Source organism: Periplaneta americana, chromosome 7 (assembly GCF_040183065.1).
Source record: "Periplaneta americana isolate PAMFEO1 chromosome 7, P.americana_PAMFEO1_priV1, whole genome shotgun sequence".
NCBI lineage: Eukaryota > Metazoa > Arthropoda > Insecta > Blattodea > Blattidae > Periplaneta > Periplaneta americana.
In genome coordinates, this window is record NC_091123.1 from 164,912,030 (window position 1) to 164,984,118 (window position 72,089).

Genomic DNA, 72,089 nt, shown 5'->3' on the forward strand with positions numbered 1-72,089 from the left:
TAACAGACAAACGCGATCCAAACTCCGTATGGTCCTGACAATTTGACTTAGGGCCGTATTCACCAACGTCGGTAAAAATTTTATCTCGGTTTTTAGCTACAAAAACTTAGATAATGGCTACATTTGTATTCACCAACAAAATTATCTCGGTTAATTGGGATTATCTCGGTTTAAAATTTTACCGGAGAAATGTTGGCCGATAAAGTAGGAAAAACTGAGATAATCGAAATAAGATGGCTCGTAGACGACTGGAATATTTAATTGATGAAAGGGAAAATGACAGTGATGAGGAATATGGCCAAGAGTACAAAAGACGACGTCCCAGGTGGCTAAAAGAACGCGCCACATACTTTGAGGACTACGATGACTCAGACTTTGTAACACATTTTAGATTATCTAAAACTTCAGCTTTATCAGTCTTATCAATGATAGAACATAACCTGGAATTTACAACAAATAGGTAAGCTGAATTCTCTACAATACCTATTGTTTATAGCAGAGAGAGGCAGCAAAAATTACCGCACTTTACAGGGGACGTCGATCAGCTGTAGCAGCGCGTGCGGGCCGAGCATTCAGTTTCATTACGGTAGGCCTAAATTATTAGTTTCTCGCCATTTTCTGAATAACTTGGTTATGTATTGTCTCGAAGGCATTGCAGCGTCACGAAACTGATGTAGAAATTTGCGAACAGTACAACAGTCATAAGATTTGTTTTTTAGGAGAAATGTCTCAACTAGAAATATTCGTTGTACAATACTATACGTCACCATACTGACAGCGAACACAAATAATGTTCAATAACAAGTGTAGTAATGCAACACTATGTAATAACGTGCACTCACTAAACACTCCACTCGTCAACTAAACACTCCATACGCTTCCCGCTGTCCACACACTCAATCCTCACCGCTTGGAATTTTAGGCCTACCGTAATAAAACTGAACGCCTGGCCCGCCCGCGCTGTTACAGCTGTCCGGTGAGTCGAGCAATGGGTTGCGGACAATCTGTTCCCCGACGTCTTCTGCATAGTGCGGTAACTTTTCGCTTCCTTTCTCTGTAGTTACCCAATTTATATACCTATAAGCTAGTGCTATAAATACACACACACGCGCATATACATGCATACTAACGATCGTATTGACAGGCATCGTAGTTGGCTATGTATCTTTACATTTTTTCATAAAATTAAGAAAATTAAAATTACATTGAAGTTACTTTTCTCCCATTTTAGGAATCAAGCTGTATCGCCCATAAATCAGCTGCTACTAGCACTAAGATTTTACGCTACTGGTGGTGACCAGCTCAGCGTTGCAGATTACGCTGGTGTGAGTCAGTCTACAGCTTCCCGAATTGTACATAGAGTCAGCAGTGCCATAGCTGCTTTACGATGCCAATATATTAATCTTCCGCAAACACCTCAATCTGTACTTCAAACGCAGATGAGTTTTTACAACATAGCCAGATTTCCAAAAGTAATAGGAGCAATGGACTGTACCCATATTAGGATACGATCCCCTGGAGGTAATAATGCGGAACTCTTCCGAAACAGAAAGACTTAATTTTCGCTAAATGTGCAAGCAATATGTAATGCTAATATGGAATTTAGCGACATAGTGGCTAGATGGCCAGGCAGTAGTCACGACAGTACCATTTTCAATAATTGTGTACAACGAGCCAGTTTCGAACAGGGGATCTACGGGGATTCAGTGTTACTAGTAGATGCAGGCTATCCCTGTAGATCTTACCTAATGCCTCCTCTGGATATAGTTCATACACCGGCAGAGAACCTCTATAATGAATCGCAAATCAGATCAAGAAATGTAATAGAGAGAACGTTTGGCTTATGGAAGCGAAGATTTCCGGTTCTTGCTTTGGGGATGAATGTGACATTAGATCATACGTTTGCCGTGATAACTGCTACAGCGGTACTGCATAATATTCTTCGTCGAGCTGTAGAAGAATTACCTCAGGACGATCCACATCTACAGTTACCTGTACCATGGGCTGAACTCTTAGGAGAAGGGCAGATTGATGGACGACTGTATCAGCAAAATAGACCTATATCTCGCCGCGACAATCTAGTGAGAGGAACAATAATTGATACCTGCTTTAGAAGTCTCCTACCACAGTAACAGCACAGCATTTTACATTATTAAAAGGTCTTGAATAAATGTTGTCTATTTTTTCTCACACATTGTTGTTATATTACAAAACATAAGAAATAATTTGCTTTTTTCATGGTTCAATTTTGTAAACAAATGTACTATTTACATATTACTTATTCATATCTTTTAATGTATTGACACGGCTAAATTATTTTTTCATATAATGAAAACAATTGAATTGAATTAATAATTATCAGCACAATGCATTGTAACAATTTTAATTGTTGTTTAATAATATTTCAGTTTTCATTTTCTCGTGTTTGAGTAGTTCATTTTCTCTTTCAAGTTTCACTTTTTCAATTTCGAGTTTTAATTGTTCCTGCTGTAGTCGAAGAGAGTGAAGCTCCTTGTTCCACAAGTGTTCTTCTGTTGCTTGTTCAATGCTCTTCATTATTGCCTCAGCCTTTAACTTGTGGATTTTTGCTAAGGGCTCTTCTGACTTGCTAAGCATCGGTCTTCTGCGTGTAGTCCAGCTTGGGGGGACATTTTTTGAAGAAGTTGAAGGAGCTGTAACACTGACGTTGGCCGAGTCGTCACAGACATCTTCACTTGCAGCTTCAGTGGAGCAGTTTTCTATGGCTTGAACATTAGCGCTGTCGGCGGCTCCACTGCAGCTTGCAGTCACAGTCGATTGTAGTGCTGGATGCTTGGGAGACTTAAGCATATTTGGTGTATATTGACCCCAATTGAATTGCGTTGGATGAATCTCAAAATTACTACTTAATTCCGCGGATTCTTCTGTCAGCACAATTGTATCACCATTATCAACAACTACGATATCTAATGGTTCACTGTCACCGTCGTATGGGTTTTTCAGTCCCTCTACTGAAGGCCGAATAAGTTCTATTACCCTTTCAAGGATAGGATCAATTGTAATAACCTTACTTGTGCCCCCACCTGTTTTCAACGCTTCCATCTTGATTTCCGCCGATGCCTTTCTAGAAGCCTTCTTTAAGTTTTCCCAAACATTTCTCAAGTTTGTAGCATCCCGAACAGGCCCGTTTCCTTGCGAATTAAAACTAATTGAAATTGTTTGCCACTGCTCATTTTTCATTTGAGTTGTTACACCATCTGATTTTTTATTTTCTATCACATTTATATTTTCTGCCACCAAATCCAATAACAATTCCTTCTCTTGAAATGTCATATTAGGTTTCTTTCTACGTTTCTGATCAACAATAGCCATAACTTACGGTAGATAAACTATTTTCGCACACCTAACCTATATACACTCGTAAACTTGTTTATTCTTACAATGAATTTATAGTGCGCATGGCGTTAATCAATTGTTTCCCTCTATGCTTTCCGTGCGTCGTTATGAAAAATTTAACTATCAAATGCAGTCTGAAACGAAAACTCCGTTTTTGAAAACCAGGTTAATATATTATGTGGTGAATATAGAACTGAGCGTTATCCGAGATAATGGTATTACCAGAGTTTTAGAAATCTGAGATAATAGCAAATATTACTGACGTTGGTGAATACGGGCCTTAGTAGCGTGAATCGGTCCAGATAAGAAGGATCCTGCCTCTTTAAAACTGAATATTGCTACCATGGCAACCTTGTCCCAACAGGAGCCCGAGTATTACAGTCATGTCTAAAGTTGTAAGAGGGGGTGGGGATTTTCATTACGTTGCAGTACAATTTCTTGCACTACACCATGCACTTCTATTCTCTTTGTAATTAATCAAAACGATAACTTATTATATTCTGTTGTCTGTTCGTATCTTGTCTAGAAATAATCTTTCCGCTGAATGTTTTTCTTTTTAATTATTTTCCTTTGTACCTTCCCATTCTATAAAGCTCTCGGAAACTGACTCACAGGTATGAAAACTTTGTGATGACGTAGCACTGGGAATACAAATTGAAATAATGTAGCTCAAAAAAGACTCCTTTATTGTCATCTTCGTGAAAAGTTAGATTTTTTGCGTAGTTTTATAACAGTATTCAATTTCTTTCTTCGGTAATTGAATATTAAAGATTAGTTTTCTGTCATGTCCTTCCCGAAGTGCACCCAGAAGGACTTTTGTACGTAGCAATTTGTCCTTCTGGTAGGACATATTCTTAAACAATATTTTCCATATGCTGTCCTTCTAGCAGGACGTATTTTTGTAACGTCCTACCGGCAGTACGTAAGTTATGGGTCTTCCCAGCAGGTAGAGTTTTAGCTAGTGGAAGGGAGTAGTGTTTATTTAGTCTGAAGCAAGTGAAGGCCCTAATATGTACAGCTGTACAGCTTATCTTGAAACAACAACTTTATCCGTGCCTTGATTATATTCTATTCAATATGTGGTCCTAAATAAATTCCAAAATTAGTTGCAAATGTAATCTCTTGAAGATATCCAATTTCTGTTCATGACTCAAATGTGAGTATCCAACTGTTATATATATATATATATATATATATATATATATATATATATATATATATATATATATATATAACATAATTTTCTGTTGTGAGTCGATGCTGGTCCGATTTCTTTACGATCCAAGCCTCATTTCTATATACTAGTAATGTTCTTGTCAAAGTATTATAAATTATGAGTCCAGTATGCTTTTGCACTACATTTGTTTATTTATTTTATTTATACAGGATGAACTATATGCAATGTCATCTAATTTTATGAGGTTCCTCCTTGAGATATTTCAGACAAAAAAGTTTAAAACAATTTTGTTCGTCTTAGTTTCCTTTCCGAGATAAAAAAAATGTTTTATATGAAAAATTTTATGAACATTTTATAGCATGTTTTGGAAAAGTCAATATGCTCAATCAATTTAAGAAGACAGTGCGTTATGATAATAAATGCTTTAAGAAATTTTAGTTTTGCCCTCTAAGTATACAAAAAATTTATCCGAAAAAAATGTAACATTTCAAAATTCCTTTCCAGAACGGAAAGTTATATTTGTTCTAAATTTAAAAGGCATGATGGACCGATAAGCTAATATACTATTAGTGACAATTAAAATTTATTTTATGTGCCGTCTATGCTTATCCTTATTTAACAAGTATATTGGTTATACAATATTTTGTTACATAATATATCAATTGAACGTTTTCGGCTCTATGGAGCCATCATCAGAAAACAAGTAAGCCCATATGTATGATATAAGCACACGGTATATTTTACACGGAAGCATGTTAATTAATATTAATTGAGTTTACTTGTACGGCAATATACTGTGTACTTATATCATACATATGGGCTTACTTGTTTTCTGATGATGGCTCCATAGAGCCGAAAACGTTCAATTGATATATTATGTAACAAAATATTGTATAACCAATATACTTGTTAAATAAGGATAAGCATAGACGGCACATAAAATAAATTTTAATTGTCACTAATAGTATATTTGTTCTGACAGCATTTCTGCATATTTAAAGGACAAAACTACAGTTCTTTCAACCATATATTATCATAATACACTGCTCTCTTAAACTGACCGGGAATGTTGAGAATGAAATCTATGGCTTTCCTAAAACACGTTTCATATTAAAACAATTTTCATCTTAGAAAGGAAGTAAAAACGAGCAAAATTGTATTACACTTTTTTGTTTGAAATATCTCAAAGAATACTCCCTGAAATTGATATTACTTACGGTTCACTCTGTATATTCATATGATGATGATGATGATGATGATGATGATGGTTACGGTAATGGCGGAGTTGGTGATCCATAATATGAAGTAACTTCAGTGAGCACACATGTTTTTTAATTGTGAGATTTTTTTATCTCGCACGCTTGAGTTTAAATTTTTTTTCAATATAATTGAGGCCGTAGCCGGAAAATGGGCCCATAGGTCTATAGGCCCTTTTTCGAGAGAATGTTTAACTCGATTCTCCGTTTTAAAATCTGCTTGTTTACGTAGTTTCGTTTCAATATTGAAAACAGAGGGCAGGGTGGCTAATTGAATGAACCCATGAACCCTTGTGTAGTTGTGGAACTCGGCAAACATAATTGAAGATGATCCTCAAAGTGAGTGAGAGTCCACCCAGGATGTGCGCTAAAGTGTAAACTGCACTCTGAAGATAAACTTTGAAGTGAGTGTGAATCCATTCCACATTAATACTAAATAATCTGTAATCTGTATTCTGTACCCAATAGATATTCTTTATTTTCACGTATTCGGTACAATTTATGACGTAATTATGAGATGCATGTGATGTTCAATGTGATATCTAATTTCTACTAAAATATATCATATTGAAAGTATTTTGATAAAATAAACTTGTTCTCTAGAAAAAGGGCATATAAAATGTTCCAATAATAGTACATTATGCAACGAGCCTATAATGGTAGTAATTAAGACGCGAGTATGTTTATGAAACGAGCGCAAGCGAGTTTCATAATTTTCATACGAGCGTCTTAATTACCTTTATAGCCAAGTTTCATACGACTTTTTATGCTCGACCATATTTCTAACTTGAAATTATTCGTAAGTATTCATGTTATTCTTATCTGACTGGGGAGCGGAACTAACCTTGTGCAATATCTCGCAAATTGTGAGATGTGCGCAGACACGAAAGTATTGATTTTTTCCGAGAAACAAATGTCATTGACCTTGATATAATCTAGAGAGTAAAATAAACATTAATCTTGATATAACCTTGAAATTGATTTAGATATTGAAAAACGAAATGACAAATTGAATTTATTTGAATATTATTTACAATTAACGCTAATTATTATAGTAACAGAACATAACCTTCTGCGACAGTATTGGATTTCCAGCCTCCGTGACGTTTCGTATCTAGATTGCATTTCCGAGAATAATCGATACTTGCGCTTTCATATTGCTACAATGGTCTTTTCTGATTGGTGGAACACCTGAACTTTAATGAATAGGTGTACTTTAATGAGGTCCATTAAAGGGGTGCTACCAGGTGTATAATTACTACATTTCGGCATGGTCGAGCATAAAATATATTTATAACATTATTAAAGTCTGAATCAAGAAACTAGTTCGATTAATTAAAATGTGTCTTAGTGAAACTTACAGCAGAGTCCGTATAGGCCATTTTCTATCTGATGCTTTTCCAATTCACTGCGGGCTAAAGCAGGGAGATGCACTATCACCTTTACTTTTTAACTTCGCTCTAGAATATGCCATTAGGAAAGTTCAGGATAACAGGCAGGGTTTGGAATTGAACGGGTTACATCAGCTTCTTGTCTATGCGGATAACGTGAATATGTTAGGAGAAAATCCACAAACAATTAGGGAAAACGCGGAAATTCTTGTTGAAGCAAGTAGAGCGATAGGGTTGGAAGTAAATCCCGAAAAGACAAAGTATATGATTATGTCTCGTGACCAGAATATTGTACGAAATGGAACTATAAAAATTGGAGATTTATCCTTCGAAGAGGTGGAAAATTTCAAATATCTTGGAGCAACAGTAACAAATATAAATGACACTCGGGAGGAAATTAAACGGAGAATAAATATAGGAAATGCCTGTCATTATTCGGTTGAGAAGCTTTTGTCATCTAGTCTTCTGTCAAAAAGTCTGAAAGTTAGAATTTATAAAACAGTTATATTACCGGTTCTTCTGTATGGTTGTGAAACTTGTACTCTCACTTTGAGAGAGGAACAGAGATTAAGAGTCTTTGAGAATAAGGTGCTTAGGAAAATATTTGTGGCTAAGAGGGATGAAGTTACAGGAGAATGGAGAAAGTTACACAACACAGAGCTGCACGCATTGTATTCTTCACCTGACATAATTAGGAACATAAAATCCATACGTTTGAGATGGGCAGGACATGTAGCACGTATGTGCGAATCCAGAAATGCATATAGAGTGTTAGTTGGGAGACCGGAGGGAAAAAGACCTTTGGGGAGGCCGAGACGTAGATGGGAAGATAATATTAAAATGGATTTGAGGGAGGTAGGATATCATGGTAGAGACTGGATTAATCTTGCACAGGATAGGGACCGATGGCGGGCTTATGTGAGGGCGGCAATGAACCTACGGGTTCCTTAAAAGCCAGTAAGTAAGTAAGTATTAAAGTCTGAATTCATTATTTAACAAAAACTTGTAGACAGATATTATTGTAAAAGTATGCAAATTGTTATCTTGATAAAAGTGCATCCAAATCGCAATGACATACAAATAAATCTTTCAATCTTTATTTCCTCGAAACATGACTATTGCTTATGGGCCCTTTTTCAGGCTGCCTGCTCAGTTATAATTCAACATGAAATTAAAATCTCTCACAATAGAATAGCTTCACATTACAACGTATATTAAATGTGATAAAGTTTTAAGATTTGGAATAAACTCCAGATTGCGTAGATATGACAAGGCCGTCAGTTTCTAATAGGGCTCGGATATGAAGGCTGTTACTTTCTAGCGTCAGAGAAAACGAAGACTTCAATTTCCAAGTCACGCGATGCTTGCGGCTCCTTGTCTTCACAGCAGACACTCTGCTGCATAGGGAAGTATCTGAAACTGCGAGGAGACTTAATAGACAAAAGTTTTACGACTTGCAAGTGTAGACAACTTAAGATCGTCACTTAGTTTCTTGGCATACAAAATGCAAATACACTCATTTTGCAAAACTCTATACTGTTTAACTTAGCAATAATGTGATAGAATTCCAAACTCAGAATAATTTCTACACGTTGTTTTACTTATACAGGGACATCATTTTATTTTTACTTCAATTTTTATTGTACCTGAGTTTTTGAATGTTCTTCACTCCCACCCCTTCTATTAAGGAAGTTCCAACTCACACAGAACCAAGACCGCAGATAGTAAGCAGTAGAGCTGAGACGAGATGTTATGGCACCAACCTGCGCTAAGTTTTAAATTGCCGGCCAGCTGGGTAGAGGAGTGGGGGTTGTTTGGGTTACGGTTCTCAAGCTCATGGCGAAGTGCATCAACATCGGTTAAAAACGCAGTAATCATAGATTACGAAACGACTGTTAAACAGTAACCGTGGTTAAAATGTAATTTCTGTGCACCATTCATAATCACCGATTACTTAAACATAGTTAGCTGACACTTCATTTAACCAGAGCAAAGTCTATGATGGTACACTGTTTCTACAAAATGACTAAAGGAAAGCATTCATACCACAGCAAAGATAATAGTCAACATCTAAAAACGACTGCGCTCACTCCGTTCTACATCGAAGTGAACATGTCCTACATTTTTGCGTTGCATTTGTTTGTCTTTGGGCGCTGTTATATTTGCGAGTTGCATTTCTTTGTTTTTCATTGCTGTCAGGTTAAAATCGTACAAAATAGAAAGTTGAATGCAAAAATGATTATATCCCAATGTGAGGTTAAGTATCGATAGACTTACTTAATAGATTTAAATATATTATATAATAAAGAAGGAATATACATAAAGGAAAAGGATGCAGAAGATTAGTAAAAATGTGTGTACGACCCAAGATCCCATTTACACCAGGTTACTGTTCATTATCCTAAGATCCATCCATAACCTCTCTTTGTTCAGCCAGTGACAGAGAAAGAGACATTCAAGTATTCCCTCTTAAAATACAGAAAATAACAGTTACATAGAATCTTAACATAAGGAGCTGATCAACAGAAGAAATATGACTGTTTTTGAGTTATTGCAAGTGAGTCATTTGTAGATTTTGATAAACAAAATCCCTCCTGAAATTTTCTGTCACCTAATTCCTCGTAAAGATTCTCTCTTTCCACTAAAGAAACTTCACGCCCACGCTCTATCCAAGTAATTCAAGTACTGTACAATAATAATCGTCTTCGAAGTAAACATCTGTGGCTCTGGCCGCCATTTTGCTTTACTTGCTCTACTAATCACTGGTTATCTCCTTTAACCGCTCGAAAATGGCCGGTTATAGATTACTGCGGTTAACCTCCTATTTAAGTCGTAACCGAGGTCGATCCACTGTAAAAATGCTTAACCAGAGGTTAGGTGACAATTTTAACTGGTGGTTACACTAACCGACGTTGATGCACGTGGGCATCAGAGCGGCAGGCATATCCGTTTCATCTCTTTCTAAAAACATTCGTCTTACCTCAGTATCACCACTTTCCTACTCAAGAGTCCGAAGGTACCTAATGGAATTACGCCCGCTATTCCATCTTAATATTCTTATTCTCCGTCCGAATCAGACTGATCTGTGCTGGAATCAGATGTCCCTAAGTTTATGGAAATGTTCTCCAAAATACTGTCCATCACGTGCTCACTTTCAATGTATCTGTTCTCTACTTTCTTCACATAATCATACACTAATATCCATTTTTGGAAGAAGCGATTGCAGAGTCGGTCTCTGCTTATGTGTAGCGTAGAAATTATAGATGAGACTTCTTAGGACTTCCTCATCAAAACTGTCTACAGCTGCAACAATCTTCTTCTTCGGCTGTGATTTTTCCGGACTGGAGAAAGAATTTGCTGTTCCTGCCTCAATATTTCTCCCTTCTTTCTTGATTCTTGCCAAATTTCGCTTTGAAATACCAGTGGGAGCCAGTACTCTTGCACACACGCTTTTCAATGGAATTGGTATTCCATTTACAAACTCTTCTGACATGAATTTCCATACATTGTATGCTATTTCATGTTCTTGACTATGAACTACTCTATGATTTCACACCTTAGACAATGCAATAATGAGGGCGCTCAGAAGGACAATGTTTTCAATATTAGCAATAGCGGTAGTAGCAGAACGATCTGAACACTCGGAATGCTAGTAACCAACTGACCCAACACCCCTCCAGTTGAGTGTGAGGGCGAGTCCAAGCAAACGAACTAAAATGAGTCTCTCGCGCTGGTGCCATAACTTCTCGTCCGGGCTCTACTGAGTTACTGAGTATAGTACGTTCCAGAAATATGTTCGCATTTTCCAGTAACGAAAGAGCTTTCAATATTGAATCATATTTTTGCACAGGTACTGTCCGTTTGCCTACGTCGCATCCCGATTTCCCCCACCTGCTTCTGCTCGCCCCTCTGTAAAAGCTGGGCTGTATTAGCTCTTTTCTGAAAACATTAATTTCTCTTAGGAATTGGACGTTTACGTAATATTATACAGCTGTTTAATTTAACTTAAATAAAAGGGCCTCGTTAAGTAATTAACTGTCACGTGATTTCCTCCCTTTCTACAATCCTGCGGCATAACCACTTGGACGGACAGTAGATAGCATGTCTGAGTAATTTTATATTTTCGGGTCGGGCAGAAGTGAAGATTGAATTCACAGTACGTAGAGTAGGTACAGAATTATTTCAACATGAGTTACTAGTACGAAGGACGAAACTGGCAATTGGAATTAGATGCAATAGTCTATAGTGCGATAATATACACAAAAGAACTGAAGCCTGTATCGAAATGAACGGCCACCATTTTCAAAATTGTGTTTAAATATTCATATTATGATTATTTTTCAATTTAACTTCTTTCTCTATATTGTACGCTAATGTGCTGTAGACAGTATAATATACACTGCATAATGAATACGTTCGCATGGATAACTCACTTCGTGAGTAAAAACACTTATTCTTAATACAGTACTGTACTTTGATTAAAGAAAAACCTAATGAAAATTATCAAACTCAAAATCGCGATATTTCCTAGTTTACGTAAATGGATGAACTACTTTTCTTCCTTCCTATACCTAGTAGAGTGATTTGTGTTTTACGCCAGTATCATCGAACTCCAGTCTTGGAGGGGGGAGCAAGCGGTGTTTCCGGTTCTCTAAAGGTATAGACAGGTTAATATTAAAAATGTTAGTAAAAATAAAATGATGTCCCTGTATTTGGATATATTTAAACTAAATAAATTCATTGCAGAACATGGCATGAAGATTTCACCAGAAAAAAAAAAACAAAATGATGGCATTTGAAGGTACAAACCCAATCCGAAGCAAAATTGTTGTTGAAAATATGATTTTAGAACAGATAAATTCTTTTTCATACTTAGGATGTAATATATCATACGAAGGAGAGAATGATGTAAGCAGAAAAATTAACAAATTTTTACAAATATTAGGATTGCTAAACCATACCCTAAAACTAAGTTTAGTACAGAAACATTCCAGAATAAAGTTATATAAAACCCTTGCACTACGAACTCTCCTCAATGGAAGCGAAATTTGGGTTCTGAAACAAAGAGATATCAGCAGATTAAGAGCAGTTGAAATGAAATATCTGCGACGAACTGCAGGATACACACTTCTGGACCACAAGAGGAACGAGGATATACTGCAGGAACTCAACATGCAACCATTAGAAGAAAAAATTACAGATTACAGAAACAGATGGCTTGAACACATTTCTCGTATGGAAACTGATCGGACACCCCAAGAAATACTAAAATACCACCCTCAAGGACGACGAACTGGAAGTCCACAGAAACGTCTATTGGATCCTGTATAGCTGGAACCGAAACAGGCCAACAATGGCCTAATTTCGTGCCTGGAATATGATGATGATGATGTTTTACTTTAGGTCAAAATTCCCCTTTCGGATCTTGAAAACATATGTACAGTCGTGTTCCTAGACTTCCAGTTGCATACCTATGAATTTGGACGGTATACGAAAGAGCGAAAGATGCCATGGAATGCACTACTACTCTATTAAATAAGTTAAGGAAAAAATTTGACTAGAGCATTAATGTGAGAGCTAGTTATATGGTGTCGCATAGCTACTGTATGAGGATCCGAGTGCGAGCAAGAAGCGGTATAAGTAGCAAAGATTTTCAAGCCAATATATTTCGAAAACGAGGAAAAAGCTAAACGAACGACTATCACCACGTTTCTTAAAGATCGAAAATTAGCTTAAGTATGCATTTACATTAAATTCAAACTCTAAGACCTTGGACGGTGCCTTTGTAAGTGAATAGACCAGTAATGTCAACTGATGCCCATAGAAGCAAGCGCGTGGTTTAGAGCCCAGGAGAGCCTGAGCGCTTGCCAGCGGAAAGGAAAGAGACAGACGAAAGAGGTAGTATATGCCTCTTGGTCGAGCTATATACAGGGATGGCCAGCACTGATTCAATGGATAAAGGAAAGAGAACTTATTAAAACTGTATACATGTTAATTTTTAGATTTGTCTGAGAAGTATAAGTGCATTATAAGAATGTAAGTTTTAATTTTAATGTTCTTTTTTAACAAGTTTGCTTTTTTATTCAACTTTTTTGCATGAAAGTGAAATTTTCAGATATGTTTGTTTAGTAGCCTTACAGGTACTAAAACAATGTTTTCGTAAATCTAATATATCATAAATACGTATTACTGAAGATAGTGTAGTAAAATGTTTGAAAATATTCGCATGAAAAATGTTTGTAAGGAAATGAATTGACAAAGCAAATACTGTTACATCACACACAAATTATATTTGCCTATGTGTTGGTAAAACTTCAGCTCTATAGCTTCAGCAGATTTAGAGATAATTTAATATTCTGATAACAGAAAGTTGCGCACCAATATCACCTAAAAGCACAATGCGATAAGAGTTTTAATATGTAATATTAGTTACAGTTAAAACATATACCTGGACAACTTTGCATTGCACTGTAATATTGTTTTGATTACTTTTATAAGACTAAAGGTACCATCAATATCAATTTCAACTTATCATGTCATATTCAGTGTCTTTCTTTGGGATAACACTTTCTTTATGAATGATGTGTTTAATTCACTTAGTACAGTATAGTTGTAGTTATGGAATTTGTGTGAATATTACTTCTTTACTCTTTATTATGTTATTAACGTTTAAAACACAACTACAATATTAGGCTGAGAAATAGGTGTTAGTACTTTTGTTTTACGGAAAATATAGAAAATAACAAACAGAAAGAAGCCATATAAAAATAACGACATAAAATTTCATGTTACGTTTGAAGTTTGTGTACCACTGTTTTCTTAATCCAACAGGCTGCTTATTCCTCCTAGCATACCTAGCGCTTAATGCCCGCTAACGACGTCAAGGTCAGAAAAATGCGCTTGCTTTGACATCACTGGAATAGATCTATCCCAGGTTTTGATCCTAAAAATGCAACTAGTATTCAATCATAGCTTGCTCTTTTTAGATGGAATTTTGAGTACAATGTGTAAAGGAATACCGAGTTGTCATCTGAGTTACCTGGGTTCTTATTGGTTTGATTTTTCGTGCTATGAAACTCGCACGAGGAGCTGAGATTTTTAACGCCATAGTAAATTTCTTTAAGAAAAGTTTTGTCTCAAATAGGAACAGAGTAAGAGAAGGAGCAATAAGAAGAGAAATAATGCAGACTGTGAAAGACTTCAATTAACTACTTAGAATTTCAAATAGCCGAGACAAAAGATCGGAATCTAGATACCAAATTAAATTCATTGCAACTGTATTGCTGTAAAATAAGGAACATTAAGAACTTGACTAAAGTAAAACTTCAATCTCCAATGAATTTTTACGAAGTATTGGCAAAGCGTTTTTCCTACATGGTTAAGAATGTTCGACACTGCTGGGAAAATTTTAAAAGAAGAAAAGAAGCGACTGAATTAGAATTTCAAAACACCTTACATGATATGAATGAATATAAAACGTAGAACAGGATTACAAAAACAGTTAAAAGAAATAGCCGTATTAACATAGTAACGAACACCCAAGAATCTGGGATTCACCTCACAAAGAATTAGTAACCAAGTACTGAAAGTATCGGAAATATAAAAAATTGGAAATTTATCTTTTGAAAAGTAGGACAAATTTCAAGTATGTTAGAGCAACATAAATGAAAAGTCCACTGCAAGAATGATGGATGTCCCTTTCTTGTCGAAAATGAACCAAGACTGTCAATGCATAGCTTAAGACATATAGAATTTACATAGAGAGTTATATGGCATTAACACTGATAGTCATTGTCCAGTAATGATCGCAAAATCACAGTTAAGCTTTGAGCGCTAAGCATTTCAAACTTTCAATTGCTTCTCCTGCAAAATGTATTCCTATGGGAAAATACGAAAGACAAAACACAATCACAAAAAAACATAATAATACAACACAAACACAAGAACACAAAAAAAATATATCACACTAACATACGACAACAAAAACACACGCAAGATTGCAACCTCATTCAAGAAATTAAATTACAACATCGCATACAGAACAAATAATACTCTAGAAAAACATCTCAACACACAAACAACACAAACAAACAAATACATCCACACAGACGTATACAAACTCAAATGTAACACCTGCAACAACTTCTACATAAGACGGACAGGCAGATAACACGTTACAAAGAACACATCACAGCAATAACAAAATTACAAAACATATCCACATATGCAGAACACGTCACAAATGTTACCACACCTACAGAGACATCAACACAGATATGAAAATTCTACACATCCAATCAAAAAGCCAGAAACTAAAAACACTAGAACTATACGAAATATACAGACGCACAAAAACGCATCCAAATGAAATTCTCAACACACAATTCAATTTCAGAACACACACACTCTTTGACTCCACATTACACTACACAAACACACCCCCACAGGAAACAAAACAAAAGGCTCCAAGACCAGCAACAACCAGTTCTGAAGAAGGCCCATAACAGGCCGAAACATATTAATCAGGTGCTATAGAATTTAACACGAGAAAGACATAATACATATTCCGAATTGGAATTTTAATATGTTTTTATTTACCATTGTCTATAATTACACTATTGTAATTCTGACAAATAAACATGATTGGATAATTGATTGATTTACTGTGCATACTGCTGTAATGTAGTTACGAAAGTCATCCATTCACAGTTGCGGATATACTGTGAGTTGTTTATGTGAACAGAATATAGTATACACAGCAGACAACTAGCGAGATCTATATGCGTGGCTGCACGAAACCTGAAATCTGTGTTTTGGTATGAACTTCCTACTAGGGCTGGGGACGGAGCGGTTCGGTTCGGAGCAGTTACTGTGACGTCATTACTCGGTTGAAACGAGTACAGTACCGAGTATAAATTTGTGGCGCCATATTTAAAATTTAGATAGATTGAGTCGATTTTAGAACGTACTTTGAAAGTGAAACCAAACGTGTTTTAAAAGCGTTGTAGTAAAGCGCTTTCGCTTTGCCAATTGACGAGAAAAAAGTGCTTCTCTTCATTGCAAAATGGCGGTTGCAAAATTCATTTGCGTGGTTACAACTATTTGCGGAGTTATTTTGTAAGAAAGGACTATTTAACTTTCAGTGTTGTTATATATGACAGACGAAATAAAATTGATAAAATAATTAATGATACTAACAACTAATAAATTAACATGTGATGTAAACGTTAAACGCTGCAGCTAATTAAAAAAGAATATAGAAAGAAACGGGCTCCATGAAGCGCTGCCTAAAACACTTAAAATAACACACAGAAGTATTTACTATTACGGAAAGTGGATAAAATAATCAATAAAACGTGGAATCTTAAACGGAAGAACATAATGTTTATTTATTTTATAACATTACTAGCCTTCAATACAACCATGTTCTCTTTGGTGAAGAGTAATATTATTGATAAATTAAAGTAATTGGGTAACATAATTCGTAGAAATAAATACAAATAAAATTATGACTGATGAGGTAACACAAATCCAATAAACACAAATAGAAGAAAAATAAAATGCACTTCCTTTTTTAACATATCTTAATATTAATCAAACACTCTAATATGATGATAATAATAACAACAGTAGTAATAGTAATGATGATGATAATAATAATAATAATAATAATAATAATAATACTTTTACTATACATACTAATAATAATAATATTATTATTATTATTATTATTATTATTAGTATGTATAGTAATATGTTCAAACTGTCAGTGTTCATTAGGCCCACTTGACAGGTCATATAATAGGATGAACTCCTCTTCAATGCTAGAGGCCTTTCAGCCCGCCTTGGGGATAAGGAAATAATTTGTCCTGCAGCAGAAAATATTTAAATACAATAGTACCTACGTTGTTGTCTGCTAGAATTAAGTAAAACACGTGAACTCTGTTCGAATGTTTGAACTGACCGGTAACGGCTACGGTTAACCGAGTAACTTCGGTGCTCCGCTGTCAAGCACATAAACCGATAGAACCGAGTAACTCAACAGTTCTACTCGCTCCGTCCCCAGCTCTACTTCCTACTTTTACTCATAACTATTTTGTTTGCATTATTTTATTTTCCGATTCATATTGCTTCTTCTGAACGTCTGATATATGTGGCCAAACTCTTCTACAGGAAATCTGAGTTGCGGCGTTTAATTTAGAAATAATGAGGAATAAATTTTAATTTTCGCATGCTCAACTTTCTCTTAATAATTCCCACATATTGACTCTCCCCTATGACAATGTTTGGTCCTGTTACTGCTTCGTACACAAGCATATTCTAAACACACGTTAACTACTGTAGGCCATCTAATTAGTATACGGATTTTAGTTCTCACTGGGCGACACCCAATCAATAAGAGTTGCTTGCGCTGTATAAACGCGAGTCTCTGTCTCCCATTGGTGTAATTTCTGAAAGGTAAACTAAAATCGTGTAGTTGACGCAAGCAGTCTTTGGAGTCCCAGTGAAACTTCGTAATGGTGTAATTTGGAACCAGATGAAATAAGAACATCAAACAGCTACTACTAACACAAGATCAAGCTTCTAGTTTTGCATGAAAATCATTCCCTCGTTCGCTTCTCTGGGTTCTGTTTTACATGTACTGTGAATTTCCTACTGAAAGAGTAATCCATGGATCCAGCCTTCCCTCGAGAGTCAAGTATTCGATGAATTTTGTCAAAGAAGATTAATGTAAATGAATATTAATACAATATGCACCATTTGTATAGAGAGAATATATACTTTTCCATTAGAAAAAAATTCAAAAGATAACTGTTACATTTACATAACAATTAGAGCTCAATAAAATATTCATATCTTCAAATAATTTATCTGTAAAATCTCACTATTGGACATTCACTTCAAGTGTATATATAGAATTCAGAATTTTAAATCTGCTCTCCCAATTATTTAGGATGGATTTTAATACGAAGTTACAGAAAAACGGTAACATAATTAAATGAAATTACTGCAGGTCTCTGATTTTATTTCGAACTAGCCGTACCCGTGCACTCCGCTGCCCCCGTTAGAAATAAATATAAAGTAATTACATAATTAAAATAAGACGTTTGATCCAGGGAACATTCGTGTTTGATAGAAGGATAAATCGTTTAATATGTTACTTAATTTAAATTGTATTTAAATAATTAAAATGCGGTCATTTTGGTCCAGAGAGCAATCATTTGGTGCAATGACAATTCCTTTGACATGTTTCTTAATTGTTATTACATGCAACCATAGTTTAATGAAGATTGACATATCATTAATTTTTAATGTGTATACTTTATATTACTTGCTATATGTTTCAGAAGTTACTGTAATAACATTGTAGAATTATGTCCATCTATAGAAATTACACTTTCCAATGGTGAAATAATAATTAAACAATTAATTAGCTTCCGATATTACTTCATACAAACACAGAAACATTCTCTTAGACTATGTTTAATAGTTTTCGATTGTTGTTGTCCAGGGCCCCTTATAGACGAAGTCATTTGTTTTTATTTCAGTACAGCGCCTTAGATGGCGTTGTTATTGTAATTTTAAAACTCATTTATCTCATTAAATATCAGTCCTATCAAAATTTTGTATAGAATAAAACTTATCGGAAATTATTGTTAAAGAAACTTATGTTATGTAATATTGTTCATGAAAATCAATAATAAGCGAGATATTTCGATTTATTTAATTCAGGTCCCCTTATAACCCCCCTTTTAAATAAAGTAGTTTGAATGCCATATAGCCTAAAATCTAAGTTACAACGAACTTAATTTATATTCCAATTTTCATATAAATCGGTTCAGCCATTATCGCGTGAAAAGGTAACAAACATCCAGACAGACAGACAAAAATTTCAAAAAAAGCGATTTTCGGTTTTAGGATGGTTAATTATACATGTTAACACCAATTATTTTTGGAAAATCGAAAATTACCAGAAACATTTTGGCTACAGATTTATTATTAGTGTAGATGTCGTCAATGTCTGTATCCCGAGAGAGATTGAAAACCTAAATGTTTCTTGTAATTATATTACGTGTCTTCTACATCTATCGCGTTTATCGTGATGAATGTAAGTTAACATAATTACACAATTAGCATTCTAATATAACCCTCAATGGTATCGACGTTATTACCAGGGGACGCATTTTCTTTCCAAACAAGTTAGGGAAGTTACCGGTTAGTACATCCTGTCCGTTTACAGTTCAAACTCTGACGCTAAATGCTTACATCAGGACGCTACGAAAGATATAGTTGAGTACATCATAATGTAAGTGGGATTGCTACTAAATTGAAATGGACTGTCCAGCTACTTTTTAACCACATAAACACACTAAAACCTCGAAACTAGCGCTCTACAAAATTAAGAGTCCACAGCAAGAATGATGAATGTCACTTTCTTGTCGAAAATGAACCAAGACTGTCAATGCATAGCTTAAGACATATACAGGGATATCATTTTATTTTTACTAACATTTCTGATATTAACCTGCCTATACCTTTGAATCAACGGTTGCTAACCCCTTCCATGACTGGAGTTCGATGGCGTAATATACAAACAAATCACTTTACTAGGTATAGGAGGGAAGAAAAGTAGTTCATCCATTTACGTAAACTATGAAATATCAAGCTTTTGAGTTTGATAATTTTCATTAGGTTTTTGTTTAATCAAAGTACAGTACAGTATTAACAATGAGTGTTTTTACTCACGAACTGAGCTGTCCATACGGACGTATTCATTATGCAGTGTATATTAGAGTGTCTGTAGCACATTAGCGTACACTACAGAGAATGAAGTTAAATTGTAAAATAATCATAATATGGATATTTAAACACATTTTTCAAAATGGTGGCGGTTCATTTCGATTAATGTATGTAATTCCAATTACCAGTTTCGTCCTTCGTACTAGTAGGCCTAACTCATGTTGAAATAATTCTGTACCTACTCTATAAAAGAGTACCTTACGTACTGTAAATTCAATCTTCACTTCTGCTCGATCCGAAAAGATAAAATTACTCGGACATTCTATCTACTGTCCGTCGAAGTGATTATGTCGCAGGATCGTAGAAAGGAGGGAAATCACGTGACAGTTAATTACTTAACGAGGCCTGGTATATAAGTTATTTTAAACAGTTGTATGGGTATAATATTACGTATATGTCCAATTCCTAACAGAAATTAATGTTCTCAGAAAAGAGCTAAGACAGCCCAGCCACTAGCATTTACCGAGAGGCGAATAGAAGCTGGTGGGGAAAACCGAAATGCGACGTATGCAAATGGCCGACAGTACCTTTGAAAAAATAATGCAATATTGAAAGCTCTTTCGTCATTGGAAAACGCGAACATATTTTTGGAACGTACTGTGACGGTAAGGCTACTATGACTTTGATCTGTGTGGAAGACGGTTGAACTTCATTCGTAGAAGGGGTGGGAGTGAAGTACATTCAAAAACTCAGGTACAATAAAAATTGAAGTAAAAATAAAATGATGTCCCTGTAGAATGTACATAGAGAATTATATGGCATTAACACTGATAGTCATTGTCCAGTAATGATCGGAAAATCTCAGTTAATCTCTAAGCATTTCAAACTTTCAATTGCTTCTCCTGCAAAATGTATTCCAAATGACATCTCCTACGTATTGCAGAAAATATAAATAGTTAATAATACTGAACTAGTATATAGAATATATATTACACAACATAATAGTAAACATGATACACATTAACTGTATATACTCTATATACAATATATGCAATTAATTCATGTAAGAAAATAAGTTCCGTTACGGTGAACAAAACATACATTTTATGATTATGAAATTCATATCTTTTACCATAATAGTCAGTAAAAAATTTATTTTAAGCTAAGAAAATGGTATTTATACGTTAGATTACGTTACAGGAACACAATTATAATAACAAAAATCAATATACAAATTAACAATATTTATATTTTACACAATATATACCAAAACCTATAATGTCCTATTTATTTTTTCCCTTACCCTTATAGTTTCTCCATAAATGTGTCACGTATTTTACGGTACGGTATAATTATTTTATTTACGGCTGTTACTTTAGAATATACGGGCATCTTTCGATATCATTATTTTAATTTTTTTCTTTAATTTAATTATTATATCAAAAGTCATATCGCTACGATATTATTATCCTCCAGCATAAACAGTTAAGGATGATTATGCTTGCAGGAACCTCACTTAACTTAAAGGATTCACGGATTCTGAATTAGCCGATATTCGTTTAATATACGGAACAGCAAGAGAATCTGCAATCGTGGTAAGGGAGCTCTGTTGACTACGATTTCCAAATCGTGGGGTTTCAAATAGACTCCTGTTCGTTGCTGTGTACCAAAGACTGTATCTCGGACTGAGGATCGTGGACTGCAACGTGTCGTTGTTTCCTTCGTAATGTTACACAGCGTTTCTAAAAAAAAAAATCTACACTATTTAAGAAAATATTAAAGTTTCTTAACAATTAAGAGATTATTGTATTTTCTATGTTTCTTTTATTTCAATGAAATTTTTAAATGTGAATTTATTTCCGTTATTTCGTGATAGTTTAGAAGTGAATGCCATGTCGTTGATAAAGTCGTTTTTAGCTTGACTATTACACTTTTACTACGTCACATTACTTTTGACCAATAAAACAGAACGAAAGGACGTCTTTCAACCAATCATGGCTGCTTATCGCACAATTTTATCGCGTTCCAAGCATTTGTTTAATTTTATCGCTTCCCTAGCATTTGTTTATTTTTATCACTACCCTAGCATTTGTTTATTTTTATCACTACCCTAGCATTTGTTTCTTTGTTTGCCAACATTTCAAACTGCACTGATCTGGACGTGAAAAAAAAAAAAAAAAAAAAAAAAAACAGAAAATTACAAACCACTCCAGTCGATGCACAGCACTTTCAAATATGACTCGCATTGGCATTCAAGAACAAGAATTAATAAAGATGACTGGTAATAGCTATGCATCTTCCCTGAATCCCTATTTACAAATAAATGAAGAGCACCATTCGGAAATCCTGAATAAGTTGAGTAATACACCATGTATATCAACGAGTTCATTTCTTTTACGCACACGTCCAATATAACATCAACTGAACCACCATCCACTAAAATATTCAAATTTGAAAATTCTACTTTCAATAATTGTTCCTTTTAAAATTATTCTTGTTTATTTTTATGTCATAATCGTTAATTAAAACTATCTTGTTTATTTCATCATCTCTAATTAAAACTTTTCTAACACTTGTTTTTATTATTTAGGTTATGTTATAGCGTCTGCTATATGATATTATGGATAGTCACGTATCAGAGATTGTTTAATATTAAGATTTATTGAAAATCATCTGTCAAGTGACGTTGATTATTGGGATCCGAATAATTGAAGTGGAATGCAACAGACTGTTTTAATAAAAATGGAATTGAATCAGCAAAGCCTTCTTGACTAGTAACCGTCTACAGAGTTCAATGAAGATTCCATAGTTGGCACAACTGATAACAAGAAAACAGATCATCATAACATACTACTGTCATCTAGCATGTATCTAGCGTAATATCTGTAATGTTGAGATGATTCAATAATACATTTTAAGACAGTTGTATTTTCGTAAGTCAATTAATATTTTATTGTGTTGGAGTACTTTGTTACTTCTATTCTTTATATACTTTCTTGTAATCGTGTAATAGTCAATTAAATCCCACTCGAGTTTTGATTTTCTCTAGATAAATCAAAACCTCCAGTGAGATTACTGTTGACTATTACACTCTTACTACGTCATACTACTTTTGACCAATAAAACGATACGAAAGGACGTATTTCAACCAATCATGGCTGCTTATCGCACAATTTTATCGCGTCCCTAGCATTTGTTTCATTGTTTGCCAACATTTGAAACTGCGCTGGTCTGGACGTCAAAAATATATATAAAATTACAAACCACTCCAGTCGATGCACAGCAGTTTCAAATATGACTTGCATTGGCATTCAAGAACAAGAATTAATAAAAATCACTGATCATACCTATGCATCTTCTGAAATCCGATTTACAAATAAATGAAGAGCACCATTCGGAAATCCTGAATAAGTTGAATAAACCATGTAGGCCTAAATCAACGAGTTCCACTTCTATTATGCACACGTCCAATATAACATCAATTGAACCACCAACCACATTCAAATTTGAAAATTGTACATTCAATAATTATTCCTTTTAAAATTATTCATTCGGAAATTCTGAATAAGTTGAATACACCATGTAGGCCTAAATCAACGAGTTCCACTTCTATTACGCACACGTCCAATACGGTATAACATCAATTGAACCACCAGCCACATTCATGTTTGAAAATTGTACATTCAATAATTATTCCTTTTAAAATTATTCAGGTTTATTTTTTATGTCATCGTCGTTAATTAAAACTTTTCTAACACTTGTGTATATTAGTTAGGTTATGTTATAGCGTCTGCTCTGAGAGGATAAAAAGAACTTCTGCTATATGATATTATGGATAGTCACGTATCAGAGATTGTTTGATATTAAGATTTATTGAATAGTAATCATTACAGTGTCTGTATAAAGACACTACTGCCATCTAGCATGCATCTAGCGTAATATTTGTAATGTTGAGATGGTACAATAATACATTTGAAGACAGTTGTATTTTCGTAAGTCAATTAATATTTTATTGTATTGGAGTACTTCGTTACTTCTAATCTTTATATACTTTCTTCTAATCGTGTAATAGTCAATTAAATCCCACTCGAGTTTTGATTTTCTCTAGATAAATCAAAACGTCTAGTGAGATTACTGTTGATAATTTAGATAATATTACTTGAAATTAGTTTGTTTCATTACAGTTTAGTTACTATACTTGTGAGAATACAAATGTGGGCTGTGTTCGAAATTCGAACGTATTACTGTACAAAATAAATCATGGATATAATCCCATGTGCTAATGTAAAAAGGTGATTGTGTTTGAATACACGATAAATTATTCGATAACGCAAGAACGCCTAACCGGTGTTGGATGAAGTTTTTTGGGTAGCTCAGTCGGTTAGAGCGTTAGTGCGTCCAGCCAAAGGTTCTGGGATCGATATTCGGCCACGGAACAATTTTTACCTTGAAATTATTTAATAACCTGTTACAACACAAAGACCTTCATGATAAGTTGGACAGTAGACAATCCCAACAAGTTTAGACCTCGGCGTAAATAGTGAGGCGTTCGTAAAGAAAACAAATCGTCTGAAAGTATTAACTAACCTAAAAACATGGTATTTTTTCATGTCTAAAAAAATGATTTCGAATATTGAGAAATTTGTTACGTAATGTGGTTCAGTTTAGGCCAGGTCTGCAGAACTGTAGCTCTTGAGAGCGACTGCTATACTCCCCTTTCTTACCCCACCCACCTTTTTTTACCAGTGCGGTCATGACGTTCTAGTTACGCTTGGCTGCATTAAAATTCATTCGCAGCGGCAGGTATAAAATACGCTATCAAGAATTACAAATGAACAGATAATAAAATTTTTAGGAACATACCTTTAGAAAATAAGAGAAAAATGAATGAGGGAAATAAATAAAATTAAAATACATGTAAAATAAATTTTAAAATGCATGTGTACATATAATGTAAAAAGGTCTCCCTATGTATATTTCGTTCTATTATTAGTAAAGCCAATTAAGTCCACATTTTGTGTAAAATAAGTTAAGTACAGTCCCCACATGTCTTTCCGTGCTCTGTATTTTACTAAAATGAAATAAGTCCGAAATGTTGCTTGCAGGTAACAAACAAATTACTTTATTTGAAGAATTTATTATGATTTTTCGTGCATTAATGAAGTTTTAATTCCTGTTTTTACAAAACTTGTATTACTGGTCTTAACTGGTTTTACTAGTCATAGGACGATAAATAAATTTTACGTTGATAAGTGAGTGATAGCTATATGACCGGATGTCAATGCCGTCATTCAACATTGTAACGCACTCCAGCCAAATAAATAAATAAATAAATAGTAAGTAAATAAGTAGTAAGTAAATAAATAGTAAGTAAATAAGTAGTAAGTAAGTACGTAAGTAAGTAAGTACGTAAATAAGTAAGTACGTAAATAAATAAGTAAACAAACAAACAAACAAACAAATAAATAATACGCGTACTGCAGTTTAAAGAGAACTGGAACATGGCAAAATCGAAACCCGTGAAGGAATACTACTTTCAAAGGAAATGGGAATATGATTATTTTGTTCTTGAAGACGAAAGAATTGCTTGTTTACTGTGTCCCATCCAATTTACTTCTACTCGTCTACTTTCGGGTAGGTTCATTATTACGAACTGTATATTGATTATTTATTTATATACTGTAAAATTAAGGACGTCACTCGTTGTGTTCATTTTGAATTGAAATTAATAGTGACTTTCAAGGTTCATCACTTAAATGCTATAAATTTATGTTTCCGTCGGTGATGATAGGAGGAGAGTTTTCGAAAATCTAAAGCAGGCTAGGTGCAAAGAAATCTCAAAGAAACTACCGACAGGAAATCTAGCATAATTGTAAACCTTAAAACGAGATAACGCATTATGAAAACAATGAATTTATTACAATCCTTTTTGAAAATTACATGCAACCACTGATGGATCTTTGACGACAAGAGAAGGTAAATAACCCTACGCGGAAGTCGATCATCCCCAATAGAAGTGGAGTGAGGCTGACGTCATATTTCCCCTCCTTACGAGTTCTGCAGGCCTGGTATAGGCTACAATCCCCGATTACCTCTAAACATATTTTCACGCATAGCCTTCTTACCCTGTACTTATGAAATGTAATGATATGAAATTATTGTAAGCTTAAAAGGTGAAATAGAAAATGTTGATCTTACAGAAATCGTAAATATAAAGCAAAGTGGAGAACTGCAGGAAAAAATTATCCTCCAATCTTGTCCGTCGCAGTAATCATTTCAGTCAACACCAGGGATCGAGTACGAATTCAAGAAATACAGTAGCGTGCAAATTAATCCGAACAAGACATATTTTTACATTTTCTTTCATTGTTGGCCTCACAGCTGCTCCTACCGCTCTAATTGACATCTGTAGTACGTGTAATTCCATTGTTGAAGATCTGTCGTTATTATTTTTTTTTTTTTATAATATGTGACATTTTGCCTGTCGTTTTGTACTTATAAGTATTTCAGTTGTGTTGAAGACTTAATACTGCAATCCTATGCACATTCTGTCGTCTTCACAAATGGATACAACTCCACGAAAACGGTCTAAAATTATTACATTAGCAGAGCATTCTTCTATGACACAGAGGCAAATTGTTGCAGAATGTCACATCGATTTGGCTACTGTTAATTCGATCATAAAACGATACAGGGAGACTAGATCCATCACACCCCACAAAAAAGGAAACTGTGGCCGGAAAAGGAAGACTTCATCTGCTGATGATCGTTTAATTGTTAGGAAAAGTAAATTAAATCCTAGACTAACTGCTGTCGACTTAACCCGCGAGTTAATGGCTACCACTGGGGCGAATATTCATGTCACAACAGTGCGGCGTAGGCTTTTGGAAGCTGGACGAAGGGCTCGTAAGCCTATTAAGAAGCAACTGCTAACCCCTGTTATGTGCAAAAAAAGCTTAATGTGGGCAAAATTACATCAACACTGGACAGTGAATGACTGGAAGAATGTACAGTACTTTTTTTCCGATGAGTCTCATTTCGAGGTCCACGGCCACCGTGTTTCTTACGTACGGAAAGGATCCGAAAAAGTAACAGCAGCTCATCTCCAACAAGCACCCAAATACCCCCCTAAAGTAAAAAAAAAAAAAATGTTATGTTTTTATTTAACGACGCTCGCAACTGCAGAGGTTATATCAGCGTCGCCGGATGTGCCGGAATTTTGTCCCGCAGGAGTTCTTTTACATACCAGTAAATCTACTGACATGAGCCTGTCACATTTAAGCACACTTAAATGCCATCGACCTGGCCCGGCATCGAACCCGCAACCTTGGGCATAGAAGGCCAGCGCTATACCAACTTGCCAACCAGGTCAACCCCTAAAGTAATGTTTTGGGGTTGTTTTACACATGAAGGGCCTGGAGCATTACTACCTATCAAGGGAATGATGAATTCTGACAAATATATTCACTTATTGGAAACCAGAATCGTACCCCAGCTGCAAAAATCATATCCGGATGGCAGAGGTGTGTTCCAACAAGACCTGGCACCATGCCATACGTCTCGAAAAACTACAGAATTCTTCAACAAGAAGAATATTCAGGTACTCACCTGGCCAGGCAACTCACCCGACATCAACCTCTTTGAGAACTTGTGGTCAATTTGCAAAAGAAGAATGCAAAAAATGGATTGTTCTACAAAGGAGAAGATGATTTCTGGCCTCATTTGTGTATGGTTTCGCGATGAACAAATGAAGTATATTTGTGGGAAATTAGTGGAATCCATGCCAAATCGTCTCAGAGCTGTTACTAGGAACAAGGGAGGCCACATAGATTAATGAGGTATGTCTTAGATCCTTTTTTTTTTATCCCATTTGAGTGTTTTTGCATAAGTAATTACGTTGTTCGGATTAATTTGCACACTACTATAATAAGCTCACAATCTACCAATAAGACGCCAGAGATGCTTATGATTGACAACGGACCTGAAGTTCACTGACACAGCCTGAGAAGAAATGAAATGTTAGCAGGTCCTTGTAAGCGATTCAGTAACAATTAACATTATCCAGTCTTCAGTTTCTATTTTTTACGATTATTCCTTTGAACGTCATCTCGTCCACTTTCAGCCATTGGCCCGCTAACATCATCTCTCCATATCTTACCTGTGCCACAGTTTTTTTCGCCTAGGATGTACACGCCCATGTTGGTAACCAGAGGAACTTTCCGTCTCGTGTATTATTAATAAAGAGCGCAAATGGGGTACGTATAGAGAGAATACAAGTTTACTACACAGAGTGTTTCATTGACGTCACGAGTGTGGGTGTAGTTGCATCTCTACTGACTTTACGCTCACAACTCACTGGTAATGGACGTGATTTCGTAGCATTTATTCACCTTTCTACGGCAGTTCTTTGCTTACACCCGTACTTCTACATTTTCTGACACAGTTCTTAACTTCCTCTCCTAGATTTTCACATTCATCCACACGTCTTCACCTTTTCATTCGTACATTTGCACTACTACAGCATTTCTTTACTTCCCACCGTAATTCTTCTTATTCTTCCGTACTTCTTTACTTAGTTACGTAGCATTTACGCCATAACATCGGTAAGATATGCCAAAAGCAAATAAGTCTCGGTATTTGAAGCTACAGTTATTTCGGAAAACGTATAAAGTGTCTTTCACGTGTTAAATTTTACTACCTGTTACCATGTTTCGGCCTGCTATTGGCCATCTTCAGAACTGGCTGTTGCTGGTCTTGGCTCCAAGACCTAGTGCCATTTAGATATCCATTTTAACAACTCCTATGATCTTAACTGCCATTTGGTTCATAACATTACGAATAGGCTAATATTTGTCACTGAATAATGTATAGTCTTTATTAAATATTCCAAACGTAAGTTGTTTACAAAAAATTAACTATTCAAGCTATCATTCTCACTTAGAGCATTGTTCTTTTTTGTTCTGTATACTGTCCGAAGACGGTCTGAACCTCACAAGTGATACCAACAAGGCATCACTTATGAGGCAACTAAACCAGGAGATGAGTAGGGTGGCTAGTTTCTTTTTCCCTTCATTGTAAACATCGCCGAATAACTACATATTACACTAATTAGACTTCAGATTGTTCTTCCTCCGACACATACCATCAAGTGAGATGTACTGCTTTATAATGGATGTACACATCAGCCAGAACCTCAATCAGAGATACCCTATCAAAGTGAAAGTTTCTCCAAATCCCACATCAGATTTGAGATGCATGAGTCGTTGCAAATATTCTACGTGTCTTGGATTTGTCGAGTTTATCATGCAGTTGTGTACCTTGCTCAGCATTTAAGCATACTTCCAAACATGTAATATAATATGTGATGCGGAAAGGGGAAAGGGACCTGTTGTCGCAGAATTTAAAACTGACTCTATTGCTCTTTCATATAGAGCAGTGGTTGTCACCACTCACTGAAATGGGTAAAGAGTAAGGAATGTATCAGAATTTGCACCGTCGTGCAGAAGGGAAAGGGGAGAAAGTATACCCGTCAGCAGCCACGGATGAACGCTATCCGCGGGTAAGAGACGCTAGCTCCAGGGTGCAGTGTGCTGATGACAGCTGTTGCAGAGGATAAAAATATAAACATTTTAACACACAAATGGTCCTGATACCAAAGTATTCTTTCAGGTTTTTGAAGAAACGGACGTGGTTGCCGTATCTTTTAAATACCACACGGGCAAACTTCACTACGTAATATTATTTTAATGTACCAAAGTACATATGATATTTCCATGCAGATATTCTGCGTCATCATACAATGAAAGAGTAATGGAACGGAGAAAAATTCTCTCCGGCGCCGGGATTTGAATCCGGGTTTTCAGCTCTACGTGCTGATGCTTTATCCACTAAGCCACACCGGATACAACCCCGGCGCCGAATAGAATCGTCTCAGATTAAGCTCCAACTCTTGGGTTCCCTCAAGTGGCCGCCCTCTGCACTACGTCTCTACGAATTTTTCTCCGTTCCATTACTCTTTCATCGTATGATGACGCAGAATATCTGCATGGAAATATCATATGTACTTCGGTACATTAAAATAATATATATGATATGCGTAAATCACTTCGTGATTTAAGACGGCGCTTATTCCATCGGATCCCGGCCAACTAGTCACTCATAACGAGTGCATCTCAGCACATGTGTGGACTTCGGTCCTGCGTTCATAGACATCTATGACGTAGTGCAGAGGGCGGCCACTAGAGGGAACCCAAGAGTTGGAGCTTAATCTGAGACGATTCTATTCGGCGCCGGGGTTGTATCCGGTGTGGCTTAGTGGATAAAGCATCAGTACGTAGAGCTGAAAACCCAGGTTCAAATCCCGGCGCCGGAGAGAATTTTTCTCCGTTCCATTACTCTTTCATCGTTCACTACGTAAAGTCATTTGCACGCAGTGGAGATCTTGTTTTCACAGAACATGCAGAACGCGAGACACTTTCTCACACCGAACCGACTATAGTTGAGCTAATATTAAGTGGAACGCACATGCTGACCAAGTGACAGAGGTATAATAACTGTTCCATTAAACATTGAGGAAATGCCATTTCAGCATGTTGACTTGCCATGGGATGCATAAGGTTCCCTTAGCGTCGTCGATGTGTAGGAATTTTGTTCCGCAGGAGTTCTTTACATGCCAGTAAATCTACTGACATGAATCTATCGCATTTAAGCACACTTAAGTACCATCGACCTGGACCGGGATCGAAGCCGCAACCTCGAGGACAGAAGGCCAGTCTTATAGTTAGATACGATCTCTGACAACAGGAGACTATACACGACGAGTAAGATGAAGAATTATTGAAATAGTGACTGAAGAAAGTTCCATTTGAAGAAAACCATAAATTAGAATTTAGATTTATATTTATTTAATAATAACATATATACATAAAAAAACGCTACATGAAAGTACCCCGAAAGAGCAAAGCTCGTGTTCGGGGACAGTTGCGTTTTGACAGAAAGACTTGAAAAAATACATACTTTTTCTGATTTAAAATTTAAGTTTCTGATTAGATCTACACAGATTATACATACAGGTAATTGACAAAAATATAAATCTCTACTGTTTCTAAAATAAAATTTAAAATCTTGCACTAAGATCACATTCTTAAGAAGAGTAGATAGAAACATATATAAATATACAGTAGTGGAAAAAAAACCGGACCGAGCCTTGTAGCTGATTTCAGAGTCACAGATTCTAATTTTGCTAGCCACAAAACACATCCATCTTGTATAATTAATTGTAACAATGACATTTATTGCATTTGTTCGACTCTTACCGTCTTTTGTTTCCTTCAGTGCCTCAAACTTACAGACAAAAAATTTGAGAGTTTTATTTTTATCTGCCATCATATATAAATCCCACAAGGGTAGTTGCCCTTCAGTAAGGGGTTGCCAAAAGACACAACATACGAAACAAATAAAATAAAAATAAACATTTGCGTTATCACTATTTACGATTTTTATTTTCAAATGGAAGCTACCCTTGGGAAAGTACTTTTATTCAATATTTATTAGTAATCAAATAGAATATAAGGAAATTTAGGTGTACAGGTGATTACGTAAAATCTGAACAGAATATTTCATTACGTCTATAGCAATAATTTTCAAAAATTTTAAAGGAATTCCAAAAGACTTTAAACATTCAACTGAGAATTTTGGAACTGTTCCCCTTGCTCCGAACAATAGGCCAAATACTTCAATCTCTCATTGTATATGATAATAACCTCTAAAGTATTGAATTGTAGGGTCATAGATGGTCTTCTTTTCTTCATATACTGCTACAGGTTGTTCAACTGCAGTTTCAAAGCGCACGGTGGGATCGATGATAATTGCTCTGTCATTTCTTCTATCAATGGCAATGATGTCAACGCGCTGAGAACTTCCATCTTTTGCAAGGCAGTGGACTTCTTGGTGAACCTCGTAGAAGGAAGGAACACTTTTAGCAATAAGTTCTCGTATTGCATGGTGTCTAGTATTCCGGATGAGAGTTCCATGTTGGCAGAATCCCAGGATGTGAGGTAAGGTTTCTACCTCGGTGCAATGTCTGCACTGGGAGCCATCCTGGCATGGCACGCACGTTTGATACTTGTCCTATCATTTTAATTGCCTCCTTCCACTCGGGTACAGACCTTACATTTCTATCTCTATTCGGCAAAGACAACTGCGTATTTTTACACTAAATAGCAGTACCTACCTCTGGCTTCACTATCCATATTGAAATTACCACAGTTTGACACAATACACAGCACAGGATTCTTTTGTATCAGCTACAAGGGTCGGTCCAGTTTTTTTGCAACTACTGTACATACTTTGTAGACAAAATACTTACGAAAAAAGGTCATATAAAGATGATAATAATAAAGTAAGTAATTTTAAACAAAGTTTCTGGCTTAAAGAGACGGAATAATAGAGATGGTAGTGATGACGAAAAATTGGTGATTTGGTGGTAGAAAAATCCAGTATCCTTAAAACGTTAATGCAGGGTGATTCATTATTACGTGTAAATACTTTGTGTGTGTATTGTAGAGGTAAAACTAAGACTAAAACGTTCTATACAACTTTTTCTCAAAACCTTTAATTCCATAGTTAAAGTAGATGGCACCTTCGTCGTGTAACTGCATAGGCATTACTGTTCTCTCACACACTTGGTGTGGTATTGTGGGGAATCAGTTACTTGGACCTCGAGTTCACCTCTGCGGTTGACTGGGGAAATCTACCGCGCATTCTTGGAATGCGAATTGCATGGTCTGCTACATGATGTCCTTCTTGCAATGCGAGTGAACTTATGGTTTATGCACGATGGTGCTCCTGCGCATTACTGCCGCAACGTAAGGGCGTATCTCAATGCTGCGTATCCAGGTCAATGGATAGGTCGCGCAGGGCCAACTCCTTGGCCAGCCAGATCACCGGACATGAACCCTCTGGACTTCTTCAAGTTGAGGGACAGCACTTTGAACATGCATTACAGTAAGAATTGTGCAAATGTGTAAAGTCTAGAAGAAATTGTTTTACATTCTTTACTGTGTTTGATTTTAGTTCACAAAACGTGCATAAGTGGACTGCCGAGGATATTGGTTTAGTGACTTTGGTTATTTTTGTATTGAAGTCCAAATGCATGTACGAAAGTAATAATTAGTTTATATTTGGCGTGTTATCCTTTCTTTGTTTTTTGAGCGGAAGTTCCACGAAAAATGGCGTTAACTCTGGAATTAAAGGTTTTAAGAAAAAGTTGTGTATAGATGACAAATCGAACTGAAACCCTGACCGAGTTACTACGTGAGCGCTGGCTGTCTTGGGGAGGAGCAAGTGAGAAAGCACGGGGGGAAGGGAGAGAGCACTATGCACTATGTACTTGCAGGTCCACTCACAGTTTGTCAAACCTGCTAACAAAAGCATTAAAAGGTTGAATAGTTGCCTGCAATGCTAGCATAATGGAACCTTCCTAGCCGACAGTCGAGGCAAAAATGAAGAATCCGTTATTGTGGTAATACTGGAGAGTGGTTCTTCTATTGGTCGCGATGCCCACACACACCCTCTCAGATATTTACGTGGTGATTGGTGACTGAATGACGAGGAGCGAGGGAGAGAGAAGAAAGAAAGAGAGAGATTCCAGAAGTTGGCATGTTTTACGGGGTTTCACTTGAAGTTGTCGAACTATAGAACGTTTTAGTCTTAGTTTCACCTCTACATTACACACACACAAAGTATTTACACGTAATAATAAATCACCCTGTAGAAATACCACTTGTGCATTCGAGGAATTGAACTCGGTTCTCCGGAACGGAAAATCATCGCAGACCTCCCGGTTCCTTTTATCCTCCTCATCTTCATTTTTTTCGACTGTTTTTCTTTTGCCTCTTCTTCTTCTTCTTCTTCTTCTTCTTCTTCTTCTTCTTCTTCTTCTTCTTCTTCTTCTTCAGTACCGCCACTTAACGTTCAGGCCCGCGGAGGCTTCTGTATCTCATACTGTTAACATTCCTGCATGCATTCGTTCTTTGGTCCTGTAATTTCCCCTCTTCCTAAATGCTTTCTCGTCTCTGAGAATCACGGCCACATTCAAGTCGAGCGGGGTGCCGTCACAAAGGCGCACTCCCAACTTGGACTTGCCATTTGTGTGTGACAGGCGTCAATGTATGTGGGGCAAGTCTACGTGCAGTCTGCCACCAGCACTCCGTTCGCGTACAGTCACTTCAGCGAAAACATCTTGATAGCATTCTAGACACTCAAATTCTCTGAAATTACAGTAGTTACGTCATACAATGCAATGAATGTTGGCAGAATTCCTATAATTTTATTGACTCATTTCGACAAAACTGTATTTTGTTTTTCTATACACTAACTAATTTTACCAGATATTGGCAGGGGATGTGACTGTATCACGTAACTTTCTTCAAAGGAAAACGCCCACATAGACATGGTGAAAAACAAACACCAGTAGCTTGCAGTAAGCACGAGAAATGTTCGATTCAAGGAACACAAACGGAACAATGTACGGCAGTCGTTCCTTTATTTATTTATTTATTTATTTATTTATTTATTTATTTATTCGTTCATTCATTAATTAATTAATTTATTTATTTATTCGTTCGTTCATTCATTCGTTCAATCATTTATTTATTTATTCGTTTATTCATTCGTTCAATCATTTATTTATTTATTTATTTATTCGTTCATTCATTCGTTCAATCATTTATTTATTTATTTATTCGTTCATTCATTCGTTCAATCATTTATTTATTCATTTATTCGTTCATTAATTCGTTAATCATTTATTTATTTATTTATTCGTTCATTCATTCGTTCAATCATTTATTTATTCATTTATTCGTTCATTCATTCGTTAATCATTTATTTATTTATTTATTCGTTCATTCATTCGTTCAATCATTTATTTATTCATTTATTCGTTCATTCATTCGTTAATCATTTATTTATTTATTTATTCGTTCATTCATTCGTTCAATCATTTATTTATTTATTTATTTATTTATTTATTCGTTCATTCATTCGTTAATCATTTATTTATTTATTTATTTATTTATTCGTTCATTCATTCGTTAATCATTTATTTATTTATTTATTCGTTCATTCATTCGTTCAATCATTTATTTATTTATTCGTTCATTCATTCGTTCAATCATTTATTTATTTATTTATTTATTCATTCATTCGTTCAATCATTTATTTATTTATTTATTCGTTCATTCATTCGTTCAATCATTTATTTATTTATTTATTCGTTCATTCATTCGTTCAATCATTTATTTATTTATTTATTTATTCGTTCATTCATTCGTTCAATCATTTATTTATTTATTCGTTCATTCATTCGTTCAATCATTTATTTATTTATTTATTCGTTCATTCATTCGTTCAATCATTTATTTATTTATTCGTTCATTCATTCGTTCAATCATTTATTTATTTATTTATTTATTCGTTCATTCATTCGTTCAATCATTTATTTATTTATTTATTTATTTATTTATTCGTTCATTCATTAATTTATTTATTTATTTATTTATTCGTTCGTTCATTCATTCGTTCAATCATTTATTTATTTATTCGTTCATTCATTCGTTCAATCATTTATTTATTTATTTATTTATTTATTCATTCATTCATTCATTCATCAATTTATTTATTTATTTATTCGTTCGTTCATTCATTCGTTCAATCATTTATTTATTTATTCGTTCATTCATTCGTTCAATCATTTATTTATTTATTTATTTATTCGTTCATTCATTCGTTCAAACATTTATTTATTTATTCGTTCATTCATTCGTTCAATCATTTATTTATTTATTTATTTATTCATTCATTCATTCATTCATTAATTTATTTATTTATTCGTTCATTCATTCGTTCAATCATTTATTTATTTATTTATTTATTCGTTCATTCATTCGTTCAATCATTTATTTATTTATTTATTCATTCATTCATTCATTAATTTATTTATTTATTTATTCGTTCGTTCATTCATTCGTTCAATCATTTATTTATTTATTTATTCGTTCATTCATTCGTTCAATCATTTATTTATTTATTCGTTCATTCATTCGTTCAATCATTTATTTATTTATTTATTTATTCATTCATTAATTAATTTATTTATTTATTCGTTCGTTCATTCATTCGTTCAATCATTTATTTATTTATTCGTTCATTCATTCGTTCAATCATTTATTTATTTATTCGTTCATTCATTCGTTCAATCATTTATTTATTTATTTATTCGTTCATTCATTCGTTCAATTATTTATTTATTTATTTATTCGTTCATTCATTCGTTCAATCATTTATTTATTTATTTATTCGTTCATTCATTCGTTCAATCATTTATTTATTTATTTATTTATTTATTTATTCGTTCATTCATTAATTAATTAATTTATTTATTTATTCGTTCGTTCATTCATTCGTTCAATCAATTATTTATTTATTCGTTCATTCATTCGTTCAATCATTTATTTATTTATTTATTTATTTATTTATTTATTCATTCATTAATTAATTTATTTATTTATTCGTTCGTTCATTCATTCGTTCAATCATTTATTTATTTATTCGTTCATTCATTCGTTCAATCATTTATTTATTTATTTATTTATTCATTCATTCATTCATTCATTAATTTATTTATTTATTTATTCGTTCGTTCATTCATTCGTTCAATCATTTATTTACTTATTCGTTCATTCATTCGTTCAATCATTTATTTATTTATTTATTCGTTCATTCATTCGTTCAATCATTTATTTATTTATTCGTTCATTCATTCGTTCAATCATTTATTTATTTATTCGTTCATTCATTCGTTCAATCATTTATTTATTTATTCGTTCATTCATTCGTTCAATCATTTATTTATTTATTTATTTATTTATTCGTTCATTCATTCGTTCAATCATTTATTTATTTATTCGTTCATTCATTCGTTCAATCATTTATTTATTTATTTATTCGTTCATTCATTCGTTCAATTATTTATTTATTTATTTATTTATTCGTTCATTCATTCGTTCAATCATTTATTTATTTATTTATTTATTTATTTATTCGTTCATTCATTCGTTCAATCATTTATTTATTTATTTGTTCGTTCATTAATTAATTAATTAATTTATTTATTTATTCGTTCGTTCATTCATTCGTTCAATCATTTATTTATTTATTCGTTCATTCATTCGTTCAATCATTTATTTATTTATTTATTCGTTCATTCATTCGTTCAATCATTTATTTATTTATTTATTCGTTCATTCATTCGTTAATCATTTATTTATTTATTTATTCGTTCATTCATTCGTTCAATCATTTATTTATTTATTTATTCGTTCATTCATTCGTTCAATCATTTATTTATTTATTCGTTCATTCATTCGTTCAATCATTTATTTATTTATTTATTCGTTCATTCATTCGTTCAATCATTTATTTATTTATTCGTTCATTCATTCGTTCAATCATTTATTTATTTATTTATTCGTTCATTCATTCGTTCAATCAATTATTTATTTATTTATTTATTCGTTCATTCATTCGTTCAATCATTTATTTATTTATTTATTCGTTCATTCATTCGTTCAATCATTTATTTATTTATTTATTTATTTATTTATTTATTCGTTCATTCATTCGTTCAATCATTTATTTATTTATTTATTTATTCATTCATTCATTCGTTCAATCATTTATATATATATATATATATATATTTATTTATTTATTTATTTATTTATTTATTCTGGTGTAGTTAAGGCCATCAGGCCTTCTCTTGCTCAACACCAGGAATACAAATACAATAGTAGAAATAAACAGAAAAAATACACTATATAGAAAGTAAAGCTACACAAGAAATAAAGAGAGAGAGAGAGAGAAAAACACTATAAACAAAGTAAAGCCACACAAAAATATACACAGGTTGCAGTCACACAAACTTTAAATGAGTGATTAAATATCATAATTAATTGTATCCTAACTAATTAACTAACATAAACCAGAGACTTGCAATTTTAATCTAGATTAAAAAAGAAAAAGGGAAAAAAAAACAAATCAACACTTCTAGCAATACCTAAAAACATTAACTAAGACAAAATTTTCCAATCTAATTTTGAATTGTGATAAAGTCCGGCAGTCCCTGCCGTCCTTTGGGTATGATCAGACATGGAAATGCAATAAAATTGTTAGAAAAGTGGTTCGAATACGGGAAAAAAATGTTAATGAACGGTATAAGAAAATATACATTATTTAAACGTTGAACATAAGACAGTACCGTAATATTTAAGAGAAAGTAAAATAAAATTTTATGTTCGGGTAGAAAATAAAATGAAATAAAGTATAATATCGTCGTTGTTCCTGCAATAACTCCTATGTGACATATTTATCGATTTTCAGATTTTTTGCTCTATTAAATAACTAAATACTGATACAGCAAATAATAAAATCTCCTGTATGTAATTATATTTCGTTTCGAAAATGTAAGAATTCATAGTCTCCTATATACGGCTGCCATAGGATGATTAAATGTGTTTTTCTTCCTACTGAAAAATTGTATATTTTCTACATAGGAGTTATTGCAGGAACAACGACGATATAGGATAAACAAGGGTGAATAGGATCAAAATTCATATTTACCTAACAACCCACATAACTTAACACTAAAGCTAAAGTGTGATACTTTGTCAGAAAGATTGTTGTTTTAGTTACAAGTCTGAATGTGTAGTTTAGAATTAACTCTACAACAATTTATCATATTTAGAAATTAAACAAAGTACTGTATGACCCTTCTCATCCTAAGCAGCCAGGGTGAATAGGGTCAAGAAAGGTGAATGGAAACATTCTTACTTTTCATTTTTATTCTTAAACATGAACAATTTAAAATATATATATATATATATATATATATATATATATATATATATATATATTGTGACAGCTGCAACGGGGTTTGAACACGCGTCCGACAGGGCGCGCGGCAGACGAAACGCTGGTACGGGGAGCATCTGCATACTGAAGGGCAGAGGGGGTCTATTACGTCAACGCAGCGAGGGGAGGGTGCGCGCGCAGCTGCTACTTGCGGAGTGAAGGGGGGACGGACCCTCCCGACTCTTCCAGAAGTCCGTCGAAGTGGAGATATCCAGATAATTTGAGAGGACACCCGTAGAAATTTCTCGTAACTATGATTTTGCTATAAAAGAAGAAACGCGAGAGAACTTGGGCAGTTTTCAGTTTATTCAGCCATTCAGTGAGTAAGCCAGAGTAAGCAAGCCAGTCTTGTGTACCGGAGTTCGACTCGAGTGTGCGTCCGCAACTGTGTCAGCATCCGAAGGCCTGAGTTCGAGTGCAGTGGACCGCAGTTGGAGGGACCTGAGTTCGAGTACAGTGGACTGTCTCTGAAGGTCTGTGGTTCGAGATACTGTGGACTCGAGTGACTGAGCTAGAAGAACTGTGAACTGAGAACTGACAGTTCTGATTTGTAAATAGTGCTTTGTAAATATTAGTTAAGATTAACAGTTCATTGTTGTTCGTAATAGTCCAAGTAAATTGTCATTGTTGTCGTTGGAGTGCACTAACGAATACTGTGTTACTGTGTGGAGAGCAAATCCTATTGTTGAGATAATAAAGTTACATTGTTGTTAGTAAATAAAAGGTTACAATATAATACTAATTCTTCATCAAAAGCGACAAATGTCCTATTTTAATTATTCAATGAACATCTTCCGGAAATAAATCTCTTCTTACCCTGAGCTCCACATACGAGGGGGATCCAGGAAATAACGACCGTTCGCGCATACCCGCCGCGCAGCTGATTCCCCTTCCTTGTTTGAAGGTCAACTGGCTTCCTTAACATGTGTTCTCATAATGTTGTGAGTACTGGTTGCAACAAGTCGCCATTGTGCATTTTGTGTTACTTCAAAACGAACGACGTGATTGATAATCCCGCCGACTGTGAGGTGAGGAGTGTGATTCGATTTTTGAATGCCCGACATTTGAAACCTGCAGAAATTTACCGGCAATTGAAAGAAGCGTATGGTGATACTGTAATGAATGAAAGAAATGTGAGAAAATGGTGCGAAATGTTCAACAATGGGCGAACAAATGTCCACGATGAAACTCGACCCGGACGCCCATCACTCATCACAGAAGACCTGAAGACTAAAGTGAACGACAGAATCTTGCAAGACAGGCGCACAACACTCGACGAATTGCATATTGCCTTTCCTGACATTTCTCGTTCTTTGCTTGGTGAAAATGTGTCGCAACATCATGGCTACCACAAAATCTGTGCCCGCCTGCACACTGCTGTTTCAACTCGAGAATTGCTGGATCAATTCGGTTGGGAAATCTTTGATCATCCGCCCTATAGTCCAGACCTTGCTCCTAGCGATTTTCACCTTTTCACTAAGCTGAAAGACTTTCTGGGTGGTACGCGTTTTGGAAGTGATGAAGAGTTGAAGAAGACAGTGAACACCTGGCTTAATGAACTGGCGGCAGAGGAGTATAACACGGGAATTCTAAAGCTAGTGAACAGATACGACAAATGTTTAAATGTAGGTGGTGATTATGTAGAGAAGTAAAGGAAGCTTCAGTTATGTAACAGACTTTGTTTTTTCAAATAAATATATATTTTTTTAATTATTACAACAAAACGGTCGTTATTTCCTGGATCCCCCTCGTAATTTCCATGGTAGCACTCCTTCCGCTTTCCCATGCATTATACCTAGTTTCCGAGATTTCCAGGAACAGTATTACTGTATTTAACATTACAAAAACCACATGCAGTGTCATATTCATCTGATGATTTCTTATTTTAGTGAGTTATCTTACGACGCTTTATCAACATCTTAAGTTATTTAGCGTCTGAATGAGATGAAGGTGATAATGCCGGTGAAATGAGTCCGGGGTCCAGCACCGAAAGTTACCCAGCATTTGCTCATATTGGGTTGAGGGAAAACCCCGGAAAAACCTCAACTAGGTAACTTTATCCGACCGGGAATCGAACCCGGGCCACCTGGTACCGTTTTGTAGCTACCTACTTGGGATGCATGCACACCTCATACCATAGTTTGTGTACAGTACTTGTAAACCGTAAACATGACTTTCATTAGACTTTTTTCCGCTGTCTAGTTATCAGCATACATAATTGCTACTGCTTTAATGAATTCAGGAAGGTCACTATTGCTATTAAGAATGACATTAGAGATTTCAGTCCTACGTGTCCGTCATGATTTTGGGAACAGTCGACAAGCTCAGGTTCTTTTACGAAAATACTCGAAACGGGATAATTGTTTACCTGTCTTCGATGTTAACCTTTTTCATCATCATCTTGCTGTCATGAAAGTAGGCCATTTGTTCCTATGTTCCGGTCTCACTGTTCAAAAGTCTTTTTCTAGATCTTCCTTGACTTCTCCTTCATCTTGGGACGTAGTTTTTAAAAAGTTTGGGTGGTCTGTTTCTTGCCATTCTGTGTAATGTTGAAACCAGGAATTTGTTTTATAATTTTTCTAATACTGGAACTATTATTAAATACTCTACAATCTCTGTATTAGTTTTGTAGTCCATCCAAGTTTAACCTGATGTTTTTCGCATGAATTTCATTTTTGCTGCTCTTACTCCTGATGCATCTGCTGCTCTGATGTTTCAATTTTCCCTACCGTACAAGAGGGTGAAGAGAGCTAGTGTGTTGTACAATTTCAACCTGGTTTTCTTTGAAGTTTTCTCTGCTTTATATATATTGTTTTAATTCCTGTTATTTTTTTCAAATAATTATTTAATATATAGCGGTTTCACCTTTTTAAAGATTTTTAAGGTGTCATGAAGCCGAAATGAACAATAAATAGGCTATATTTTGGTCTAAATAATATCGTTGAAGTCGACAAAGGATAATTTGGGGAGCGAAAATATACAAGGGCCTCGTATATTGTTTCGTCATGTTGGAAACATTATGCATTTGGTTGAATGGCACGTGTTAATGTCTCTACATCAATTTATTTGTCAGATTAGCGTACGAAAGACGTTGGGAGTAATAAAAACTAGAAAAAATGAAATAAAAATTATTATTATTCTTGTGGTGACGCTAAAATATATAAAAATTTTGTGAGTTAAAAATCAATAAGGAAATCTGTTACAGCAAAGGCAGTGTATGTCCTCTTTTGCACTTGGCAGTCAAACAAGAAATGTTCTACAGCCACAAAGTCTGCCGCTCTTCTGAGTGGTGGAGTATAACAGAAATCTGTACCTCTGTATGTACAAGCTATGCTATTGATGTAGCCGATGTTTACACTGTGCCAGCTATACTTTGCACGTCTCTGTTGCTGTTATTTATAAAAGTCACACTTTGTGCTATAAAGTTCTCGAGTACCTCGCACCATTATCGTGGAGATGCTATCGTTATATCTTGTTGTTCTTCTTGTGTCATTTCACTTAGCACACAAAGCTATAACTGTCATCTCTGCATCCTTTATGGCAGGGATGTCCAAATGATGACAGACTTGTAACACAGCTCTCCTTTAAATGTAACCATGTAAGTTATTATCATCTCGAAATTCATTATAATTAGTGCTGTTGGTCGATCAAAATATTTAATCGATTAACTATTTGAATTTAATCGGTTAATCGGTGGATTATATTCATATGCTCCGAATTAAGTGCCGCTCTACGTTTAGTAACATGTTTCCTGCATCACTAAACACGAAAAAACTTTTTTTCTGTCAAGCGCTTCTCCACGATCGTTCAATTTAAATCCAAACGTTTCACCGAGTTTACCTCTCACATTCTCATATGGCATAATGGAGTTTACACTTTCCACAAACCACAGAAGACTTTTTCTCTTCTTCATCAAACTAAATACACAACCTTCATATACAGACTCAGTACAGAAACTGCAACTGCAAAACTACAGCAGTCGAAACAAAACTAGCTCCTATTGTAATCGAATTACCTGATTTTAAAAAGAGAAGAAGGTAGTTACGCTCTCACTTGCACACAGTGTAGACATGGGTATTTTATAAGGAATGAGTGGATGAATCCCAGAAAAGTATGTATTTCATATGCTAGAGAGATGAGCTTACAACAAGGTGGAAGTTTTCTTGGAAAACCATAAAACCAATAAGGGTTTCGCATTGTGTTTCAACTTTCAATAGAGGTAGACTAGGTCTCTGTCCTCATATCTCCATTTCTTTCTGAAATATTTGTGCAAAGATTTTCCCTAAACTACGTGGTTTTCAGGTAGAAAATAACAGTACTATTGTGCTTTTAAGTAAGCAATTTCCGAGAGAGAAATATTGTTGGAATTTTTAGTATGAGTTTGTATTAACAAAATAATCATTAATATTATTGATTATTATTAACTTTAATCGACTCTGTTATTCGATTAATGTTTTTGATCGAGTACTCTTACAACAGATATTGATCGATTAATCGATTAAATCGCACAACTGTAATTATAATGGTACTTTTCCGATCATTCTACTGATCATACTGATGACAGATCATACGCAGATGGATAGACTTCTTCTACGGCGACTGTGCAGTGTATGACTAAAGGCTGGTTCACAATAAACCTGGAACGAGAACCAGAATGAAAACGAGAAGCAGAGGACGTGAATATGAAAATTTTTTATTCACAATAAACCGAGAACGTAGACGACTATGCATATCGATATGTATGTCAATAACGATGTGTAAAGTCGATATTGCGCATTCTGATGTTATTTGTGTATAATTGACCAATGGCGTTCTGTCATGAGTACAAGGCAGCCAACATAAACACAGGTTAACCAACTTCGAAATTTCAACTGAAACATTTCATTATGTACGGTACTGTAAATATGCCCATGCATCTTGATTATCACAACATATTTTAAGTCTACCATAACGTAAAATAATTAGAGAAGAAACATTTGTAATAGAACAACATGAACACAACAGTAGTTATTGAATTGAAATCGTGAATATGTAGTGTGTAATACAACCAATACAGTAATAAAATATGATTCTCTTCCGATCGGTGTTCAAAGAAAGCCACGTATTCTCCTTCATTTTCTCATCTTTATACGAGGCGCGCCGCTTATCGTAAATGTGAGGATTTCAATATTAGAATCTCATCAAATAAAAGTTGATCCATGATGCACGGCACAGAACAAAATAATGCATAGGTTATGTCACGGTCTTCTTGCTACAAAATATACGACGACAAAATAGCTTTTAGGTGGCAATAGAATGAATCTAGTGGGCTGTGATAGGAAACGTGAACGCCAAAGTTGAAACTTGGCCAACTCTTCGTTCCCGATCTCGGGCTCCGGCAAGCTTTTCGTTAAGTGTGAATAATAATAATAATCCGTGGCGCTACAGCCCGTGAAGGGCCTAGACCGACCAGCCGGCTGCTGGCCTCACGCCCACATGCCGAAGCAGAGGTGGACGATCATCCAACCAGAATGGAGGTATCGTGTGGTTAGCACGATGATCCCCCCAGCAGTTATAGCTGGTATTCGCAACCGGATTTCGCTACCTATCGTAGCTCCCCAAGTGCATCACGATGCTGGGTGGGCACCGGTCCCATACACTGGCCGAAATTTCATGAGAAAATTTCTTCCCCCATGAGGACTCGAACCAGCGCGCATTCCATAACGCGAGTCCTAGGCGGGATGCCTTAGACCGCGACGCCACGGCGCGGGACTAAGTGTGAATGCTCACATTTAAATGTACACATTTTAAGATTTTTACCGTGTTCATTTTCGTTCCGATTCTCGTTTCCGGTTTATTGTGAACCAGCCTTAATAATCAGTTCTTGTATTCACCACCGGTAACGTGACACGGATAGTAAACATACAGTGACATCAAAAACGTTTTTCTTACATTTTTATTGCACCTTGTTTTTTGACTATACCATGCAGGCACGTGCTTATAAACCTAGGTAACCGTCGGAACGCTCTCGCTATGCTGTGTACAGTCTGAAGGGGTACAACATTCAGTTACTGTGTGTCTGCTGCCGACGTAACATAGAGTGGTATAGTGTGTTTCGAAGACATGGTTGCTTTTTCTGTGCAACAGAGAGCTTTTCTTATTGAAGCATATTTCAGAGTTGGAAACTGGAAGTACAGGGACATCATTTTATTTTTACTTCAATTTTTATTGCATCTGAATTTTTAAATGTATTTCATTCCCATCCCTTCAACTAATGAAGTTCCGCCCGTCCTCCACAGGCAACCAAGGCCGCATATGCAGTCAAAATCTTCTTACGGTCATAGTAAATATATTGAGTTGTGAGTATAGTACGTTCCAGAAATATGGTCGCGCTTTCCAGTGAAGAAAGAGTTTTCGATATTGAATAATATTTTTGCACAGATACTGTGCGTCCGTTTCCTTACATCGCATCCCGGTTTTCCCACCTCCTTCTCCTCGCCCATCTGTAAAGGCTAGTGGGTGGGCTGTTTTAGCTCTTTGCTGAAAACATTTTCTGTTAGGAATTGAACGTCTACGTAATATTGTACAACTGTTTAAAATAACGTAAATAAAAGACAGTGTTAAGTAATTAACTGTCACGTGATTTTCCCCTTTCTACGATCCTGCGACATAAAATTGAATTCAAATGCAAACTTACTAGGCACTTGGTCAGAAATTGAGACTCGTTCAGACATGGTTTCTTGTAAATAGTTCTCTTAATCTATCACAAAATATTTCAATATCCGGTAATTTCATCACTATAGAATTTTGTTATTGTAGGTTTAATTTGTAATTTAGTAAATTCAAAAATATTCTTTGTTCTTAATTTCTATGATAAAATGTCTAGCTTTCATTAATCAGGTATTCTTGTCGTACTTTAATTTTTATTGTAATTGTAATTGTAAATTTAATATTAATTATAATCTTATTGTTCATGTTATAGTTGTAATCCCCTGGTAGAGGGGCAGAGAAGGCCTGACGGCCTTATCTCTACCAGGTTAAATAAATAAATACTAATAATAATAAATACTAATACTAATACATAACCATTTGGATGAACATTAGATAGCATGTCTGAGTAATTCTATCTTTTCGGATCGGGTAGAAGTTTATTTCATGTTTCAAATGTTTCACGTATATTATACTTAATCACGGATTTGTTTTATTATATATTTTGCATATGCTACAATATATTATTTAAAATTATGTACGTTAATATTTATGTTTCGGTTCTCGTGCCATAAAAAACATTGTACAGCCCTTATGTTTACCAATGTCCGCAGTAATCCGTAGAAAGACAGAGTTCGTACCTCGTCTCGCACACGGACCATTGCTGTGTCTATTTGTGTAGTTCCACTGTATCACCACAGTCTACTATATACAGTCGCGAAGCTTGAGGTGTTTTTTTGCAAATCTCGTGATAAAGCGCTCCAAGCGGTTAGCAACTAGAAACAATAGACTGTCCATGGTCGACTTTGGACTGTGTCGTATTTCTATCGAGTGCTAGCTCGTTGCGTATTTCACATTGATGCTTCTGATATGTTCGTTATTGGTTGTAATGAAAACGTTAATGGCTAAAATATAATTGGAATAATAATATGGGACAAGGAGGAGACGTTTGTAGTGCTGTAAATTGTAGCAACAGTAATAGAAAGAGGCCAGAGTTATCCTTTGTCCGATTTCCGAAAGATTCAGAAAGGTTCCTGGGTTTCCACAAGAATGCTGTGCAGAAACAAAACTCTTAATTTTGAAGTTCTTTGTGACTGTTAGAATACATTAAATTTCACAATGAAATGTTTCAGTCTAACCGAAAGGACATTAGATATCGGTTAAAGTTCTGTCACTTAGGCTGCTAAATTTCCAGAGAAATAAAGGTTAGGTCTACTTTTTTTCAGAGGATATATTTTTAATTGTAGCTATTAATTTTGTTATTATTTTTATGTGTTATTTTACTAAAGACGTAGAAAAATTAAGTTTGTTTTAATGAAATTTATTGTTCACGTTTTATTTTCAATTCTGGTGGGATTATTATAGCTTAGGCCTACTTTTTTTTTTCAAAGGATTTTTTTTTTTAATTATAGCTGTTAATTTTGTTATAATTTTTATTTGTTGCTTTACTAGAGACGTAGAAAATGTCTGTTACAATAAAATTTATTGATCACGTTTTATTTCCAATTCTGGTGTGATTATTATTGCTTAACCTCATCCCACTTTGTTAACTACGTAAGCCTACACTACAAGTACCGGTACGCGTAAGTTACTCCATTAATTCATATTTCCATTATTATTGTTGTAAAGGGAAATGCAAATTAATATTTATTGGTTTCATAGTTAATTATCGCTATAATCTTGAATGAGTGAAGCTATTATAGTAAATTTCAGTTCGTTTTGCACAAACAAAAATTATATTACTTATTTCTTGCAGGTATCTTCGAGTTTATGGTGGAATTTAATATACTTCATTAAAATAATAAATAAACTTTATGCATTTAATATTTCAATAATGGAAGGAAGGTGTTAATTTTTCCAAAAGAACACGACAACGAAAGTGTAACATATTTTGACGTCTGCTAGGAGAGAGATCTGCGATGATGAGGCGATAGTAGCGATCCTAGTGGTGGGCAACTACCCATGTTTTCATTTTTACTACATATTGAGCTTCGCGACTGTATATAGTAGACTGTGGTATCACCTTCATTTTATTCAGACGCTGAATAACCTGAGATGTTGATACCACTAAAAAAAAAAAATAACATATGCGAAACGGAGCGGGCAGATGAGTCAAGCCCTTCTTTGCAGGTGAAGCTATTATGATCCATGTGCATCTAACTAGTACTCAAAGTAACCAAACGTAGGACTTTACTCATTACCAGGCTTCGAGACTTTGGACCCGATACAATAACATTACTGTGCATGTACTATAGGTTGTTGACTCGCTGCAGGTAGTGAAAGGTAGAGATGTGTTGAGGTAACAACGTTGCTATTTAGAATAGAGTACGGTAGTATGGGGAAACAGACACATAGTGTACAATGTTAAAGTTATGTTTTATTTAACGACGCTCGCAACTGCGGAGGTTATATCAGCGTCGCCGGATGTGCCGGAATTTTGTCCCGCAGGAGTTCTTTTACATGCCAGTAAATCTACTGACATGAGCCTGTCGCATTTTAAGCACACTTAAATGTCACCGACCTGGCCCGGGATCGAACCCGCAAACTTGGGCATAGAAGGCCTGCGCTATACCAACTCGCCAACCAGGTCGACCATAGTGTACATTCTGAAGGTAAATATACATTACACAATGACAATATCAAAAGAATGTGAAAAGTATTTATTATCCTGTCTTTTATAAGCATTTATGTTTAATTATACACAGTGTTAATGGTGGAAATAAACATGTAGCAATCTTAATTTCTTCATTTATCCTATAGGTCGTCTTTAGGAAATGCAGTTACAGTACCGAATTGCAATGTACTACAAGATACATTTTCAGTGTCTCAAACGTAAATATTTTTCGCTTATCTGCCAAACACAGTTTGTACTGTGTAAAGCTGCGCTCTACGTCGCATGACGTGATTGGAACAAAACGAAGAAAGCTAACACCATTGCAGTCTCCAAGAGACAGTCCTTTATTCTCGGGTGACTCTATGTCTACTAATTTGCTGTTTTATATTACACAATGTTCCATATTCCTTATTTGTACATAAAATTGATTTCCACTTCTATTTTACACGTTCAGTAACCGGTGTACTTGGTGTCTCATTAAATCTCTGTGTCATTTTCTCAACCAATTTGAGGGCTTCCGGCATCTCTTGCTCTGACTTTTCTAACAGTGTAATAGTTTCAGACACAGTTTGAAAATAGGTTTGTATGAAAACCAAATTATTCATCAGAACCTTCAAATCCAGAGCGTTTTCCTTTGCGTATTTGTTGGCATTCATTCTACAGTACCCCCACCCACTGTACGCTTTACCACTATACTCAGTACGCCGTTATGCAGATTTCCCACTGAACTGCTCTATCGGGTCCGAAGTCTCGAAGCCTGGTCATTACTCATTACTTATAAATAAATGTAATAAAAATAATATTAATAATTAATTAATATTTTCTTGGCTTTTAGTTATCAGTTCCTGAACGTAAGATATTTTGAAGCATAGCATTTGACATTAATGTAGTCATAATTATACGATTAGTACACCTACTTTAAAACTGTGAAACTTTCACTTAAATCTGTTTGAAGATAGAATTAAATGTACCATTGAATTACGACGATATGAGCTCGGTAAAGATACACGGCAGCCTGAAGCCACAGATCGTTAATTTCTGTACCGTCTTTGGGTTTTAATTATGGAAAAACTTGTCAAGGTAAAAAGATACACACAGCTTGGTATGTCTTTAATCTACCTCAGCGTCATAACGCGCCCGCGGCATTTAAATAAAACGTTCTGTTACACAAGTTACATACGACGAGAGGAAGTCCTCGAGGGCAAGAAGCATACGGGTCTGCAAGTTTCTTGTAACTACAGCTACGTACAACTCGCGTCAAATCATTTTCAAGACGTGTTCCATCCCTGGAGCTGATGGAGTTCTACGTTTCTCAACGTACTATTCCGTATAACGAGTTATAGATTACAGCTTGTTTTAGATGTATGGCATGCCTTCCGTGTAGTGTGCATTGCCTTGGTAATTAAGTTACTAGGAAAGAGTTCTGTTTTATTTTTACTAATACATTAAAAGTATCACACAGAAGTTTTAATTAAGGCTAGGGAAGTCTAAGATTGAAGTTCAAGTTCTGAGTTACAATAGCTCTCAAAAGCGTGATAAAATTTCCATGAGAATTATTTGTTAACAGATCGGGGTATATTATGTAGTTATTCATAAATATATAATTAAAGATGAAAGTTAACATAAAAGCACAACACAATAATAATAATAATAATAATAATAATAATAATAATAATAATACTTACTTACTTACTGAATTCTAAGGAACCCGGAGGTTCATTGCCCCCCTCAAATAAGCCCGCCATTGGTCCCTATCCTGAGCGAGATTAATCCATTCTCTATCATCATATTCCACCTCCCTCAAATCCATTTTAATATTATCCTCCCATCTACGTCTCGGCCTCCCTAAAGGTCTTTTTCCCTACGGCCTCCCAACTAACACTCTATATGCATTTCTGGATTCGCCCATACGTGCTACATGCCGTGCCCATCTCAAACGTCTGGATTTAATGTTCCTAATTATGTCAGGTGAAGAATACAATGCGTGCAGTTCTGTGTTATGTAACTTTCTCCATTCTCCTGTAACTTCATCCCTCTTAGCCCCAAATATTTTCCTAAGCACCTTATTTTCAAACATCCTTAACCTAAGTTCCTCTCTCAAAGTGAGAGTCCAAGTTTCTCAACCATACAGAAGAACCGGTAATATAACTGTTTTATAAATTCTAACTTTCATAATTTTTGGACAGCAGACTGGATGATAAGAGCTTCTCAACCGAATAATAACACGTATTTCCCATATTTATTCTGCGTTTAATATCCTCCCGAGTGTCATTTATATTTGTTAGTATTGCTCCAAGGTATTTGAATTTTTCCACCTCTTCGAAGGATAAATCTCCAATTTTTATATTTACATTTCGTACAATATTCTGGTCACGAGACATAATCATATAGGGTCTTAGGAGTAGTAGTAGTAGTAGTAGTAGTAGTAGTAGTAGTAGTAGTAGTAGTAGTAGTAGTAGTAGTAGTAGTAGTAGTAATAATAATAATAATAATAATAATAATAATAATAATGATAATGAAGAAGACAAGAAAAAAAGAAAGAAAAAATGCACGTTCCTCTTCGTTATGTTTCCAAATCACACGTAAACTACAGCTTGATTTATATAGAACTAACACATTTCTTTCTTTCTTTCTTTCTTTCTTTCTTTCTTTCTTTCTTTCTTTCTTTCTTTCTTTCTTTCTTTCTTTCTTTCTTTCTTTCTTTCTTTCTTTCAAAACGAATGATGCTAGACACAATTTGTTATACCTCAAATGTAGAGTATCTTTGGGAGATTACTAACCTCTAGAGCCAATGTTGAAAATTCTTTATGCTCGACCATGCCGAAATGTAGTAATTATACTCCTGGTAGTAGTCCTTTAATGCATGTCATTAAAGTACACCTATTCATTAAAGTTCAGGTTTTCGATTATTCTCGAAAATGCAATCGAAAGACAACGAGGGAAACGTCACGGAGGCTGGAAATCCAATACTGTCGCAGAAGGTTATGTTATGTTACTATAATAATTAGCGTTAATTGTAAATAATATTCAAATAAATTCAATTTGTCATCTCGTTTTTTCAATTCTAAATCAATTTCCAGGTTATATCAAAATTAGTTCATGTTATTCTCTAAATTAAACCAAGGTCAATGACATTATTGTTCCTCAGAAAAAATCAATACTTTCGCGTCTGCGCACATCTCACAATTTAAGAGCTTCCACAAGGTCACTTCTGCTCTTCAGTGACATGCGAAATAAATGAATACTTCTGAATAATTTCAAGTTAGAAATATGGTCGAGCATAAAAAGTCGTATGAAACTTGCCTATAATGGTAATTAAGACGCTCGTATGAAAATTATGAAACGAGCTTGCGCTCGTTTCATAAACAAACATACTCGCTTCTTAATTTCTATCATTATAGGCTCGTTGCATAATGTACTATTTTAGATTTATTGAAGTTAAAATAATACAAATATAAATATGAAATTGAAGATGAAAGTTAACACAAAAGCAGAACAAAATAGTAATAATAATAATAATAATAATAATAATAATAAGAAGAAGAAGAAGAAGAAGAAGAAGAAGAAAAGAAAGAAATAAAGAAAGAAAAAATGCACGTTCCTCTTCGATCAGTTTCCAAATCACACTTAAACAATAGCTTGATTTATATAGAACACATTTCTTTCTTTCTTTTTATTTTTCATTCTTTCATTTTTCCTTTTTCTTTCTTTCATTGTTTGTTTGTTTGTTTCTTTCTTTCTTTCAAAACGAATAAATAAAAAAATTTCAACATTTGCTGGTAGAGGTTAGTAATCTCCCAAAGATACTCTACATTTGAGGTATAACAAATTCGTTATGAAATAAATAAATAAATAAATAAATAAATAAATAAATAAATAAATAAATAAATAAATAAATAAATAAATAAATAAATAAATAAATAAATAAATAAATAAATAAATAAATAAATAAATAAATAAATAAATAAATAAATAAATAAATAAATAAATAAATAAATAAATAAATAAATAAATAAATAAATAAATAAATAAATAAATAAATAAATAAATAAATAAATAAATAAATAAATAAATAAATAAATAAATAAATAAATAAATAAATAAATAAATAAATAAATAAATAAATAAATAAATAAATAAATAAATAAATAAATAAATAAATAAATAAATAAATAAATAAATAAATAAATAAATAAATAAATAAATAAATAAATAAATAAATAAATAAATAAATAAATAAATAAATAAATAAATAAATAAATAAATAAATAAATAAATAAATAAATAAATAAATAAATAAATAAATAAATAAATAAATAAATAAATAAATAAATAAATAAATAAATAAATAAATAAATAAATAAATAAATAAATAAATAAATAAATAAATAAATAAATAAATAAATAAATAAATAAATAAATAAATAAATAAATAAATAAATAAATAAATAAATAAATAAATAAATAAATAAATAAATAAATAAATAAATAAATAAATAAATAAATAAATAAATAAATAAATAAATAAATAAATAAATAAATAAATAAATAAATAAATAAATAAATAAATAAATAAATAAATAAATAAATAAATAAATAAATAAATAAATAAATAAATAAATAAATAAATAAATAAATAAATAAATAAATAAATAAATAAATGTATTAGTTCTATATAAATCACTCTGTATTTTCGGAATATATTATAATTGAGGCGTGCAGTTCCAAAACCCTCTAAATCGACCATATAATCCGCATGGAACTGCAATTGTTTTATAGAATTTCATGTATGTTTCCTTTCTAAATTTGTCTTTTAGAGTTCTCCTAATAGTTCCACAAATTCGATTAAATTTTTCTATCTTCTTTTCAGCATCTATCTCTCCCATATATGATAGATCGCACCCCAAAAATTTAAAGGAACTTACTTGTTCAAATCCTTGATTTTGTATTAATAATTTACATCTGGGAGGAAATTTTCTCTGAAAAGCCATCGACTTAGTTTCCTGGATAGATATTTCTAAGTTATATTCTCCAGTAATTGTTTGTAATTCAAAAATTGATCTTTGTAAGATATCTTTATTATCTGATATAAGAACTTGATCATCTGCAGATAAAATTTTTCATATTAAAATTATCTTGAAAGTTTAATTCAGTTATTTTCTGTTTCCATCTTCTTATTGCATCGTCAAGATAAATATTAAAAAGTGTGGGCGATATACAGCATCCTTGTCTAACCCCTTTATTTATTGTTTCTGTAAGGATCTTACCTGACTTTGTTTTTACATTGATTTGGGTATGTTTGTACATATTCTTAATACCTCAATTATACTAAGGTTGGATAAAAAGTAATGGCAACAGTTCGATATTTCTGACATGGCTTTATTCACAGGGGTACAACATTTACGTACCTTCTATATAGTCGCCCCCCTTATTTATTACCTTTTGCCAAATGTTTGGAAGGCGTCGTACACCATCAGCGCGTCCATCTTTGTTGATGATCCATATTGACCGCCCTAAAGCACGGATAAGTTCATCTCTGGTATTGTACCGGGTCCCTCGCAGTGGTTCTTTCACTTTGGTGAAAAGATCGTAATTGCATGGATCATATCGGGTGAGTACGGTGGATCCAGCAGGGAAGCAAGGAGTTGAACTGTGTTGTCCTCCACACGGGGTCGTCCTGTACGGAGGTTGTCCTGAACGGCATCCCTGCCTTCCCGGAACGCTTTAACCCATCGTGCCACTGAGCGATATGGCAACGCTGCATCGGCATATGCTTCATGCAGTCCCTTAAAACATTCTTGTGTGCTATGACCTCGTGTCACTTCAATTTTGATCCAGGAACGCTGCTCTAGTTTTGTAAACGTGGTCTTAGGGCGCTCGCACTATCCCTATGAAAGTGAAAGTTCTACACACTGCGGTAGATTGACAGAGTACTGTCGCCGCTGGCTGCACTAACTCATCTAACAGTCCTTGTTCATGTTCATACTGCTGGCAACTCTCGAAAGCACCATCGTCACGTGACAGCAGTTTTGCCATTACTTTTATCCAACCTATGTATATTTAGGTATACCTCTCTTGTCTATAATTTTCCATAGTTTTTCTCTTAGAACACTATCAAAAGCTTGAGAATAATCTTAAAGGCTATATACGTGGTACAGTCATTAAGTTCTAACACTGACGCCTGAAGGGTAGGCACCCACAAGAATCTGGATGTCTCAGAAAATGCCGCGTGATACGGCGTACACTTAAACAGATCGACATCCTCCCTCAATATAGTCGCCGTTGGCCGCTATTCACGTCTGCCAACGTTGGTGTAGCTGCTGGAAGCACCGCTGAAAGATGTTGGCAGGAAGATGCCATACGGCTTCTCTTGTGGCAGTCATGACCTTTTCGGACGCATAAAAATTACGCCCTCGTAGGATTGATTTCATGAGGTGAAAGAGAAAAAAATCGCATGGTGCGAGATCAGGTGAGTATGGAGGATGTGGCAAAACAGCGACCTGTTGCCTTGCAAGTTCCTCTTGGACAAGGATGGAACGATGTGCAGGGGCGTTGTCGTGTAGCAAAAGCCAATTCTTCCTATGCCAAAGCTCAGGACGCTTACGACGAATTGAATTGCTTAAACGGCCAAGAATCTCTTTGTAGAGGATCTTGTCTACAGTTGCACCTTGTGGGATGAATTCTATGTGAACAATTCCATTTGAAAAAAAAAAAAAACTGTTAAAGCATCACCTTGCCTTTTGACCTGTGTTGTTGCGGATTTTTCTGTCGTGGAAATAATGGCGTTTTCCAGGTGGCGGATTGTCGCTTGAGTTACGGATCGTAAAGGAAACACCATGTTTCGTCTCCAGTTATGATCGGTTATAGCAGTTTCGCCTAATTTCTGACAGAACGTGACGTTTGCCCGTTGCTCAAACTGCAACATACTCGAGTTCCGACGCGCGCATTCAAATCACCGTCACAACAAAGACCGTAGTTCTGCTTACAATGCATGCACTCAACTGTCTCTTGTTGGGTGGAGAGACTAACTGACAAGGTATCATACCATGGCGCCACCTATGCGCTATAGTGCACCACAACGCCACTATGCGCTCAGTATTAGAACTTAATGACTGTACCACGTATGTTTTCAAGTTGAATTCTCTTCTCTTCTCAATTAATAATTTTAATATAAATACATTATCTGAGCATGACCTCCCTTTCCTGAAGCCTGTATGATGAAACTTAGAACTAACATTCAGAAGGGAACTTTGCGTAGGATTATGCTATACGCTGAAGATTTGACGAGACGAAAAGGTTTGTTTTGTGTACGCCTATTGCTCATTGTCAGTAAAAGTCGCCATACGGCATATCAAGAGATGCGTTGTTAAGTAAATTCGACGGAGGAAGGCATCCTGTAGTCGCATTGTCCTGGAATACCCTCTTCTAATGGACATGTTTCCCGAAATCCCATTCTAAGCCAAGAGCAGTTCAGTGTGCTCCTAACTTCCACAAACAGCCATAATTAACTCCTGTGTCACCTCCACTGCTTGCAAAGTGCTCGATATCGAAGAGACCGTTTGTGACTGCCCGAATCTTAAAATTACGTAATATAAACACCTAGTTTGAAAACTAGCTTCATTAAAAGGAACTTTTCCATCATATTTATTTCCCAGCAATTAAAATAGGCCTAACAGTTGATTAATATTTTTATTGTCCTTGATCACATACTTCCAGAACTATTTTTGTTTTCCAAAATTACACGATTTTCAATTCCGAAGTTCTCTACAATCTCATCCAGTCACCCATTAACAAAGAAAAATAGTTTTAACTTCTTGTTCGTAGTCTGGATTTCAGTCCCAGTCGACACACCGTGAGTTTATAACATCACACTAACACACGAAAACAAAAACACGTATAAAATTTGATCTCCATTCAGAAAACTAAAATACAACATTGCATACAGAATACAGATTACTATACAGACGTGGACAAATTATTAGACTAAAATAATTATATGTGCAACGAAGCTGTATTTATCGGTAGAAATAATGAACAAAAATGTATTTTGCACAGATACAATGAACAGAAAATTGAGTCTGTAGGTTACTAATATTTTGTGAACATTCCCTTATTCTTTATTAACACGTTAATTTTGTCAGGGATGCTGGAAACCAAAGTTTGACACTTTCTTTGAATATCACCATCATTTAGCCAGATATCAGACAGTGCTTAAATGGGCCAATGTTTTGTTGTAAGCCTCTTTTTGTTCACTTTCTTCTTCAGTATAGATCACTAATTTTCAATTTCGTTCATGTCCGGTCTTCTTGCAGGCCACGGGAGAATATCTTCTGTAGTATATAATTAAAACACCAGTAGTACCAACATAGCCAGAAAAAATTATACGTAACCATTGGAAAAATATACCAGAAGATGTAAACAATCATATTTACAACAATAGAGACTCTGTGAATTATGCTAATAGTTGATATGACGAATTATATTACGTTTCCAAGAAAACGTTTTAGTCTAATAATTTGTCCACGTCTGTAGAAACAACTCAACATTGCAACTCAGAAACAACACATACACAATCTCCGGACGCTAAAAAAATTAACGTGCCATTGAGACGTAACGACTTTTACATGGAACAAACTGCTCAATCAAACCACACAATACATCCACCTACGTAGGACGTATCACCAACACCAACCACAACTACCACAATATAATGGCGGTATAAAACTTTTACACATTGAACAGAAAAAGCAAAACCTAAACATTAGAACAATACGAAATACACAGGGTGAACCGTTTGGGTATGGATAAAATAAAAACACCGTAAAACATTTACTACTGAACTTTATTTGTTGAAAGATGAGAGCTTCCTCAGAGCTCAACATGACCCCCATTGCGCACCCTGCACAACTCATAACGGTGATGCAGTTCAGCCCATGTCCGTTGTAACATAAGAGGGGTGATTTGTTGAAAAGCTTGAGTAATTTTTACTTTCAGATCATCAGTGTTCCTGGGTTTCTGTGAATAGACAATGTCTTTAACAAAACCCTACACGAAAAAGTCAGGAGGGGTTAGATCTGGGGAGTTTGGGGGCCAAGCCAAGAGATAGCTGCTTTTCGTACTGGGTTTCGCCTGCGACCTCTTGCATGTTTTTTAACACAGAACCTCTTAATGTTCGATACCACAACATTATGGAATCGTATTTAGATACATTACACACACCATACTCACGTCGAAATTTCCTTTGAACTCTTTTAACACTCTCAAATTTAGCATACCAAAGAACACATTGTGCCCGCTGTTGATTTGTAGCAGCCATTTTAATCATCTACGATTTTCATTTGTCCTTTCAGATTATGCATTGTTGATTGTCATATATGGAAACTCCCATCTTTTAATCCTAATATAACCAGCAACTATCATAATAGCTTTATAACAATAAATTAATATTATCCATACGCAAACGGATCAGATTGTATAACCATAAAAAACACAAACACAACATATCCTCAACACTTAGCTGAATTTCAAAACGCACACCTTGTTCGACACAATACTGCCAATCACAAACACATAGCCAGTACTACTCATACATCCTTCCCCCATAACGACTTCAAACAACAAGAAACTGTAACAGCGCGCAAAAACTCAAGCTGACTGAAAATGGTGCACTCCACGCCGAAACCAGTCACAGAGGTATAATACCTTCTGAAGTTTTAATAGTTAACAATGTGCAGTGTTGTCAGCTTAATACGTTTAAATATTTTATCATATTTATATATTTTGGTGAACATTCCCATGATCCAGACATCACAGGGGTTTTATCAGACTACTCCGATTCCCATGAGACATTCCAACAAATAATCATAATCATAATCATCATCATCATCATCATGTGAAGAAAATGCCTATATACATGGACTAATTAAACCGTGCAATTTTATTAATGATCTCGGTTTTCTTACTTTTAGGATTGTATAAAGTTCTAGCCGCATATTTGATTATAATGAATGTATTTATTTTGAACAATGGAATTAAACTGTGAATGGTAAAATATTATTCGCTACATGAAAATAAACTGTTATTGTTCGGTTGAGAAGCTTTTATCATCCAGTCTGCTGTCCAAAAATCTGAAAGTTAGAATTTATGAAACAGTTATATTACCGGTTGTTCTTCATGGTTGTGAAACTTGGACTCTCACTTTAAGAGAGGAACATAGGTTGAAGGCGTTTGAGAATAAGGTGCTTAGGAAAATATTTGGGGCTAAGTGAGATGAAGTTACAGGAGAATGGAGAAAGTTACACAACATAGAACTGCACGCATTGTATTCTTCACCTGACATAATTAGGAACATTAAATCCAGACGTTTGAGATGGGCAGGGCATGTAGCACGTATGGGCGAATTCAGAAATACATATAGAGTGTTAGTTGGGAGGCCGGAGGGAAAAAGACCTTTGGGGAGGCCGAGACTTAGATGGAACGATAGTATTAAAATAGATTTGAGGGAGGTGGGGTATGATGATAGAGACTGGATTAATCTTGCTTAGGATAGGGACCAATGGCGGACTTATGTGAGCCAGTAAGTAAGTACATGAAAATAAAGCTGAATTGTTTCCAAACATATAAAACGTAACTTTAACAACAAAATTTGTGTCGCCTGTTTTGGAAGACCTAGGAAACGCTAGCAAGAGACCGTAACAGATCGACTGGGGTCTAATACTTGAAGGCCGATGATGATGGTGATGATGATGATGATGATGATGATGATGATGATGATGATGATGATTTGTGTCCCTTCGTGATATGCACTTTTACCTATTGTTTTGTGTATCTGTTTGAGATTTTTCAAATGTAAAGTTAAGCCTATACATATATAGGTTTCCAGAAGAGCAAGGCAATATGTTTTGTGCGAGATCGTGCGTATTTGCTTGCTTTCCGCACAGAACCAATACGCGGTAAGTGGGAAATACCGCATTCAGTATTCCCAACATAACACACATAACAATTTCCCTCTTCTTACCGCTTAAGCGCCATATTCATTTTACTGCTTTAGGCTTTTAACATATTATTTTTAGAAACATTTAACATTGTAATAATTATAAATTGGAAACTTACCACTGCAATTTCACCTAAATTGCACTGTTAATTATTGTTTTTAAATATTTGCAAAAATTAAGTAAACTCTACAACATCACAAAAGTTACTGCATTTGTAATGCAAGTAACATTAAGGAAGCAGTGAAAAAATCAACAAGATTCCAGATGCCGATGCTATTACTGCAATATGTTATATAAATAATATTGTTAAAATATTAAAATGAAAAATAAATCATTACATAACCTTACCGTTTGTTTTAAGTTCGCATTTATAGACTGGGGGGAAAAAAGACAGACGTATGTCACGGCCTGCTGGAATATAGTAAACACAGCAAACATTTTATAGCAACAATTTGAAGATAGATATTTTTGTTTTTAAAAGTTGCCGTCATTGAAGAGAAACCAAGATGGAGATTTCATTGCAACTAATTAGAAATTCGTCTTTCAGGTATGTAATAAACGATCTTCGCACAAAGTAATGTACTATACACGAGCGGTATGTTTGTTTTCATGTTCTCGGAAATTAAAAAAGCTCAACTATGTTTCGCTTTTTCAATCTTTTCCTCGAACATGAAAACATCAACATACCGCTCTTGTAACGCATATTACTATTCTCGATGATTTGTAACACTAAAAATTTGACTTCATGCACCAAGAAAGAAAAGAAAATTAATTGATTTTCTATACAATCATTTATGTTATAGATGCATTAGCATCAACGCGTGATTACTAAAATTTATCAACAGCAGTATCGAAAAATTCGTGTCCAAAGCCGTGACTCGTATTAGAACCGACTGATGAACTTACAAATATTGATTTTGAACCTTGGGTAAATTGAAAGTCAACATTCTGCGCAAACAACCAGGACCTTTAGCAAACGGTGAGATTTTCAATACAACTCTACCCACGCTCTGTGTAATTCAGTCAAGAGTGTTTGCACTGGAATCATTATCACCTCCCTCTAAGTGCAGTCAGACTACCATTTAATTCCCCCCTGAACAAACATCTTTGCGGAAGAAATTTCACAGTAGGTGAGGAAGTTCATCATGTGGCTCGATTGTTAATGACGGATGTGAACACTGATCTCTTGAGTAATAGCATAGATAGATTTATCAATAGATGGGAAGGACGCAAAAAACAATTTGGGAAATTATGCAACCATTTAGTCTCTTTTTCTTGAGGTATGATTAAAATTATTATTTTGAGAGCAAAAGGAGTTACTTACGATTTGTACAAATCCACGTAGTCTATCTATAAGCCTGAAATACATATTACAAAATATACTGGTCTTAAGGGGAGGCAGAGGTTAAATTTTCGAACGAAACTGAAGAAAAAATGAAAATTTGCTTTTTTCCATTTTTATTATCTTTATTTTGATATTCCGATGTTAGTTTTTGATTTTGTGCCCTTAAAAGTATGAAATTAAAACCAAGATAACTGTATTACTATATTATTCCCATAATAAACTAATACTTATCATTATTTATATACCTTCTCTGAACATATAAATAAAAAGAAATATTGAAAATTTCTTACAATATGGTGCATGGAGCATTTTATATCAAACGATATAAAGTTTTATAAAATTATTAATATTTACAGAACTATTGTACTTAGAAAGTTGAAACTTGGTATGTCCATTACTAATAACATACTTAGTATCCATGCTCAATTTCAAACAAATCGGATAAATTTTGTGGATTTTGAAATATTCACCTCTGCCTCCCCTTAAATAAATAAACATAAAAACGGAATTTCTAACAATATTGACGGAAAAACCAGATTATGTGGGATCAGAATTGATGTAATATGCTATATATACTCGTGTATATATAATATATATATATATTGGGTGAAACAATGTCAGAACATTTTGTACGTAATTTAAAGAATAGATCATTCCTTAAGTGTAAGTTAAGAGGGGTAAGACAAGAAAGAAATGGTGCAATGGAAGAATAGATATTAGGGTATCTGGCTTTTTGAAATTCTTTCTCTCTCTCTTTCTTTCTTTCTTTCTTTCTTTCTTTCTTTCTTTCTTTCTTTCTTTCTTTCTTTCTTTCTTTCTTTCTATCTTTCTCTCTTTATTTCCTTCTTTCTTTCTTTCTTTCTTTCTTTCTTTCTTTCTTTCACTCTTTCTTTCCTTCTCTTTATTTCTTTCTTTCTTTCTCTCTTTCTTTCTTTATCTCTTTATTTCTTTCTTTCTTTCTCTCTTTATTTCTTTCTTTCTTTCTCTCTTTATTTCTTTCTTTCCTTCTTTATTTCTTTCTTTCTTTCTTTCTCTCTTTCTTTCCTTCTCTCTTTACTTCTTTCCTTCTTTCTTTCTTTCTTTCTTTCCTTCTCTCTTTATTTCTTTCCTTCTTTCTTTATTTCTTTCTCTTTTTCTTTCTTTATCTCTTTATTTCTTTCTTTCTTTCCTTCTTACTTTCTTTCTTTCTTTCTTTCTCTCTTTCTTTCTCTCTTTCTTTCTTTCTTTCTTTCCTTCTCTCTTTCTTTTTTTCTCTCTTTATTTCTTTCTCTCTTTATTTCTTTCTTTCCTTCTTTCTTTCTTTCTTTCTTTCTTTCTTTCTTTCTTTCTTTCACAATTCATATTAGGAATGTTCAGATAAGTCTATAGTTAATATTCTAATAAATGTTTTTTTTTTTTTTATATTTCCATCACTGACTCATCATCAGGCTTCGGTCCTGGGCACAGAAACGCATGAAGTTCAGAACGCACGGACGATATTGTTGTGTTGGTCGAGTGGAGTGGGAGATGGAGCGCGCCGTTACTTCGTGTCTCAACATGTAAACAATCCGTCATAGTACGGCACAAAATATATTTCACCCTGTACCGATGCAGTATATACAGTACATTCCTAGAGTAGACAATAAATATCTGCCAATAAAGTATTAACGTGAGTTGTAACCTTCAATCAGGTGTCCCAATGCCGAAGCCTGTTACACGTACCGCAGCCAAACAGCAATACACACAACGGTAATGCACATTACGGACCACCTGTGCTATTACGGTCACTCCACACAGGTCATGATGTCATTTATACTCCGTGTACTCTAAACCTCATACTGGTTACTCTGGGTCCCTAGGTAGAAGCCTGCTAATCATATAATGTCATGGAGTAAAACTCTTTATATAACATATTTCACATGTTTATATGATCGTTTTCGCCACTATTATGGCATCCTCAAATACATTATACTTACTTACTTACAAATGGCTTTTAAGAAACCCGAAGGTTCATTGCCGCCCTCACATAAGCCCGCCATCGGTCCCTATCCTGTGCAAGATTAATCCAGTCTCTATCACCACACCCCACCTCCCTCAAATCCATTTTAATATTATCCTCCCATCTACGTCTCGGCCTCCCTAAAGGTCTTTTTCCCTCCGGTCTCCCAACTAACACAGATACATTATAATTTTCAATATTGTAATCTCATCTGTGTGGCATTTGACTGTGATATAGTATAATGAAATTAATACAATGTTAAAAATGTATGTTAAAAGATTTAGATTTAAAAAGTTATAAAAAAAAGCATTTAAAAAAACACTACCAACTTTCACTTACTTGAAAAGTCAACATTTTCGTATTATATATTCATGATTAAAAATCATGTGCAATGTTGTTGTGTAAATTATTGTCTTCATAATGATTATAGGCCTATGCCAGTGAAAACTCGATTACGAAATTTTATACAATTACATATATACTATAATAGGCCGATATTTAATTTATTGGTCTGACCCAATATTTTGGGTTTGCCCTGCGACACAGAATAGCTCACAATAAAATTTAAAATGAAAAATTATATAAACAGGTTTCAGACAAAAGTGATTAAGACATAAGAAAAAAATATATAACCAAGTATAATTTAAATTGAATATACGCCATAAAGCTGCTGACGAAATATCGCTACAGAAAATTTTATTATGATGGTGACGATGGCATCTTGAAGATCTCTCGTCAGCTTGTATTTTTCCCTCCACTTTACAAAGGCTTTCGTGATGGTGCCTCTCGCTCCGAAGAAGAGACCGGTAAATGATATTATTATTATTATTATTATTATTATTATTATTATTATTATTATTAATATTATACAATTGTAACATTATAGGGTACAAACAAATTTTTTTAAACGAGTGAAAGTCGGCCTGGGTAGCGTAGTCGGTATAGCGCTGGCGTTCTGTGCTCGAGATTGCGGGTTCGATCCCGGCCCAGGTCGATGGCATTTATGCTTAAACATACTCAAATATATAATTATTATATTATCTAATATATTATTTGCAATGTATTTTACATTTTGAACCTAATTCTAAACCTTATTTATTTATTTATTTATTTATTTATTTATTTATTTATTTATTTATTTATTTATTTATTATTTTGCTAATAATTGTAACATAAAATATAATATATACAGAAAAACTTTAGCTTGCCCCTGAAAGAGTACAACTCGTGCTCAGGGGCGGATTCCTGAATTGAAATTAATAATTATACAATACAATTTGTCTTATGTCTGCTATGCAATTATAGTATATAAATTTAAATTTACAATTTTTCAATTTTTATAAAATCCATACATAACGTTTTAAATGTAATACTAGAACTATTAGAACTGACAAGATTAGGATATTTAAATATAAATTTGTTACATATTCTTGGGCCTAAATTACTACTATGATTAAATACTGTAACAGTGTTGCATTTCGGTTCAAACAATCTTAAAGAATTCATACCTTTTGTTTCATAACTATGAGAATACAATTCAAAATTATTATGATTTTTATGTATGAATTTTATTAATACAATATAATAAATTTGTCTTACGTTAAGTACATTAAAGTCTAAAAACAAATTTTGAGATGTAAAATCAATAGGTTTATGAAGACATATTTTAATTATTTTCTTCTGTAATAAATAAAGTGGATTAAAATTGGATTTAAATGAGCTACCCCATCCTATAATTCCATACATAATTACCGATTGAAATAAAGTTAAATATGTTGTACTGTTAAATAGGATACACTTTCAAACATAGTATTTTATTTTTGTCGAGAGTATATAGCCTACGTAATATAGTAACACTGAAGTGAGAATGTACTTGGCTGAGATATAATTTGATTCCACACATGTTCCTGTAAATATATTCACTATTTCTGTACATCAAGTTGTAACAATGATAGTTACAATTAATTTCTTTTGAGAATTTAGCAAATGTACATTTGTTACTACCATATTTTGGCGTAACCTGTTTAATGACGTCACAAATTTTGTCACGCATGGAAGTGTTTTAAATGGGTCGACAGAAAATGACTGGTAATGATTAAACAGTTTGTATGAATGTTTACATAACGCGAAAATAAATGCTGATTCATTGAAATTGAACTGCATTGTATTGCTTAGCTATCAGAGAGCAAACAGAATAGAGTTCTATTTTTAAACGCTTGCACATGCCTTTACACAGTTCACCAGTCGCTCACCACTAGTGGTCATAATGTGGCGATCATATGCCATTAAGTTAGAGACAGTGAAGCATGGTAGTATGAGCTTGAGAAAAATCGAACTTTTAATTTATAGACGTATTTACTGTCTGTTGTTGCTATTGTTACTGAATGTCTGATTCTGAACTTCGTGTAAGTCATTTCTGTATCCTCATCACCTTGCTAAGAAATTACTGTATTTAGTCACTTGTGGCCCAGATCACATATATAACAGATTGATCATCCCTATGTTAAAATAGGTAGCACTTTGAAGGGAACAACCGCCAGGATCGCCACCCGTCAACCGTAAACGAACACGAAATGGCAGTACAGTCGCTAATGCAATTCAAATAAGAGATATGACGTGACTTCCTATGTAACAACTAGATGGCAGCATAATAATAATAATAATAATAATAATAATAATAATAATAATAATAATAATAGTTTTATTTTCCCTGGCAGAGTTAAGGCCATCAGGCCTTCTCTTCCACTCAACCAGAATCAAATCGCATACAGAAAAATACATACCGGTTTACAAATATTAACTTAAAAATAATAATAAACATAATTAAGTAAAAAAGAGAGATTGAATACATATACACAATCAGTATTAACTTTAAAATAACAATAATAAAAATATATAATAAAAAAGAGACTGAATACATAATCACAAACAGGAAAATACATTCTAGTATACAGTATTAACTTAAAAAAAGAATTAATACATAAGAATATAATCTCACAACTAAAGGAATAGTAGAATTAGTATGATCAGCACAGCACGTGTTACATTGAGACAATGACAATTACCTAGATATTTGTGTTAATGGAAAAATAAAGTAATAACTGTGTAAAATAATAATAATAATAACAATAATAATAATTGTAATAATAATAATAATAATAATAATAGCAATAATAATAAATAAAAATTATACCTAATAAAACTAATTCTTTGCATTTAAAATATTTCTAAACGACTTAATTTTAAACAACTGAGGACTAAGACTACCCCTGATTTCCAGCGGCAGCGAATTCCATGAGCGGGCCATGGCTATTGAGAAAGAACTTGAGTACAGAGATGTCTGATGACATGGTATTGATAGCAACAGATTGTGCTGTGAACGTGTATTACGATTATGATGTGAAGCTAGGAGAGTAAACCGAGAGGCAAGGTAGTTGGGTGTGGAATCATGTATAATTCGATATAGCAGCAAAGAGAATGTACTAAACGTCGATCTTGCAAGCGGAGCCAGGAGAGTCGTAGAAAATATTCCGATATGTGATCACGTCGGCGGATATTGAAAATAAATCGGACGCAGACATTATGTACACGTTGAAGTTTTTGAGAAAGTTCAGCACTTGAGTCGCTACATAAAATATCACAATAGTCAAAGTGAGGCATTACATAGTAAACCTGACAAAAGTTGTTACCGTCAAAGTCTATAAAAACGAACAATCTGGATATATATGATCTAGGCTTGTGGCTGCGTAATGTTGGGTAGTGATTCTCGCTAGGAATAGGACAGGGGATCGAATACTCGAAATGATACAGACTGGAAGGGAAATAATCGTGTAGGTTGAAAGGGACCGGAAATAATGCTCGACATAAATACCTTCTCCTCTGTTGTGAGAACCATAATTGCAGAATTCAACACAACACTGAATTCACAATATGTCAAACTACAGCAGAGCGTCTCGTTTAGGCACAGTGAAAAGTAAACAAAGTGCAGGTAACGCTTGGGGGGGGGGAGGATGACCCGAACGATACACACGAGGGTTGTACAAAGTTTTAGTTACAACATTTATGGCAGAGCATTAATTCAAATATACAGAATAAAGAAATATAATTACAAAACAAACAAAGAGAAATACAAATAAAATAATACAAGCAATATAAAAAGAAGATGCAGTAGTATTAACAAAATTTGAGACCGAATGAGCAGCGCTCGTGCTCGGTCGCAGTTCAGATATAATATTAAAATAAATAATAATAATAATAATAATAATAATATAAATAAATAAGTAAAATAAAATAGGAACTAAAATATAATTACAGCGGCAATGGAATTATATAATATAATATTAACACTAGAGAAGAATAATATCGCACGTGAAAAGTAGGACTAATATATATTTCAAAATTATAGAATACAAATATAATATAGGTTGATTAATTCATACACATAGGCTATACATTTATTTAATCAAATTGAAGATATTAACACGTTTCTAATTTTCTTGTTATATGTTAGTGGGTTACATATTAGAAGTTCTGGGTGTAATTTAGTTAAAGCATTGCACAACCGAGGGCCAAAATTTATGCTATGCTTCAGACCAGCAGATGTGAGACATTTAGGTTCTACTAATGTTGAATTAATATTTCGTCTTGTGCCATAATTATGTGTCTGTAATACAGACTTATTACGATTTTTATGATAAAATTTTAACAGCGTATACTTATAAATTTGTTCAATATTAAATACATTAAATTCAGAATAAATTAATTTAGTTGGATAATCGAAACGTTTCTTCAAACAAGTTTTAATTATTCGTTTTTGTAGTAAATTTAACGGACTAAGATTAATTTTTGTACTTCCACCCCAAACAATTATACCATATTGAATGATAGACTGAATAATGGCCAAATAAACATTTCGTAGAACTCTAATAGGTAAGTAGCATCGAAGATTAACGAATTTATAAATTGTTTTACGAAGCCTCTTACAAAGATAAGTAATGTGATGAGGCCATTAATTGGAATTATATTTTCCAAAAAAAAAAAAAAAAAAACACAAAACAAAAGGATACATTATAACATAATATTGTTTTATTTGGAATTCAGTCTAATTGACATATCACAAGTTTAAAATCAATGACATTTACATATGTAAATGATCATTGTGCATTATGAAAATTATAGGAAACGTTTTCATGCCTTTGTTGTGGAATGTGTACAAACTGATTAAACACAGCCTTTATATAATAATGAAAGAACTATTTTATGATTGACTTACGATTATTAACGATCTAAAATGTAAAAATAAAGATATAAAATTCAATATATAATAAAATTGTGGCTGAACTGTTGGTCTTATGTTTAAATTATAACATTATAAAATTGCAAATATGATAAAAACCATTTGATTCCTCTTTAAACTTCATAATAGCTTCATTAGTTGGATGTTTTACTGCGAGCCTTGGTCTCAATGATTCATCACTCGTTTTTATGATGAAATCATTCTGAAATATATATTAATTATTATATGAGCAATTTTCAATGGAAAATCTGATATAAATGCAAATCATAAAAATTGTTTTCGGAATACTCACATTTCAGAACGTGTGTACTGCACTGGGTTATCTGTGTTGACATTTACGTTAAAACAATTTTGTGGGACTGGGTTTTTTCTGTAACGAGATATAAATATCAGAATATATGCATGCTTTCTAAATAAAGGGATGCAAATTACATAACTTTATAATATACGGTACACATTTTAACAAACAAGCAATTGTTTGGAATTTAAGAATATATGACCGATTTTAATTTTTAGATGTTATTTTATAGTAATTTTACTTCAAGCAAGTAAAGAGATAGGTTTGGAAGTAAATCCCGAAAAGACAAGGTAGATGAATTTAGGGTCGGAATTTGAGGACATAAAAGTTAAAAATGACAGTGATTATATATATATATATATATATATATATATATATAATTAGTTGTGTGTTAGACTATGTAAGGTAAGCGTCTGGTTTACGCTTCTTTGGAATTCAAAGAGTCTTTGCTCAACACGGAGTACTTCAAATGGAAAGATTTTTTTTTTTATGTAAACCGCTCCACAGATTTTGTTACCTGTGGGGTCGATAATTTGTGAATAGATTTCGAAGTCAATGCTCATCAGGCGTAACAAACGACCTAGTGATAACGAGGATTCTACCTGAGATAGAGGGAATGTTTGCCCCTAAGCTTGAAATATACTACGTTGCAATACTAACTTTTAGATCCTCAAATTCCGAGCTCTATATGATTATGTCTCGTGATCAAAATATTGTAGGAAATGGAAATATAAAAATTGGAAATTTATTCTTTGATCTGGTGGAAAAATTCAAATATCTTGGAGTGACAGTAACAAATATAAATGATACTCGGGAGGCATTTAAACGCGGAATAAATATGGGAAATGCGTGTTATTATTCGATTGAGAAGCTTTTGTCATCTAGTCTGCTGTCAAAAAATCTGAAAGTTAGAATTTATAAAACAGTTATATTACCGGTTCTGTATGGTTGTGAAACTTGGACTCTCACTTTGAGAGAGGAACAGAGGATAAGAGTGTTTGAGAATAAGATGCTTAGGAAAACGTTTGGGGCTAAGAGGGATGAAGTTACAGGAGAATGGAGAAAGTTACACAACGCAGAACTGCACGCATTGTTTTCTTCACCTGACATAATTAGAAACATTAAATCCAAACATTTGAGGTGGGTTGGGCATGTATGGGCGAATTCAGAAATGCATATAGAGTGTTAGTTAGTTGGGAGACCGAAGGTAAAATACCTTTGGGGAGGTCGAGACGTATATGAGAGGATAATATGAAAATAGATTTGTAAAAAACTTGTAAATTTTAATTCCTCTATTGGGACATTGTACTGGTCTGCCAGAAACCAAATGATGTTCATTCAATCTGGTTGAGCATTACATACATACATACATACATACATACATACATACATACATACATACATACATACATACATACATACATACATACATACATACATATTAAAATAGACTTGAGGGAGGTGGCATATGATTGTAGAGACTGGATTAATCTTGCTGAGGATAGGGATCGATGGCGGGCTCATGTGAGGGCGGCAATGAACCTCTGGGGCCCTTAAAAGCCATAAATAAGTATTTTATTGTAATTTATGCATGTAAATTTATTATGTATCAAATCCTCCCCTGAGCACGAGAACACTCTCTTTCAAGTGAGTGCTAGAAATTTGTTAATGCACAATTTGTTATCTTGTATTTTTCTAGAAATAAACATTATTATTATTATTATTATTATTATTATTATTATTATTATTATTATAAAAACACAAGCCGCCATATTTTTCATAGCAATGGAGAAGATAATAAAAGGGGAATTGTGAATACTCTTGGTAGAATGACGAGAGAATAACTGAAGGACACGAATAAAAAAACTTCAAAACTTTGGATTTTTGCAAACCACAAATAAAACTCAGTCATCCCCGAGATTTCAACTAGGGTCTACGATCACTGTAAGTCAGCACTTTTCCAAATGAATTGTCATAGCGGTATGTGCTGTGTATGAAGCTATCTTGTCCTTACGTGCTTTCTATTTCTTAGTTAAAAGAACAGCAAAAGCATAGTTCCATTCTTTTGTGGCAGTCTTACTAATGACTATGAGAATGATTAATTACCCAGTTTCGTCCAGTCGTCCGATCTGTGTAATTGTTCGTCTAGTATGAAAAATCGCTAAAACTCCCAGAATTTAAACCAAAATAATGTTAGTTTTTGCTTGTGACGGCAGGGACTGTAATTCAGCAACATACCCATGTGCTCGATATTAAAAAACTATACTGCAAGCAATGAAAACATAGGTCACCTTTTACATCAGCAATTTGACGTCACAACCTGAATGAAAAGCACAATTAAACTCTTTGATCTCTGATTAAACATGTTCGCTGGTGGATTGGTGCTCGTATTTGTATGAGTTTGTAATTATTTGCATACAATACGTGCTCAATCTCTGTTGTTGTTATTCCCGTTTTCATGTAATTTAATTTTTTCATACAGATGGAGCAGGGCGACATCAGTTATAAACCTCTCTGCATCACTTTCTGTGATCTCTTGCCCTCCCCTAACTTCTCACCTCCTTCACTATCTGTGTCTCTCCTCTTTGCATATATATCTTTCTTTCTCAAGCTGGTTATTGGTTCCAGAGGGTGAAAGTGATAGCTGCCTACTAAAGATGAACAAAACTAACTGCCGCTCTCGCTCGCTGTATTCGTTGCATTTGTCTTTCGAGTCTCGGCTCGTTATTCTCGCTGCGCTTCGAGTCTCGCTCGTGATTCTCGAAGTAGCATTTGGTCGGCGTGGAAATATTTCGTAACTTTGAATAACATACATCATTGAAATAAATAACATTATAAATGTTTAAATGAGACAAAAAGACAAAACAGAACAGTATGTTAGTTATCAAAATATTCTGGTTCTATTATATGATATTACCTATGGTTATATAAATACTTACTTACTTACTGGCTTTTAAGGAACCCGGAGGTTCATTGCCGCCCTCACATAAGTCCGCCATTGGTCCCTATCCTGAGCAAGATTAATCCATTCTCTATCATCATATCCCACCTCCCTCAAATCCATTTTAATATTATCTTCCCATCTACGTCTTGGCCTCCCTAAAGGTCGTTTTCCCTCCGGCCTCCCAACTAACACTCTATATGCATTTCTGGATTCGCCCATACATGCTACATGCCCTGCCTACCCCAAACTTCTGGATTTAATGTTCCTAATTATGTCAGGTGAAGAATACAATGCGTGCAGTTCTGTGTTGTGTAACTTTCTTCAGTCTCCTGTAAGTTCATCCCTCTTAATCCCAAATATTTTCCTAAGCGCCTTATTCTCAAACACCCTTAACCTATGTTCCTCTCTCAGAGTGAGAGTCCAACTTTCACAACCATACAGAACAATCGGTAATATAACTGTTTTATAAATTCTAACTTTCAGATTTTTTGACAGCAGACTGGATGATAAGAGCTTCTCAGCCGAATAATAACACGCATTTCCCATATTTATTCTGTGTTTAATTTCCTCCCGAGTATCATTTATATTTGTTACTGTTGCTCCAAGATATTTTAACTTCTCCACCTCTTCAAAAGATAAATTTCCAATTTCCAATAAATTTCCATTTCGTACAATATTCTCATCACGAGACATAATCATATACTTTGTCTTTTCGGGATTTTCTTCCAGCAAAATTCCCATATTTTCCCTAATCGTTTGTGGATTTTCTCCATATTCACGTTATCCTCATAGACAAGCAGCTGATGTAACCCGTTCAATTCCAAACCCTCTCTGTTTTCCTGGACTTCCCTAATGGTATACTCTAGAGCAAAGTTAAAAAGCAAAGGTGATAGTGCATCTCCTGCCTTTAGCCCACAGTGAATTGGAAACGCATCTGACAGAAACTGACCTATACGAACTCTGCTGTAAGTTTCACTGAGACACATTTTAATTAATCGAACTAGTTTCTTGGGAATACCAA